This window comes from Diabrotica virgifera, chromosome 2 (assembly GCF_917563875.1).
Source record: "Diabrotica virgifera virgifera chromosome 2, PGI_DIABVI_V3a".
NCBI classification, from domain to species: Eukaryota; Metazoa; Arthropoda; class Insecta; order Coleoptera; family Chrysomelidae; genus Diabrotica; species Diabrotica virgifera.
Window position 1 is genome coordinate 103430430 of NC_065444.1, and position 72089 is coordinate 103502518.

The 72089-nt window shown below is 32.5% G+C and overlaps 1 long non-coding RNA gene across 1 annotated transcript; it reads left to right on the top strand.

The window, feature by feature from the left end:
* Positions 1–21204: 21204 nt before the first annotated feature.
* On the top strand, positions 21205–22440 carry LOC114333442 (uncharacterized). The gene is made up of 2 exons (XR_003652955.2): positions 21205–21613; positions 22086–22440. It is a non-coding gene; the product is annotated as an uncharacterized LOC114333442 (long non-coding RNA).
* The last annotated feature ends 49649 nt before the right edge of the window (positions 22441–72089 follow it).

The window sequence follows — 72089 nt, forward strand, 5'->3', positions numbered from 1 at the left end:
TTAAGATGTTTTATTTTTTGAATAAAAATGGCGCGTCGTATGAAAAAATACGAAGATAGATTTTTTGTCACAAATTGAACGAGGAATTCAAAAACGATTGTTAATTTGACATATGTGAGTGGCGTACTATATTTTTTCTTTAAAAAGTTCAGACCCTTACCCCTGTGCGCGCCAATGATAAATATAAAATTCTTAGTTGTATGTCAAAAAATGCACAACAAGTTCCTCTTAAAACTCGCCAAATTTTATTACAATGTTACCAGTAGTTTCGGCAAAATCGTAAAAAATATGTAAAATTTTGTTTTCTTCAACGCCCTGTATCTTGAAAATGGATAGCATTACAAAAAATTTTTATTAAACAAACCCCAATTATTTTTCAGTTTTTTACCTATTCTAGTGACGTCGTTATCTTTTTTGAAAAATATGTATAAAATTTTATCAAAAAACGAAAAAATGCGGTTTTTTATTTTTAAGGTGCGTTTCACCAATTTTAAAATTTTTTAAAAAATCAAGGTGAAATATTATGCAAAAATACACGTTATATATTTTTTAGTGAAAACGAATGTCCTAGTTATTTTTTTATACACATTTAAAATTTTAAAATCGTTCTAAAATTTAAATTTCCCGCTAAAAATTAAAAAAAAAATCGGACTGATCTTTTTAAAGCTTACAACTTGTTTATTTAAAGTTTTTCGCTAGTTCTCGATGCGGCTGAGATAAAAAATAAAAACATAAAAACCATAATTAGGCTCTAGGTGGGTCACATGACCACCTAGGGGGCTAGAAATTTCAGAAAGTTAGTTTCACTATATATGCTAAACAGTGACCTATATGGAATTCGAATCGAGTTGGGGGCACTTTTCATCATCTTACCCGGCTAGGCTCTTTGAAACTAAATTTATTTGACGTTACGATTTCCAGTTCGGAAAATGTTATCAAAATAGAAAACATTAATAAATTAAACAAATATTGTTATTGTTGCTTGGTAAACAAATAATTTAATAATTTAATAATAATTTAATTTAATCTGACTCATTCATATTGATAATCATATTATTATTATAGACATTAATTATATTATACATTTTAAAATAGATGACTTATGTTGTCAATATTTATGAGTTGCATTCCTGGGACGATTTTATTAGAAGATAGTTCATTCGATTGTAAGAAATCAACTTTAGCTTAACCGGGGAGCAGTCGCGCCGTTAGAAAAAATCTAACATTTTATCCTTTTCCGTGATAACTTGATGAACAATTTTGAAACATAACTTTCCACTCGTAAGTGTCTTGAGGAAGATTATATTAATGCGTGGGATTTTTTTTATTCCTTTATTTGTTTTTGTGGAATTTATGTCTTTGGTGAGAACCAATTAGCTTTAAAATGGTTAGAAATACATATATTTTTAACATAACAAGTAAATAAAAATATTATAATATAGAAATTTGTTTTAAATTGGTATTTAAATTCGTATTGTGAGATTTTTTCTCTACGCGCGACTGCTTACGTGACAGAAGTGAGCGCGACTGCTCCCGGGTTAATAATATCCGTCAGAAAAATCATAGCATGTGATTTGTCTTTAAAACGACAAACTCATGCAATGATGACTGTAAAATTCTCGGGTTAGTGATTGTATAGTAAATCACGAGGAAAGAAACAGAAAATACCTCATGATACTATCCCGATATGATAAATATTTGGTCTTACATTGAGTTTATTAATCCTAGCAGATTAATGTAATTAATCCTAGCAGATTATTAAGAGAATTGACTAACTACGACAAAAAACAAAGAACGGTACATAGACGGCCTAGACAGCAGTTAGCTGGATATAGAGGAAACCCTTAAGAATGAGAAATTGAGATACAGGATATCGAAACACAAATGTCGCCCTTCAGGCACTAACTACCCTTCAGGTAGGTCAAATGGACCATAGCCGCGGAATTTGAACATCGAGGTCACGTACCGACAGACGTGGGCTTGATGGCCACATCTTTCGGGCGCTCAGCCGTCGAGGAGAACAAAATTTATTTTGCCAGTTAGCCAGCTGAGTGACCGAGCACACACAGTCTGGACAGCTAGACAGCGATATAGATCGGTGCCTTGATGTCCGGAACACATTTTTTTAGGACACAAGCCCAAAATAAAGTAAAAAATTAACTTAGTCGTTAATAGAGAGAAAAGCTCTTCTAGCTACCCCTAAAACCAGGTGGCTTAACCACATGAAGTAATACAAAGGATGCCCCATTACCCAGGGCATCCAAAAATAACGTTAAGTTCAACGCCTCACCATTCGGTGTGTCCTTCGATGGGGAGGGATGGAGGTATAGCTTGGGGGTCAGATAGGTACCACTCCATTACGGGGTGTGACCGGTTTAATCTTCGGACATGTAGGTTTCACTTTTCCATTGGAACACACATGTCCCCAGGGGCTGGCGTTGATACCAGCATATGTGTGTGTGTGTGTGTGTGTGTGTGTGTGTGTGTGTGTGTGTGTGTGTGTGTGTGTGTGTGTGTGTGTGTGTGTGTGTGTGTGTGTGTGTGTGTGTGTGTGTGTGTGTGTGTGTGTGTGTGTGTGTGTGTGTGTGTGTGTGTGTGTGTGTGTGTGTGTGTGTGTGTGTGTGTGTGTGTGTGTGTGTGTGTGTGTGTGTGTGTGTGTGTGTGTGTGTGTGTGTGTGTGTGTGTGTGTGTGTGTGTGTGTGTGTGTGTGTGTGTGTGTGTGTGTGTGTGTGTGTGTGTGTGTGTGTGTGTGTGTGTGTGTGTGTGTGTGTGTGTGTGTGTGTGTGTGTGTGTGTGTGTGTGTGTGTGTGTGTGTGTGTGTGTGTGTGTGTGTGTGTGTGTGTGTGTGTGTGTGTGTGTGTGTGTGTGTGTGTGTGTGTGTGTGTGTGTGTGTGTGTGTGTGTGTGTGTGTGTGTGTGTGTGTGTGTGTGTGTGTGTGTGTGTGTGTGTGTGTGTGTGTGTGTGTGTGTGTGTGTGTGTGTGTGTGTGTGTGTGTGTGTGTGTGTGTGTGTGTGTGTGTGTGTGTGTGTGTGTGTGTGTGTGTGTGTGTGTGTGTGTGTGTGTGTGTGTGTGTGTGTGTGTGTGTGTGTGTGTGTGTGTGTGTGTGTGTGTGTGTGTGTGTGTGTGTGTGTGTGTGTGTGTGTGTGTGTGTGTGTGTGTGTGTGTGTGTGTGTGTGTGTGTGTGTGTGTGTGTGTGTGTGTGTGTGTGTGTGTGTGTGTGTGTGTGTGTGTGTGTGTGTGTGTGTGTGTGTGTGTGTGTGTGTGTGTGTGTGTGTGTGTGTGTGTGTGTGTGTGTGTGTGTGTGTGTGTGTGTGTGTGTGTGTGTGTGTGTGTGTGTGTGTGTGTGTGTGTGTGTGTGTGTGTGTGTGTGTGTGTGTGTGTGTGTGTGTGTGTGTGTGTGTGTGTGTGTGTGTGTGTGTGTGTGTGTGTGTGTGTGTGTGTGTGTGTGTGTGTGTGTGTGTGTGTGTGTGTGTGTGTGTGTGTGTGTGTGTGTGTGTGTGTGTGTGTGTGTGTGTGTGTGTGTGTGTGTGTGTGTGTGTGTGTGTGTGTGTGTGTGTGTGTGTGTGTGTGTGTGTGTGTGTGTGTGTGTGTGTGTGTGTGTGTGTGTGTGTGTGTGTGTGTGTGTGTGTGTGTGTGTGTGTGTGTGTGTGTGTGTGTGTGTGTGTGTGTGTGTGTGTGTGTGTGTGAGAGTGTGTGTGAGTGTGTGTGCGTGTGTGTGCGTGTGTGTGCGTGTGCGTGCGTGTGTGTGTGTGTGTGTGTGTACAATTTTTTAAATCATAAAAGTCGTAGTAGGTACCTATTTAAAATCTTTACACTTGTATGGTTCTATACATACTTTTTTATCACTGACCTTGACATTTTTAGTTTTCCTTGCATTTTGAAAAAACAGACAAGTAATCTGGCATACCATAGAGAGACCTAATTTCTAGAGGTTTAGATGCTGCTATGTATAGAGTCAACTTCCATACAAGAATGTCCCGACTCTAAAAATTTATGTTACGATATTGTCCTCCGCAGGTATAAGAAAATACACTTATTTCACTTGCTTACATATTCTGGGACACATTTTGATAAATAGTGAGTATAATGCTTTCTATTTCAGAACTCCCTCGTCTACCGTTAATTTCGGACCAGGCAAAACGGTAAGCTACATTTGGTAATGCGGCTTCATTTACACACAAATTGTATACCCATAATTTTCGGGAAGAATATATGAATTGTTCAGTTAATCTGGAATCTGTGGTTTGGCCTGTAGATCTAAAGTGATTGAAACAACATTCCGTTGTTGAATAGGGCTTTTCATCGATTGTCATTTGTTTCGAGCTTCTGTCATGTGTCACATAATATTAATATATCTACGCCATAGGTCTTTGGTTGGTATCACTGTTATATACCAATAACGTATGACGTAGATATATTAATATTATGTGACACATGACAGAAGCTCGAAACAAATGACTGTGAATGAAAAGCCCTATAGAGCTTTTCTTATCATTTCGTTTTTCGAGATTCCATACTTCTTTTTTTTTCTGATATTGTCTGTCACTGTTTTCTAAATCCGGTTTCTTAGTTGGATTAGCCATGTCATAATGTGATAGGGCTAATAAATATTATTTATTACAAACTAAACATTGACCTTATTTAAGACAGAAAAGCTTAAATTATAGTCGTTAGAAAATATTCTTCGATATGTAATTTCGCTAATACCTTCCGGGTTCTTCAGCTGACAATCATTTATATAAAGTTGATACATTTTCCATATACTCAAATTTTTGTCCAAATATCTACCTTTCGAACTTTGGCGAATATAATGTGGGACCATGGTTGGAAAAGACTCAATATGAGCCTTCACAATTTTTCGGTATTCATTGCTTGTTTTTTTTTGCCAGTATATGATTGACTCTTTTGCCTGTATCTGCATAACAACATAGAATATCAATTTTTCTTACAAAAACTTGCATTAACGACGCTGATATACAAAGTGTCTTACAACAAAACTTCTCACATACCTGTACCTCTTGACCATTTAAAGAAACATAGTCGATACTATCGATTTTACTAGTCGATATGAATGATAAATTTTAATAAAATATACATGTAAAATGTATTAAAGACATTTATCACCTTTTTACTGAAAATATGGTATACAGCAGTAGAAATATATTGTCCGGCAAAATAATATATGTGCGCTTACTTGATTTTACATGCAACAAACCTTTAATTTTGTGAAAGTAAGTAGCAATAGATTGTTTTACTTGAAAATTCAAAGTTGGTTATGTGTAACTTATTTGTTCATCACACAAATTATCTGCTGATTGGTAAGTCGTATCATTTACTGGGTTTTACCTGTATGTAGAGCGTAAAAAGCTGAGAATTTTGGTATACTTAACTCAATATTTTAAAATTTGTCATTTACCTGGTTTTCGCAGTACACCGACGATTGAATTCTTAGATGTTACGTCTTTAGTGCCCTCCTCAACGGAGTAGAAATCCTGAGTATTAAAAAAGATGCCATAAAACGATTAGAGGCTTTTGAAATGTGGTGCTACATTGGTTGAGGGTCTCATTATACACCACAAAACTAACCTAACTATTCTCCAGAGGCTAGAAAAAGACAACGAACTTATTAACACCGTAAAGAACAGAAAATTGGCTTACTTCGGTCACATTATGCGAAATAATAAACACATACTTCCACAGTTAATTTTACAAGACAACATAGGCTCTGAACTTACACGTATATCCTGGTTTGCCAATCTTAGGAAATGGACTGATCGAACGTCAACTGATCTATTTCGAGCTGGTTTTTTTTTTTCTTCTTCGTCTAGCCATTCACGTCCACATCTGAACATAAGCCTCTTCAAGTCTTCCTTTCCATTGTTTTTTGTTGTACGTTACTTGTAGCCAATTTTTCCCGGCAGTCCATTTCAGATCATCTGTCCATCTAATAGGAGGTCTGCCTCTGGGTCTTTTATGTTAGTATGATATCCACATTAGAATTGTTCTGTGTCACTTGTTTAGATCGCTCCTAACTACATGTCCAGCGTATTCCCATTTCAATTTTAATGCATTTTGTACCACATCGGTGACTTTGGTTTTCTGTCTTATCCATGTGTTTGTTTTCCTGTCCTTAAGTGATATGCCTAGCACTGCTCTTTCCATCGCGTGTTGCGTGACTGAGTATGTTCATATTCTTGTTTGTGATTGTCCGTGTTTGTGCCCCATATGTTAATATGGAAGATGTAGTTGAATTTGCTGATTTCTGATTATATATTTCAGTTTGCCGAATGCTAATTTTCTTTTTATTTTTATTTCTTCCGTTCGAATTTTCCTATGTAGTATTATTTTTTGTCCTAAGTATATATTTTATATTCCTCAACTTTTTCTACAACTTTGTCGTTTATTATTGTCACGGTTTCTTCGGAGTGCATGACTTTTATTTTGTTTAAATTCATTTATCGACAACCGTCACTAAAGGCATTCATTATTGTACTCATTTGCCCTCATTTGCGGCAGTAAAGTAACACTTTATTGTACTGAAAGAACAATTTTACTTTACCGGCCGCGACTAATCAAATTAACCGAGATTGAATGTATGTGGTCGATGGCAGTAATCGAATGGCGAGTATTTGAGTGGACTTACAATTTATTTACTTTAATTATTAAAAATATTGTACGCAATTTGCGATATTATCAATTAAATTTATGACCAAAAGTGAAATTCTGTAGTATTTTGTAATTCTATTCATATTAAATAAATAATTAAAACTGTACCGATTTAGTAATTATTCAATATTGATAACTATCAAGCGGCCATCTTGCAAGTTTATCTGTCATCACTATCATGAAATTATTTTGACGTCTAAAATTTAAAAAGTTCTTAAATTGTAAATTGCAAGTAAGTGTTAAAACTAATATCAAATTATGTTGGCAAATATTATTTTATATCAATAAAACATATCTTAACCGATTGTCAAATATACCAGCAAACGAGAAGTAAACTCAACCTTCCCAGGGACATATCTGAGCTTCTTAAAGACAATAAAAATATCAACAATATCATACAGTTTTTAACGGGAATAGGAATAAAAGACATTTAATTGTAACACAAATTTTTCAGGTATACTTTTTGTTAGTACATAATATGTATTTAATTAATATTACAATCTCTTTTTATTTTTATTATGTATTTTCCATTGTTGTCGTTTATAACCTCAGTGGTTCGGAAGACATTAGATTTAAAAAATATATGTTGGCGATAAAATTTTGTATGCACCACTTCAGTAAAGACTCCTTATCAAACTCGTCTGTTACTCGCCTCGCTCGCTACGCTCGCTCTTCTCGTAATATCAGACTAGTTCGATAAAGAGTCACTTTACTGGCTTGGTACATAAATAACTATTTCAGTCCTGTTTTAGAAGATTTGGTATGTAGTTCTGAAAGCATGGTTTGCAGTTCTTGTAGGTCAGTAACTATCAGAATTATGTCATCTGCAAATCGTAGATTACCGAGGTAGCGACCATTGATGTTTATTCCCTTACATTTCTAATTTAGGTTTTTAAAAACGTCCTCCGAAACTAAGGTGGACAGTTTGGGTGATGAAAGAGTGTCTCCCTGTTTGACTCCCCTGTTTAATACTACATGGTTGGTGTATTCATTTTCATTTAAGCAGTATGTAGCTGTAGCTTGGTTCATAGTTTCTTTTATTAAGTTAATATATCTGCTGTCTGTTCTATAATTTTGCATTGCGTTTATTACGGCCGTGTGTTCTACGGTGTCAAAAGCTGTTTCGTAGTCTACAAATGCTATAAAAACTGGAAACTTGTATTCGTTACATTTTTCTATTAATCTTTTTGTGGTTAGCAGGTGGTCGGAAGTCGAAGAACCTTTTATAAAACCTGCCTGTTAGCCCAGTCGGGATAGCATTTGACATTACATTAGGAGCTGCCCCAAATTTTATTTTTCTTATCTTTAGGGAGGGTCAATATTAGTATAAATTTAAAATCTCGACTGAATTCCGCCGTTGCGTTAGCCGCCATCTTGATTTTAAACGAGAACCGTTTTTGCTCAATATCTCCGACATTTTAAATTTTTTGACAAAAAGTGTAGAAACTGAAATTGTTGAAAATACGATTTTCTATAGTTTCATTTATTATAATTATTTTCGTGCGGTCGATATTTTCCGAGTTATGAGGGGAAAATAGTGACAGTTGTAGCATAATTATTGAATTATTAAATTATCTCGTTTATTATTAGTTTTACAACAAATATATACCTATATAAAAATGAAGAGAATTAAATTTTGTACAATTTTGATGTCGCACATTTTTTTGATGAAATCAATATTTAAGGTAGTACGTATGTGGTAAAGGTGCGAGCGTAAGACCTGATTGATTTTATAGCAATTGTTTTTGTTCAATATCTCCGCCATTTTCAACTTTTCGACAAAGAGTGTAATAATTGAAATTGTTGCAATTACGATTTACTACAATTTTTCGAGAGAACCAGTGGCGGGTCTACAAGGGGGGGAAATGGGAAAATTCCCCCCAACAGGGTCCAAAATAAAAAAAAAATGTTGAAACATCACGATATATTAGCTGACATAAAACTTAAAATATCGACAAACAAATTCAACCAATCAAACCCGCTAGTTAAACAAATTAAGTGAACTTAATGCATATAATGTCTTTTTATGTCTTTTATATACTTAGTTTGGTTGATGTTTCATTGGAAGTTTCAAAAATTGTATAAAATATAATTCTCTTTATTTTTGTTTATGTACAATTATGTCGTAAAATTAATAATAAATGAGACAATTCAATAATTATGCTTCCCCTCCGCTTCCATTATTTTCCCCCTTAACTCGGAGAAGATTGATCGTATAAAAAAATTGTGCCAAAGGAATTGTAGGAAATTGCATTTCCAACAATTTTCTTTCCCACCATTTAGGTTGAAAAGTTGAAAATGGCGGAGATATTAAGCAACAACAGTTCTCATTTAAAATCAATATGGCGGCTAATGCAACCGCGGAATTCAGTCAAGATTTTAAATTTACACTACTATTGATCTCTGCTAAAGGACAGAATTATAAAATTTGGGGCAGCTCGGAAACAAAATGCAATTCAATAATTATGCTTCCCCCACCACTTTTTACTATTTTCCCATGTAACTCGGAAAATATCAACCGCATGAAGAAAATTGTTAAAAAGAAATTGTAGGAAATTTTATGTTGAACAATTTTAGTTGAAAATGGCGTAGATATTGAACAAAAACAATTGCTATAAAATCAATCCGGTCTTACGCTCGCGCCATTACCGTATGCGTACTACCTTAAATATTAATTTTAGCAAAAAATGGAACAGACCAAAATTGTGTAGAATTTAATTCTCTTCATTTTTTTATAGGTACATATTTGTTGTAAAACTAATAATAAACGAGATAATTCAATAATTCAATAATTATGCTCCAACTCTCACTATTTTCCCCTCATAACTCGGAAAATATCGACCGCACGAAAAAAATTATAATTAATGAAATTATAGAAAATCGTATTTTCAACAATTTTAGTTTGTACACTTTTTGTAAAAAAATTGAAAATGGCGGAGATATTGAGCAAAAACGGTTCTCGTTTAAAATCAAGATGGCGGCTAACGCAACGGTGGAATTCAGTCGAGATTTTAAATTTGTTCTAATGTTGACCCTCCCTAAAGATTAGAAAAATAAAATTTGGGGCAGCTCCTAATGCAAGGTTAGGCCTGTTATTCGTCTAACCCGACTGGACTATGTTCATATGGTGGGTATACGTCTAATATCCTTGTTAGTCGGTTAGTTATGACTTTGTTGAGTATTAAAAACAGGTGTTTAAAAACAGACTGATGGGCCTGTAGCTTTCCAACTTTCGATTATTACCTTTCTTGTGTAATAAGCTGCTGTGAATAGAAAAAGATGGGTCAATGTGTTTTCCAACATCTTTGGAATATAGGCACCTTTAGAAGAAGAATGATATTGATTTTAGCTTTCTTTCATTGTATTAAAGGCGGAAATCTTTCCGAATATTATCATATTATTATATCTTTGGTTTTCTGTAAGTGGATCAGAAACTGGCCTACCGATATCGACAGATTAGAGTCATCAGAGTGATCACATTTTGAACTCTCACCATGCGCTAAACACGTTTCAATGGAATTGCTGTTCCTTATCAATATTTTACGAGAAATACTGCTAATAATCTAAATGAAATGAAAATTTGAGCGAACTTTGAGCTCATGCAATCAAATGTATTTATTTACGCCCCACGCGAAAATTTTATGATTAAATGTAAGCCGATACCTATATGACTAAATGGGGAAAAGTATATCTATTTGGTTAGTTCGATTTCCACAAACTAAATTTATAAATTCAGTATCGAAATTAGCGATACAAAAGAGGTCAAATGTATGAACTTTAATTTAAGAAATCCACAAGGAAAGAAAAGTTTTCCTGTAGTTGGCTGTATACCATCAATCACAAAAATTGGAATAAATCCTTTGTAAAAGGTATAAAATTTATTAAAATCCCTAAAGGGCTACATCAGAACAAAACGTTTTCGATTTTATTACAAAATCATCATCAGTGTAAGTAAGTCTGGATGCTAGCTGAGCCACCAAAGAAATATAGGGATAATAACCCTTCAAATATAAAATGTATGCTTTACAGATGCATATTTACTTAAAATGCCTTGTGACGGGCAAAAGGCAACAGGAATAATGCCCTAAGGTAAGGTATTTAAATTCCCAACATGTGGGATGCAAAAAAATTGAGTTTACATTTCGATGACTTTATGGCAACTTTGAAGGGTTATTACCCCTATATTTCTTTGGTGGCTCAGCTAGCATCCAGACTGTCTTAAACTGATGATGATTTTGTAATAAAATCGAAAACGTTTTGTTCTGATGTAGCCCTTTAGGGATTTTAATAAATTTTATACCTTTTACAAAGGATTTATTCCAATTTTTGATTTAAGAGTTTAGGCGCAAATATTTTAAGGCTATCCCTACTTTTTCTTTCTTTACACGGAAAATTACGTGTAGTAAAATTCTCATTAATATGGAGATGTAAATATAGGTTGACAATGGCATTGTCATCATTAACATAGAGATGGCTATTTCGTTCAGTTTTTGAATAGTCCTGGATAACGGATAACCGTTAGTTGGACAAACGCTAAAATTATTAATTTAGTTAACTAATAGGATTATTTTTTCACTAACTATGTATTCAATGATTACAATAATTTATATACTGTACAATAAAAATTAAGACATACTCGAGAAAAGAGAAAAAGTGATACAGTTATTGTGGAACGCTTAGATAAATTTTGAAAATCTTTAGCACTATTTAACAACAAATTACTTATATCACAGAATACCCTTGTGAATTCTGTGCTTGGATGTTCCATTAATAGTAAACAATAAAAAGCTTTTTATTAATTTTACGTTTTAAATAAATTGTTTATTAAATAAACTTTCAATATTATTTAATAAACAACTTAAAATGGTCCTGAAGCCGTGTCAAATATTTAGTAGCGTTATTTGTCAATGTCTTGTCGCCACAATGTCACATGACCACGGACATGGTGTTCATGTTTTTCGAGTTTTGTAAGAACTAATAAAAATTTAAACACAGAGTGAAATATTACATCATTACCGAGGGTAGAAAGTCCCTTAGAATAAACAGAAAGTTTTTTTTTGAATGAGATATATAAAATAAAAAATCACACTTAATTTTCTCTTCTTTTTCTCTCGTGTAACTTATCTAAATAAACATTGTTGAAGTTATCAGGGATTTTCTACCTTAGGTAATGATGTTAAATGATGTTAAACACCGACCAGCATAACAAAGATAGTCCATAACCTAAATAATAACAACGTAACCAAAGTTAGAGCAGAAGAGTAGTTCACTGAAAATATTCCAACACCGGGAGGGATTAGACAAGGAGACAGTTTAAGCCCCTTCTTGTTTAACCTACTCATGGGCAAAATTATAAACAAAGTAACATCTCCTAATCTCGGATATAGAATGGGCACCAAAATAATTGGTATGGTGTGTTACGCAGATGACGCAGCAATTATTGCTGAATCAGAAGATGATCTTCAGAGACAGCTTTTTCAGTTGTTTCAAATAAGCCGCCAACTAAATATGAACATTTCTACCAACAGAACTAAATGTATGACAATAGCAAAAGATCCGCTCAGATGTAAGTTAGTGGTTGAGAACAATCCCATAGAACAGGTGATGCAATTCAGATATCTGGGCATAGATATACCAAGCACTCACGACCCAGTAAAGGACCTGAGGAGTCAGATCAACAAAGCATCTGCATTTTCAGGATGTGTGCGGGAGATAGTCTGGTCAAATCCGTATATGTGCACAGATAGTAAAATTAGAATCTACAAGACTTGCATACGACCGATCATGACATATGGCATAGAAGTGCGCGAAGACACCAAGAAAACGAAACAGATGCTAAGGGTAAGAACAGAACAAGTGGGTCGCGGTGGAGGTGGAGGTGGAGGTCTCGGTCGATGTCGATATCCATGTAAAACAAACACATTGCAGTGAATGAAAGAGAACAGAGCAGGTAAGTCGCGGTGGAGGTTTAGCGCGATTCCATCCAGGAGGTTTACATCGATGCTTTTGAAAATAAAATGAGCTTGTTTTATATGGATGTCTACTGCGCGGCCTACAAAGATGCTTCCCTGTGATTGGTCCGTTCGAAGATAAGTTTTCATTACCTGCGCTATCTGAGTTGATACTTTTTATATAATCCTTTTTTTGTAGGTATTTAGTTCATTTTTAAATTTTAAAAGTATTTAAAATCAGTAAATTTTTGAAATATGAAGGAGGATCTAATTATTTACAGCTGACATTTTATCACTATCATCACTTGACTGACACAACATCGCAAAAGCACAGACTTTTTGTCATTCAAAATTCATTAAACTACTTCACTTGATAGTGATTCTAGCTCGACTGACAGCGCAGGTGACCTCCTTGCTATGTGCTGTCGACATCGACCGCGACTTAACTAGTAGCATCCACCGTAACCTACGCCTCCACCTCGACCCACTTGTTCTGTTCTTACACTTAGAGTTGGCGAAATGAAAACCCTAAGAACAGTAATGGGCAAAACAAGAAGAGATAGAGTAAGAAATACAGGCATTAGAGAGCAATGCAAAATTCAAGATATGGTAAGATGGGGAAGGCAGCGCAAGAGGATGTGGTACAACCATGTAAGCCGAATGGATGAGAATAAACTCCCAAAAATTGCCATAGAAAACAACCCGCCCGGTTCAAGACCTCCGGAAGACCACCTAAAAGTTGGAGGGATAGTTGGCAATCTTCCTCCCAGGAAATTAACCAGAGGCAGCTTCAGAATTAAACAGATCAAAAGATCTCCAAGAAGTAAAAGAAGAAGAAGAAGAGAAAGAAAGTAATAATGTTATTTTCGTCCTCCGTTTAAATATTTCAAAAATATTTATTAGTTTAAACAGCATTGAAAAGAAATTTGGCGACTACGTTGTTAATTCTAAATTTTGAAAAATTAGTTAATTATACTAGTGATATTTAATTCTGTTCAACCGTACTACCAATTTAAAACGTGTTGAAGATTTGAAGAATGCCATAAACTGTAAATGCCTATTTTTCAAATGAAAAAATATGATTGTATATTTTATTGAGATTTACAATTTCAGATTTTTTGTTCATTGTATTGGAACTACTGCTGATATACACCATCTCAAGGAAAATAAGTTTATGTAAATTCAAATTTATATGGATGTTTATTTATAGCCTATAGAATTTTTTTCTTAACCGTCACGACATAATGACGCCCTAGATCAAACCAGGTGAAGAGGAATGATCAAAGCAGCTGATTATGCAATACGGCTGGACTAGCGATAGGAAGAAAATGAATATAAGGATATAGAAGTACTTTCTGCCATGCTAACAATCCAGCTAATGTGCTTTAATAATAACTCATGTTTTATTTAAAAGTTTAGATTATTCAGTAGTAAAAAACGCAATAACTGCATTCTTTATCTTACACGTTAGAATTTTTCATCTTTGTTCAGCATATTTTAGAAAGCTATAATACAAAAAGCATCCCCGTTATGCGCCCTTCAAAACATTGATTCTATATTTGAATAAAAAATAAAAGAGGGATAATAAAAAAATAAAAACGCTATACGAATTCATGTCACGATGTTACATCTACACAAAATGTAAGAAAACAGTAATAGCTACAGATAGTCTTGTTTTACTACTTTTCACGATATAAAGATTTCGAATTGTAATGTGTGTGACAGTAATATTCTTTTATGTTAACTTTAGAGCTTCATTCGGGAAAAGGATGAATTGAAATTGATTTTCTTAAATAAAATACTTTTAAAAGCTATGCCAGAAGCAGTTCTATACAATACATATACTCATTCAATTTGTACGCTTGTATAAGTACATACATGAAACAATAGTGTAAACAATAGTTGTTCGAAAAATAATTACTTGTGACATAATAGAAGACGAAACGAAGCAATAAACCTACCTAATTTTTGCAGTTGGATGAATCTCAATGGAACTTTTTGAATTCGATTCAAAAGAGCATTAGAAAGTTTTTATTATATAAAAGGTAAAAGGTAAAGTTTACCTTCCCTAAAGGTAAAAAACTTTACCTTGAAACAATAGTGTAAACAATAATTGTTCGAAAAATAATTACTTGTGACATAATAGAAGACGAAACGAAGCAATAAACCTACCTAATTTTTGCAGTTGGATGAGTCTCAATGGAACTTTTTGAATTCGATTCAAAAGAGCATTAGAAAGTTTTTATTATATAAAAGGTAAAAGGTAAAGTTTACCTTCCCTAAAGGTAAAAAACTTTACCTTTCAATTGCAACATGACGCTAGTCACCTAATCCATACACATCAGTTGCAGTGTGGGGATAAACTTTCATGGTTGGTCACTTCGAGTAGAGAGCAGTAGGCTTAGGCCTCTCCGATGATGACTCCAATAAGAGTCGAAAATCGCCGATTCAGAGTGCTGGACTGCGCTCCCTATTCTAAGTGAAAAATAAGATTGTTTTGCCTTCGCATTGCAACTGAATAAAAATGGTATACATTTTTATTTTTATTTTATATTAGTATTACTCCTATAGAGTAACTAGGTCCATTTTCCGTTGGAACTTTACCAAGTTGCAAACGGGGCTTGTGAATTGCATAGTGTAGAATTCCTTCTCTTTGTCTTCACTGCAGCATCCATCTGGCTTGCATATTGTAGAAGCCTTAGAGGTGTCACCAGGGAAATGGACCAGTAAGTTTTCAGTTCAAAAATCTTTTAGTAATATTTTTAATATTTTTCAATATTATTAATGTTGCTATTAGGATTGAAAACTTTACCTTTCAATTGCCAGATGACGCTAGTCACCTAATCCATACACGTCTGTTGCAGTGTGGGGATAAACTTTCATGGTTGGTCACTTCAAGTAGAGAGCAGCAGGCCTATGCCTCTCCGATGATGACTCCAATAAGCGTCGACAATCGCCGATTCAGAGTGCTGGACTGCGCTCCCTATTCTAAGTGAAAAATAATTCGCATTGTAACTGAATAAAAATGATATACATTTTTATTTTTATTTTATATTAGTATTACTCTTATAGAGGAACTAGGTCCATTCTCCGTTGGAACTTTACCAAGCTGCAGACGGGGGTTGTGAATTACATAGTGTAGAATTCCTTCCCTTTGTCTTCACTGCAGCATCCATCTGGCTTGCATATTTTAGAAGTTTTTGAAAAATATAAGCTTGATTGAATTATTCCGAAACAATCTATGTTTTCGTTCTATCTTGACTCTGCTATACATTTACTACGTCTCGTCGACTCTTCTCTATGCAGTTGAGACAAATACTCTTAAAACATCAACCGGAAATAAATTGGAGGCCTTTAAAATATGGATCTACCGGAGAATCCTCAACATTTTATGGACATCGCATACCTCAAACGAAGAAGTGATGCATAGAATAGGCAAGGAAAGAAAACTTTTCAACACAGTAAAAGTTAGAAAAACATCATACCTAGGCCACACACTGAGACATAATAAGTACCAATATGCTCAACTTATAGTGAAAGGGAAGATCGAGGGAAAGAGGGGACTAAGAAGGAAAAGATTACCGTGGCTCAGATACATCCGACAATGGAGAGAAAAATTTTTTGAATAGCTAATAAAAATAGCTGAAGACAGAGAAGAGTTTGCAATTATTGTAGTAGCCTACCTCTATTTAGGGCACTTGGGGGAGGGAACTTTAAGAAGAAGAAGATATTATTGAAAATGTTCAACAATATGATGAAGGTGCGCATTATTCTTCACTTGTACATCAACATTTAGACCAAAATTTTCCTCGGCATTGGATTGGGATTGAAAAATAAACCTAGGTTTTACATCAGGCATACGGGCCCCTCAACACGTCATCTGCTAGTCGAGAGGGTAGAACCCCACATTACGACCCTAAATAATAAAAAAAAATATTTTAATGTTGTTCTGAAGCTATTTCCTGGTGAAATTTTTATAATTAACTATTTTGATTGGGAAATAAGCCACAATTAAATTGAAAAACTAATTTTATTACCGTTTCGACGCCCAAATCAAAATAGTTAAAAATATTTTAGATATCGCACCTAATTTCATATTTGTAAACTTACAAATTTTATACAACTCAATAATATTTAAAGGATTTTTACCCATATATTTTGGTGGATGAAGCATGTTAAAAATCCTGTTAACAGCACTGATGATGACCTGTTTAGTTCGAAAACGCTCTGTGATGTAGTCCTTAGATATTTTTTTTTCAATTCAATATACCTTTTATAAAGGATTTTAACTAATTTTTATCTATTATAATGTTTCCTGTATACTGGCAAAAGATGAATATAACTTACGAAAGATTTAGTCAAATTATAAGTTAAATTTATAACGTTTTGGTAGGGGAGCCCAAGAGGGGATTTTTGCATTTACTAGAGAGCGTAAGATTATTATATGGGGAGAAACGTGGTACCCTGCCGATGTACCTCTTCCATATATTGGCTCTTCACACAGGGGAGTTCGTTCAGGGGGAACGAAAAAAAATATATCCTTAAAAATACCTACTTGAAATTGTCAGATTAAGATAAGTAAGTTAAGTACATACAAAAGAGTGTATACTTCAAAAATCTGACTATTTGAGCGAACGAAAATGGGCCAGTCAAAAAGTTTCACAAAAAAAGAGAATATATCGCGAAATGAACGATCGAAGAACTAAAAACTAAGTGTTCAATATTTTTCAAAAATCTATCGAAAGACACCAAACATGACCCCCTCACGGAGAGGAATAGGGGGTAAGTTTTAAATTTTAAATACAAATCCCGCGATATATCGCAAAATACACTTATTCAATATTTTTGAAAAATCTATGGAATGATACCAAACACGGCCCCCCACGATGGTGGTGTGGGGGGTTACTTTAAAATCTTAAATGGGAGCCCCCATTTTTTATTGCAGATTTGAATTCTTTGCGTAAAAATAATCAACTTTTATTCGAAACATTTTGTCGAATTATGGATAGATAGCGATATAATCGGAAAAAAGGATTGTTGGAAATTGAAAATTAAATTAAAAAACGGAAAGTCCCCACTAAAATGGAAAATTGTACTTATCTTTTTTTGGTTTTAGGACCTAATAATCACAACCCAATAGCTCCCCAAAGCGCTCGAGTGAATTCTTTGCTCCCCTACTTTTAGCACCGCTTCCTATTTTTACCGAAGTATCGTTAGAGTTGATCCTCTTCAAACACAAACTACCTATACTTTTGAGGTTCTCTGTACTAAACTAATTTCTATCTAATTCTTTTTGTTAAGCACCAGCGGCCAATTTCACGACGAGTTAGTCCCTCATCGGCATCGACTGATTGTTCCACGGTTCGACATATATTACTCTCAAATCGCGAAGTTGAGTTTCATCAGATACAGGATCCCAGAAGGCTACGTCTTTGTCTTCGAAACAATAGCTGGTCCTTGTGGAATTCTCTGGCTGGATGCCCCTTTTGTAGCGGCTTCTAAACTATGTGTATTCCACTGAATCGGCAAATATGGATTGCTAGCTGCAGTAGCACGTTGAAGGGTGTGTTTGAACGTGATTTTTATGAAAAAAGTAGCTTGCAACTACTTGAAAGAAAATTTTACAAAGTTTTAGCGATGTCGGCCAAAACATTCAAATGGTTATGGGATGTCCCGTTTACAGTGATTAAATTTTATTTATTGTACACGGAATATACTATCAGCGACTTGAAAAGTGATTTATGTGGTTTCTAAAAGTAGTATCTAATAATGCATTTTATTAAAAATATAAACATGTCAATTAAATAGTCAGTCTTTGTTATATCACAAAATCACACAACAAAAAAAAAATAAACAATGTACTCTTTAATTTGCTTATTTATTCTTTCTAAATACGACAGATTTGACAACGGGTCAATATTGAAGACCTGCCTTTCAATGGTTCATACTGTTTGGATTTTAAAAAGTGGGTTATGATCACAAACATGCCATGTAAATGAATAATAATTATTCTTCAATAAAGTCCTCAATTCTTCGGAAGAATTTGGTTACAATCATCCCATGATAAGGTACGGGGTGTTTTCCCTTAGTGTTGGATTAGTTAATACTGGATATACATTATTTCTTCAATCTATTTTATTGGTTGCCCAATACATTTGCCCCCCATTTTTTATTGCACCTTTGGATTCCTTGCGTAAAAATAAGTAACTTTTATTCGAGATATTTTTTCGAATTATGTAGAGATGGCGATGTAATCGGAAGAAATGATTATTGGAAATGGAAAATTAAATTAAAAAATCGAAGGTTTCCCACTTTGTGGAAAACTTAACTTACATTTTTTTGGTTTTAGAACCTATTCTTCACAACCTAGTAGGTCCCCATAACGCTCGAGTAACTGCAAATTTAGCATTTAGCATTTCCACTAGGTACTATAATGTATTTTATTAAAAATAAAAACATGTTAATTAAATAGTCATCTTTGTTACATCGCAAATTCCCACAACAAAAAAGAATAAACATTTTACTCTTTAATTTGTTTAATGTATTGAACACCTGTCTGTCAAAGGTTCATACTGTTTGAATTTTAAAAAGTGGATTATGATATCAAACATGCCATCTAAACAAATAATGATTATTCTTCAATAAAGTCATCAATTGTTCCGAAGAATTTGGTTACAATCCTCCTATGATAAGGTAGGGGGTGTTTCTTCTTAGTGTTGGGTTTTTTAATACTGTAGATATGTTACGGGTAAAGTTAGGTTAACGGGTAATACTAGGATTACCCGGGTAAATTATGAAGTACCCGAGAGGTATCGGTAATATCCGAGAGTAAGTCCGAAGTATAATTTAAGTAGTTCAAATTTCTGGCTTTACTTGGGTAAAACACATTCTACCTGCTGCCTCCTGGTTAAATCCTTAATTGAGTATACTATTAATGATAAGGTCGTAGCTTTTTGAAAGATATCTTAATTTAAGCAAATAAAAACGCATTTTACAAAGGTAAAGAAAGTAAAACTATAAATACTGCAGGAATAAAAATTATAATCTATTTGTTAATAAAACAAAACAAGCTGCTGTGACATTTAGAGTTACAAATATTCCAGAAGCTTTGCATTTGCATTTATTTTACCAAAACTTGGCAGGTACTTCGTACTTTACCCGGGTAATCCTAGAATTATCCGTTTACCTAACTTAATTTAAGCAAATAAAAACGCATTTTACAAAGGTAAAGAAAGTAAAACTATAAATACTGCAGGAATAAAAATTATAATCTATTTGTTAATAAATCAAAACAAGCTGCTGTGACATTAGAGTTACAAATATTCCAGAAGCTTTGCATTTGCATTTATTTTACCAAAACTTGGCAGGTACTTCGTACTTTACCCGGGTAATCCTAGAATTACCCGTTTACCTAACTTTACCCATAACATATACATTACTTCTTCAACCTATTTTATTGGTTGCCAAATACATTTATTAATATAGATCGTACTTAGCTGATGACGCAACCCATTAAATAATACTCAAGGTGGCACTCTTAGTTAACCCCAAACCTAACTTATTCTCAAATCTATTCGCATCCCCTTTATTATTTTAATTGACTTGTTTGTGTACGTTTTACTTTCGTTTCTGTGGCATGTTCAGGTATGATATAATAATATGATATTGCTTACTAAGCAGAAATTAATGTGGCATCAAAGCACACCTCGTTATGTGTGCCCTACGACGACAAACAGTTGATCATCTGTTTTGGTACCTTAATATTCTATAAATAATGTCGTAACTAGTTTTTTCGTATTTAAAGGATTTTAGAATTATCTGAAATTTATTGTTTCCTGAAGGAAACAGGAGATAAATTATATCTTGAAACTATAGGTGGATTAACTTGATAAACCGCTTATTCAAGCTCTTTACTCGAATATATATGTAGTAATATATTGTAAGTAAAACGTAAGAATTTCGATCTGGCCACGAAACAAACGACAACCTGCAGTGGGACTGTGTATACAGGGTGTAACAAAAAGGCGGGTCATAAATTAAATCATATATTCTGGGGCCGAAAATAGTGCGATTGAACCTAAGTTACCTTAGTACAAATGTGCACAAATGAAAACCGATATTTTCCAATATATCGAAAACTATTGGAGACTTTTTATTAAAAATTGACATGTGGAATTCTTATCACAGATATATCTTGAAAAATTATAGTGAAATTTCTGCACCCCATAAAAACTTTATGGGTGTTTTGTCCCCTTAAACCCAATGTACGTTACAATTAGATTATTATTTTGGTACCATTAGTTAAACACAACGTCTTTAAAATTTTTTTCCTCTTAGTACTTCTTCGATAAGCCAGTTTTTATCGAGATATTTTGAATATTTGTCAAATCCAGCACATAGTTGTATATGGTTAAGTACGATTATAAATAGAGACCTGGTAATAACATGAAAAACTAATTTACATTTTTAGGTATATTTTGAGACATATTAAAAAGGAAAGCTACATCTCGATAAAAGGTGGCTTATCGAAAAATAGTAAGAGGCAAAAAAGTTTTATAAACACTGTGATTAATTTATGGTACTGTAACGATGAGTGCCATCGTTACGATATTATTATATTTATTCCTATAAGCCACCTAATAAGTATGCAACCAGTTATGCGTTCGTGCTTAGAACGGGTTACCTAGATTTGTGACCAAATATAATAGAAGGTTGGTACTACGCTTGGGGAATTCTGGTCTTAGCTTGTGGCTGTACGGCTTCCGACGGAGGGGCATGTCATATCGCCCATCGGAGAGGATTGTCACTTCAATTTTCAATCTGGTTGGATGAACAAGTAAATTTTTCCGTGGTCACTGTTTAAAGAATACAATATTTAGTTAAAATATTCATTTATTATAAGATTGGTTTATTTTGGAAGGAGCTATTTTTTGTTTTGGGATTTGTGCGGTGAGAGGAAGAGTTTTATTTCCAAGTTTCCTTTTGGAAAACAGTGGGTAAGTCGGCTATTAAGTATTCTTGTAAAAAAAAAAAACATGGTTCTCATTCTCAATACAATACTTATAGTAATATTATAATTGTTATTCTATGAATATAAAACATCAGGTCTTAACGAGTCAATCTCACTATCAAATTCATGTTTCTACAAGAAAAATTCTTTCAAATTAAATTTCCAGTTCAAAATAGTTTCTGAAGTAATGACACTTTTCATTTCCTTTTAGTATCTACGTCTATAAAGTAATCCCTTATTGCAATATATACATATCTTCTTGGTTCATATGTCCTTCCATTTCTTTACATTTCCATTTTTGTTCAAGGTTAATGACACTTACTTATAAATGTCAATAGCTCCTCTTTTTTCGGTAATTTTTTCTAGAAATTTTTATAAGGTTTTTATACCTTTCTTATATGCCCTGTTTTTTGTGTACTTAAGGAACACCAGCTAATAGGAGATTCTTATGCTTTTAGCCACGGAAGAAAATAAGAAGATGGAAAATTAAGTCAATCATACTTTAATTTGTTTTTTTGGAATACATAATCATTTTGGGGATATTTTGGATGGAATGTGGATGTTTTGTTTGGTTTTTGTGGAAGAAAAGTTGAGTTTTCCTATACTGGGCAGCTACCTGCTTGCCGTACCTTCCTGTTGGTGTGGAGTACCTCCCTAGGGTTGGGAACCAGAGGATACCTTATTTGGCTCTCCCCTCATCATCTTCACCGAAGGTTGGAAGAAGCAATCCGCCTACTTTTTGTAGGGACAGGTTTTTATATAACTAAATTTGCATGTCAATTTGTTTTAATAATAACTTCCAATTTTACTATTTTTTTTCTCTTCGTATCAATAACTTTCAAATCACTCTAATAATAATATACCTGTTTGGAATTTACTCGTTTCCTGTCGCTGATAATCGAAATAAATACTAGTGGACTGTATGATACTTGTAATTAATTGAAAGAGGTACAAATTACACAAAATACACTTCTTGGTTCGCGTATTCGTCTGTAGTCTGTTTTCTTGTCTACACTCTCAACAACACTAGTTTTCTAATTCTGGTTTTTAGGTGTCACTGAGGCGCGCGCGGTGTTGCCACCGTTGCCATTTTTTATAAAGGTTAAAAGTCCTAACATAGCCCCCCTTTTGAAGGGCACCTTCAAAAATATATACATAAAATATTGAATAGTAAAATATCTAAATACACAAAAAATAAAACAAACACAAATAATTGTCAATTGTTGATGTCTTCTTGCATTGGTAAAGGACACAAATGTCTTACTGAACGAGTAACTGATCCCTTCATGGTGGTTACTTCTGCTACTCTGGTTTCTCCATCTCTACCTTGACATAACTTAGTGATTCGTCCAGTAATCCATTGACAAGGAGGAACAGAATCATTTTTAATAAGAACCAGGGTTCCTAATCGAATTTTGCTAGCTGGATCCTTCCATTTGTACTGTTGATGTAATTGAGACATATATTGTTTGGAAAATTGACCCCAAAATTGCTGGTACAGCTGCTGCACATGTTGGAATCTGGTTAAGCGACAGCTGGCTATATTGTGAACGTCATACTCTGGCAATGACGTAAGAGGTCTACCAATTAGGAAATGGGAAGGTGTAATAGGAGATAAGTCATTAGGATTATTTGACATGTCAAACAATGGTCGTGAATTTAATATACCTTCTATCTGTACGATAAGGGTGTTAAATTCTTCAAATGTTACATTATTATTAATTAATATTCGTTTCAAATGATGCTTAGTGCTTTTAACAGCTGCTTCCCACAGCCCCCCATGATTAGGTGTATAAGGAGGAATGAAGATCCATTTTATTCGTAGCTCGCTTGTAGCCGTTTCAATAGAATTGTAATTTTTCTGTAAAAAATGTCCTAACTGTTTCAAATAATTGTTGGCTCCTACAAAGGTACTGCCGTTGTCTGAATAAATAGTACTAGGTATACCACGTCGAGCGGTAAATCTTTTTAAACTTGCTAAAAAATTCTCTTTTGTGAGGTCCGACACAACTTCTAAATGGACAGCTTTTGTGCAAAAGCAAATGAATAATGCCAAATAACATTTTAATAGTTTAGCTCCGCGACCCTTTTTACTAAGAATATTAAAAGGACCTGCATAATCTATACCAGTCACATCATATGGAAAATTAGGTTTAATTCGATTATTTGGTAGATTTGACATTGGACTTAAAAAGGGTGTAGGATTAAACTTGAAACAAGTCAAACAATTTTTGACAGTTTGTTTTGCTAAGACACGTCCTGCTATAGGCCAGTAACGTTGTCTTACTGATGCAAGCAATAATTGAGGACCTGGATGAAATAGTTGCTTATGTTTATACTCGAAAATTAACTTAGTAAAATAGTGTTTGGATAACAGAAGAATAGGATGTCTAGTATTGAACGATAAATACGTATTGTTGAGTCTTCCACCTACTCGAAGAATTCCTTTATTATCCAAAAATGGAGTTAATGAAGAAAGTCTATTATTTTTTGGAAGTTGCTTGCCCCTTTTGAAAAAGGATAATTCGTCAGCAAATGACTCTAATTGAGCTTGTTTGACGATACTAATATGGGCTTCATCTAATTCTGCAATAGATAAATTACCCGTACGTTTATTAGATTTATTTCTTAAATTGTAAATGAAACGTAAACAATAGGCTGTTATTCTTTGAAGTGTAATAAAATCTGAGTATCTAGTGATTAAATCTGACAATTGTACTGATATAACTTGAAACACTTTAGAAGTCTTTTTCAACTCTGTCAGTTCTGAAGTTTTTAACTTAAAATCCACATTAGGCCATTCTGACTGTGGCAATTGCAAAAACAGTGGTCCGTTCCACCAAATTGTATTGGAAATTAATTTTTCAGGCATAATACCACGAGATGCAATATCTGCTGGGTTACTTGAACTGTTAACATAATTCCAGGTAAATGTGTTGGACAACGATTGAATTTTGGATACTCGATTAGCAACGAAAACTTGTAATTTACTAGGATCCGTATGAATCCAACTTAGTGCTACCTGAGAATCAGACCACATGAAAATAGGAACATTGACTTGAATGGCTTCTGTTACGGTGTTTATTAGTTGTGCACCTAATAAACAAGCACAGAGTTCTAGTTTCGGAATAGTTACAAGTTTGATTGGTGCAACTTTAGTTTTTGAACACAAGAGATTAACGTGATATTGATTTGAATCATCGATGCTTCGAAGGTAAATGCACGCAGCATATGCAGCTTTTGATGCATCACAAAAACAATGAATATCAAGTAAAGTATTCGAGACAACTTTACGAGGAATAGATATCTGATTAAAAATATTAATATTATTTTGAAATTGTAACCAAGTCTGTTGCAAATCCAAAGGGATTGGAGTGTCCCACGAAATATGAAGAGTCCATAATTGCTGAATGAGCATTTTTGCAATAATAATAGACGGGCTTAACAGACCTAGAGGGTCATATATTTGCGCAATATTCGATAGAATATGTCTTTTAGTAAATGGTTCGTGACTACGTAATTTGTTTATGTTAAAGGTAAACGAATCAGAAGAATTTAGCCACTGGACACCTAATGTTTTACAACTATCGTGATCTCCCAAATTTAATACTGAATTTGAGACATCGGATTCTTGAAAATCTGTAATTACTTGCTGATCATTTGAAATCCATTTTCTCAGAATAAAATGAGCTGATTTGAGCATATTGTAAATAGATTTGCATCTTTCTTGTAGTTCGCTTAGATCATTAGATCCTGTTAATAAATCATCAACATACATATCATTTAAAATTGTGCTAGAAGCTAATGGAAACTTGTCTAAATTGTCTTCAGCTAATGTTCTGATACATTTAATTGCTAAATAAGGTGCTGATCTAGTGCCATATGTGACAGTATTCAGTTGATAAATAGAAAATTCTTCATTATTATTTTCACGCCAAAGAATTTGTTGTAAATATTTATGTTCTGGATGTATGAGTATCTGTCTGTACATTTTAGAAATATCTGCTGATACAACATATTTATAAATTCTGAATCTTAGCAAAATGTTTAAAATATCGTTTTGCACTTTAGGACCTACATATTGAAGGTCATTAAGAGAATATCCTGATGAGCTCTGGCAGCTTCCATCAAAGACAGTTCTAAGTTTTGTAGTTACACTAGACTCTTTTAATATACCATGATGTGGTAAAAAATAGGAATGTTCTGAATTAATAGAAATTTTACTCATATGACCTAGGTTTTCATATTCATGAATAAATTCAAAATAGAGTTGTTTAAAATAGGAATTGGAGAATTTTGATTCTAATGACTTAAATCTTTTAATAGCTGTTTGCTTTGAATCACCTAATAGACTAGGAGAATATTTTAATGGTAATTTTACCACGAATTGTCCATTCTCATTACGAGATGTGTCTTGTTTAAATAAAGATTCGCAAATGAGATCGTCTTGAGACAGAAATTCATTCTTGGTTTGAACATCCTCTAGTTCCCAAAACTTTTTTAATTGATCATCTTCAGGGATGTGTACTTCAACAAAATTGCATACATATTTATCTGAATTAATTGGAACTGTACCTGTTACAACCCAACCTAAATGAGTATTGATTAGTAATGGAAGATTTTTACCTAATGATATTTTATCTTGCAATATAAGATCCCAAAAAATGTGAGCGCCTAATAACAAGTCAATTTCTTTAGGACAATTGAATTCTGGATCTGCTAAATTAATATTGTGAGGTAATCGAATATTATTCATATCAATAGGATAAGCAGGTAATCTACTTGAAATAACGGGTACTACAAGACATGATATACTAGAATTGAAATCTGAAAATTGTGAAAATATTTTTAATGAACATTTTTTACTAATGTTAGAAGAACGCTGACTAATACCAGTAATTGAACAGTTTGTATCAGTTAATTGTAGTTTTAATTTATTGCAAAAGCGTTCGGTGATTAAATTCATTTGTGCACCGCAATCAAGTAATGCTCGGCACTTATGAAACTTACCATCTTGGTCTTTAATATTACACATAACTGTAGCTAATAAAACTTGACTCTCATTTTTTGCAAAATTTATACTTATTTGCTGTTCTACACCATCATTTCTATGATCAAAAGTACTAGGTGAACTTACTTGATGATTAGTGTCACGAATTGAAACTTCTGCATAATCTTTATGAAGCAACGTGTTATGTTTGTGAGTCTTACAAACAGGACATGGACCAAATTTACAATTTCTCTTATCATGACCACTTAATAAACAATTTTCGCATAATTTAAGTTTTCTAACTTCCCGAAACCTCTCTTCGACTGATAACGCTTTAAAGGTGGGACATTTATAAATTGAATGTTCCTTTCTACAAAAATTACATCGGTTTTTAACCGCAAAGTGCACTAGATTGTTAGATCTGTTATGATACTTATTTGAACTTGAAGACTGTGATTTAGCCGTTTGAGATTCATCCAAACTTTGTAGTATGTCCGTCTTATTTTTTAAAAAATTGATAAAATGTTCTAAAGTAGGCAAATCGTTTGCAACCTTAGTTTCTTTCCATTCGCGTATAGTATTTTTCTGGAACTTGTTGATTAAGATATGTATCATAAATGAATCATATAACTTTTCTTTTGGTACGTCTATACCTTCCAAGGAAGTTAAATGTTTGGATATCTCGTCTAACATATTTCGAAAACTAGCATAATTATAATTATCTTTTTGCATCATGGTTAAATTTAGTAATGATTTAAAGTGGCTGTCTATTAAAAACTGTTTTTTATCGAACCTATCGCATAATAAATCCCAGGCTTTCTGAAATGGTTGATCTACGCTCTCTAAACCTTCAATACAACTGGCTGCGTACCCTTGCAAGGAAGCCTTCAAGAAATGAAACTTCTGCGCATCACTAAGGGATGCATTATTCGCAATGGTCGCATTGAAGCTATTTTTGAAACTAACCCAAAATTGAAACTCCCCAGAGAACGTTTGCAATTTTATTCTCGGTAATAGGACATTTTGCAGGGGATCACTCACTGCTTTAAATTCACTAGATTGACCTAATTGACCGTATTGTACGTTATTACTGTTTACCGCTACCGGTCTTAAAATGGTTTTTAAATATGCTTGTGCCGCATAAAATCGATTTTCAAACTCCTCTCTTTCTGAATAGTGCTCCGGTAATTGACCCTCAGAACATTTCTTTTCTATCTCTGTTTGAACTATATCAAAATCATTTAATAAGTTTATATGATTATCATATCTAAATTGAACATCTTGAATATCAAAGTCACCCTTGTCTTTTGTTTTAGTAATGAATTTCTCTAGCAAAGTTAACTTTTGTTTATTTGTTCCACGAAGTCTAACTAAATCTTTTAAATCGTCTACTACTACTACTTCATTTGAGGTCGCCATCTTAGTAAATAAAATTGATAAACTCGACAAATGGGTACTTATAATTTAACTATGGATTATTATTGAAATTAAATATGAAAACACATATATAATTGTACACAAATATCGCAAACAGAAGGTAATATCATTTAACTAGATTGATATTGATAGAATTGCATAAAATCGTTTATAATTATTGTCAAATAAACCAACGAATTATAAAATGATCGGTTAAGAATGAAATATATAAAAATGGAAGGATCTGACCTTTATTTGCAGTGGTCCTGATGAATAGCTGTCGCTTGTCGCGTACCTTGCTGTACGTACTTCTCTTTCGCTGAATTGGGCCACTGGAAATGACACTAGAACTTGGAACTATTAACTTGGTTAGCGTCTACTAGTTTTTGGCGCTAATATTGCCTCATGCCGGCTAATAGATAATAAATTCGGCTCTTTTGACCAAACTGTTTGGAATTTACTCGTTTCCTGTCGCTGATAATCGAAATAAATACTAGTGGACTGTATGATACTTGTAATTAATTGAAAGAGGTACAAATTACACAAAATACACTTCTTGGTTCGCGTATTCGTCTGTAGTCTGTTTTCTTGTCTACACTCTCAACAACACTAGTTTTCTAATTCTGGTTTTTAGGTGTCACTGAGGCGCGCGCGGTGTTGCCACCGTTGCCATTTTTTATAAAGGTTAAAAGTCCTAACAATACCCTCATTGTTTTTTCTTAACCATAATTAACATAATATTCAATATTTTTCAACAATTTTTATTATATTTCACCCTTATTTAATTTATTTAAAATAGCCTGGGATTTATAAACCATATGTAAGATAATGTGCACAGTATCTAGGTCATATCCTATTTAATAATATTTATTCCAGTTGTCGGATGTTGTCACCTCCGATTAGATACGGTATTGTCAACCAATATTGTAACCCTCATTAATAATAAGTTGTTAAGGTAAATACCTATTCATACTAAATTCATTACATATTTTTTTTCTACTGTAAAACCTGCATTATCGACAGCAGTGTACTAGCCTAGTACGTCGGATAATTAGCTAGTGTAAAAATTGTACATAGGGTATATAGGTTTTTTTATTAAATGTGGTTGTACATACTTATATGTTTTATTATCCTACCATTTTAATAGTACCATTTTAATAGTATCAGTTAGGTACAGCAATATAGGTCACGTGGAGAAGAATTTATAAAATTCTTCCCTGGCGCTCAACACTACTTCTGAATATCTTCTTGGTCAGTAGTTCCCTTTCTTTTCATTACTCCTTATATTCATTTATTTTCTTTATCATTCCAGTATTTCATTAGGTACCGTCTTACTAGGGCGTGCAAATACGGCCTGATCCTTCCCTGAGCCCTACTGTTTAGTCTCTTCAATTTCCAGCTAGCCTATTTTGAGGAAACTTCCATAAATAAGTAATTATCCTTTAAAGCTATATCTATTCTGCCACAACAAAACCTCGTTTTTGTTACAGTACCACAATAATAATATAATTACATAAAAGGAACACAAATATTTGTGGGGTTTAAAGGAACAAAACACCCATAAAATATTTATGTAAACATATTAAAAAAGATTAGAGGTAAATTCCTCACCAAGCCGTAAAAACATATAATCCGACAGGTATTTTCCTCACCAAATTGAAGGGTTTCTGTTAATCCGGTAGGTATTTTCCTCACCAAATCACTTAGGTAATATAATAAAAAATATTCAAAATGTATAAATTATTATTTAATATGTACTATTAGTGGAGTCAATGAAGGTTTTCACCTCCGATTTCGTTGAACCTTCATCGATTTTTATGAAAATTGGTGAGTAGTTAGAGGATACCTCAAGGAACAAAGGTGACATGATGCCAACTTGCGCTTTTACCCTGGGGGTGGATGCCACCCCTTCTCGGGGGTGAAAATTATTTCATTAAAAATAATACCATAAATCGATAAAGGGGCAAATTCTAAGCAAAATTGGTTATATAAAGTTATTAATATAAATCAATACTTTTTGAGTTATTAAAGATCAAAAATTTTATTTTTTCGTAAAAAAATGCATGTTTTAAAGCTGTTTTTCACGTGTAACTTAAAAACTATAAGCTTGTACAAAAAAGTTATTATTACCAAAATTAAAGACAATGAAAAGCTGAATACACTTCTCATTTAAAGAACTACACTAATGTTAATTCAAAGTAAGTTATGGGTAATTGAAAGTATATTTTTTTCGATGAGTACGCAAATCTAAGTATTCAACCTTAAATAACGGGAAAACGATGCATTTTATAAAATATACCTACTAAAAACTTGTCAAAGTACTTTCGAATACCTATAAAATGAGCTCCATAAGACGTTAATAGCATCAAAATTAAGCAAGTTATGATGAAAATAAGAGAACCCTTTGGATTTTTTTTGGAAAAAGTTAAAAATAAAACATCGTCATTTCCACAAAAATTAAAATTTATAGAAATTCTTACAAAAGTTTCTTTATAATAGCATAAGTAATGATTTCAACAATTTTGACCGGTTTAGAATGCATATTTTTGAAAAAAAGATGTAATTTAAAAAAATCAGAATTTTTCAGAGTATTGTAATTTTCATTTTCTTTTAATAATAACTCCAAAAATACTCAATATACGAAAAAAATGATATATAATTAAATTTTAGTTTTTTCTGTATCAAATATTTTATCTGTCTTACTATTTCTGTAGGGTACAAAATAACCGAGATAGAAACGTTTAAATCTTAAATTTTGCTTGCGAGAACCATGTAACCGGGCAATTTAACCTTTTATTTGTAAAAAAGTAAGGGGTTTAGAAAATTAAATTAAACGTGGTTTAAAAGCCTTTAGTTTCAGCTTTCAAATGGTTTTTAGGCAAATCTCATGTCTCAAAATTAACGGAATTATTAAAAAAAAAACAATAACATTTTTTGGAAAAATTTTTAAAAGATAAATTTTGAAAAATTTTTGGAGCATAAATTTTAATGCTATCAACTTGTTCGTGGGCTCATCTGATAGATATTTTTAAATACTTTGACAAATGTTTAATAAGTTTGTGTTATAAAATGCATGATTTTCCCGTTATTTAAGCTTTAATACTTAGATTTGGGTAGTCGCCGAGAGAAATATACATTCAATTACCTATAACTCACTTTTAGTTAACACTAAAAGGTTTTTCTAGTAAGAAATTTATTTCTCTTTTTATTATCTTCAATTTTGGTAATAATAACTTTTTTGTAAAAACTTATAGGTTTTGAATTATTTATAAAAAATCGGTTAAAAACGTGCATTTTTCTCAAGAAAAATTAAAATCTCTAATCTTTAATAACTCAAAAAGTTATGATTAATTTCAATAACTTTATATAACAAATTTTGCTTAGAGTTAGTTCCTCTATCGAATTATGGGATTATTTTTAATAAAATAATTTTCACCCCCGAGAAGGGGTGGCACCCACCCCCATGGTAAAAGCGCAAGTTGGCACCATGTCACCTTTGTTCCTTGAGATATCCTCTAACCACTCCCCAATTTTCATCCAAATCGATGGAGGTTCAACTAAATGGGAGGTAATAGCTCATATCCACCTTCAGTGACTCCACTATATTATTATACTAAGAGACACACTTTACAAAATCTATTTCATTTGATTAGACTGATATCTTTAATACATTTATTTTTCAATTTCACTTTAACTTCTTTATCTTTGATAGGTTTTGCAATATGCAAACTTTAAATTTTTACATACGTATTGTTATATTTCTATTTGATATGAAAATTAAAATTTGATAATTATAGACAAAATTCAATTTAATATAAAATATTTTCAATTTTCTCAACCACGGGCATATAAATTTAGAACAGCCTGTATACAACAAATTGTTATATTTAATTTTAAGAAGTGATTAAATAAGACTCAAGTGAAATCGATAATAGGTAATTATGTTTGTTCGCGGAAGGATCGATCATTAGCCGATGCTAAATAAGACTAAGTGGAAATAGAGAATAGGTCATTAAAATTTGTATATAGTAGAAAGTAATTTTAGAATGGGAATTAACTATTTTCTTTGAAATCCATTAAGCATATTTAGAAAGTTTAAAAATTGGTTTTGAGGAATACTGCGAATGAGAGTTGGTGGTGGAATTTTGATTTGTGAATCTGGAAGGGATATTTAGAAAGTAGGGGAATGAATGACAAATAGAGAGCAGAATGTTTTGAGCTGTCGAGAAGTGAAGTCGAGTAGTAGACGGTAGTGTACGGAGAGTGAGAAAGCCGGTATAGTTCCGTGAGTGTGGAGTATCTATCGTGGAACGAGAAGTAGGCCAGGTCGAGAGTAAAAGAACCTCCTTGAGCCAAGAGTGTCCCGGTAGCTGATAGCAGTTTCGAGAAAGGTAGAACACAGCATCACGACAGACGCAGGAACGAGAGCTATTCGAGCTAGTTTTTCAAAGGAGAACATTACTGGAAGCCAGGACGAGGTTTGATCGCAGCCAAGGATAGCAGGAAACGGGTCTTGTGTGAGGACATTTTCAGTTCACCAGGAAAAGGTCAGTCTCATTTGTTTGGACATGAATGTATGGGTTTTTCGTATTAAATTCCACATAAAAAATTGAATAACATAATCAATAATATCAGAAAAGCTTCATCAAACTTAAATAGAGTTGTTCCTAATAACTCCTAATAGTTAAATGTTAATAAAAACTTTCAATTGAAAACCAAAAGGAAATAAGATTCCCATTTGTAAATGTTATGTTTAAGAATAATAAGAAATAGCAAATATTAAGCATTGATTGCCTTTTAAATAAAATAAAAAATATTTTAATTATAATTGTAACCCATATGTGAATTTTTTTTACTCTTTTCTTTTCTATCCCGATTAGGAACCATTAAGAAATATTTAGAAGCCACGAACGTAAGTAATTAATTTATAATTCGCCCTGAGATTGAAAACATATTGATATGTGATCTGGTTAATTAATTAGATTAGTATTAATACATTGATTAAATTAAGTGACATATAAGAATATTATCTCATATCAATAATCAAGATCACATCAACTGGCGCCCAACGTGGGGCATTGTAAAGTATTTCTAGTGGCAAATTTGAAGGATAGAAAGAGTAAAGCCGGTATTTGAAAATTTATATGCCTGTGGTAAAAAGTGAGATACTTACATTTGATAACATAAAATTTTAGATCTCTTTAGGTACAAATTTTACATAACTGATTTAATATTTATTTTACGATATTTACATTTGATATATTTATTGACAATTTATAATATTTGGGTGAGAAAAAGTCGTTTTGGTAACATACTAGTAAAATTTCATATTTGGCGGGGACAGTACTTCTTGAAAACAAATGTCTGTGACAAGAAGACTAAGAAGATATTTTAGACACAACAATCATGGAAACAGAAAAAAAAGAATTGTCAGAATTAGAAAAGATATTACAACTTATGCAACTCCAGTCACAAAAAATGGATGAAGCAAAACGAACAATGGATAAAAATCAGGAAGAAACATCAAAGAAAATGGATGAATCACAAAAAAAATGGATGAATCACAACAAAAAATGGATCAAAAAATGGATGAAACAAAAAGAATAATGCAAGAAAATCAGAAGGAAACAAAACAAGCTATAGAAGAGAACAACAAGAAAATGGAGGAACGCATAGAAAAGTATGAAATGAAAATTAAAGATCACATGCAAGAACAAGAAATGAGATTGAAGGATCACATGAAAGAACAAGAAATGAAAACTCAAAATAAAATAAAGGAGTTAACGAATGGCCAGAAAAAGGAACTAGAAAATTTGGAAAATAAGTTGGAAAATGCTATTCAAGTAGACAGAGAAGAAGTGGAAAAAAGAATCACAGAAATAGAAAAACAAGTCACCGAAAACAGGACGCAACAGAATGTCGGAGAAAGAAGAGAAATGGTTATACATAGCACAGATGACGTGAAGATAAGGTTTGGCGGGGATGTAAGAAGATTACACCCAGTGCCGTTCATAAATAGCCTGAAAAAGAAAATACAGCACATCGGAAATTTCGAAACAGCAAAAGAAACTATCAGAAACCATCTCAAATATGAAGCAAGCCTATGGTTCGATAGTAAAGAAGAAGAATTCAGCAATTGGCAACAATTTGAACAAAAATTTTTGAATTATTTCTGGGGAAAAGTCCAACAATTGGAAATTAACAAGGAATTGCAAAATGGGAAATACAATGATAGGATGGGGGTATCAGAAAGGACATATGCTTTACAAATTTACAATAATGCAAAGCATTTACAATATAATTACTCATCGGAACAATTAGTCGAACTGATTGCAAGACATTTCGAGGAAACGCTGGAAGACCATATCACATTGCAAAATTACAAAGACATAGATAGTTTATGCCAATTCCTACAAATAAGAGAATCACGTCTAAGAGAAAGAAAATCAAGAAGGTCGCGAGAAGATTACAGGCCCCGAGAAACACAAGATTACAGAGATAGAAATCAAAATAGGAGGGACTATACAAGACGAGATTTTAATCCCAGAAGGGAAAACGAAAATAGAGACAACGGAAGAGGAAATTATGAACAAAGAAATAGGCAATGGAATGAGGATAGAAATCGAGAATACCAGAATAGAAACACCACACGCTCAAATCAAGAAAACAGAAATAATGGTAGACAAAATGAACAGGGATATCGAGAAAACCGAAACAGATCCGACAGACCAAGAGAAAATAGAAGAGAAGTAAATAATACCCAGACAGATGAATATGACGGAGAGAGACATTATGACGAAAATATAAACAACGATGAGCAACCGGCGTCTTTTCACGACGGCGCTCACTAAAAACCAAAAATCAAACAGGAATCTTTTGTCACCCCAAGGAGTTTATTAAATTGGCAGGAAACAACGAAAAGAAAAATGGAGTTAATTTAAAATTTGTGGATGGATTTATCAACGAGAAACCAATTAAAATTATGATAGACACTGGATCTGAAATAACATTGGTCAACAGAAAACTAATAGAAGAAGTTAACTTAACGAATTTAATTTATAAAATACCTAGGGTAAATTTAGTGGGCGCAAACAAACGGACATTGGCAACTATAAATGAAGGCATACGAGTAATGGTACGACTGGGCAAGAATATGTATGCACTACAATGTGTAATAATGCCAAACATGTCACATGACATGATAGTAGGAGTGGACGAATTGGCAGAAAAACATGTAGTGATAGATTTTAAAAATAATACGATGAAACTAACAGAAGAAAAAGAAAAAGAACAGGACAAGGAACATGAGAAACAGAATACGGACGAATCAGGTAAAGAACAAACAGTGGAAATGAATTTGGCAGCGAAGCAAGGACAAAGAAGAAAAAGGAGAAAAGGTCAGAAAAAGATAAAAGAAAATGAAACCTGTGGCTCCTCAAAAGAAGAGTTGAGCCCAGAAGAAGAAAATTTGAGAGTATCAGAAACAAAGGAAACCTGGGATTCCTCAAAAGAAGAGACGGGCTCAGGAGAAGAAGAAATAAAGCTAAAAAATGAAAGTGAAAAGAATATGATTGAAACAGTGGTATTTGAAGAGGAGGTATATGCAAACGAGGATGCAGAATGCACGGTAAACATGTGTGAAGAATCTGAGAAAAAAGACAGAAAATTGATATGTGGAGAAGGGAAAGAAAAAGAATTGCGGTTGATGTTAAGAAACTACGAAAATTTGATCAATGAGGAAAACAGAGTGGCTAAAAAGTACGAACATTCATTTGAGGTGAAAAACTTGGGAAATTTTCGATCAAAGATTTACCCGATTCCATACAAGTATCGACAAGAGGTGAAAGAAGAAATAAATAAAATGTTGGAAGATCAAATCATCGAAAGATGTGATTCACCGTATGTTAACCCGATTGTGATAGTAAAGAAAAGCAGTGGAGAATTGAGATTATGTTTAGATGCCAGGAATATCAACCAGCACACTGTATCACAATATGAATCACCTCTAAACATCGAGGCCATTTTTGGAAGAATCACCGGGTCACACATATTTTCGAAAATTGACTTAAAACACAGTTTTTGGTTGATACCGTTAGCTGAAAAGTGTAGAAACTACACCGCTTTTTCTATTGATGGTATTGTCTACCGGTTTAAGGTAGTGCCGTTTGGATTGCAGAGTGCTTGTGCTGCACTCGTCCGAGCTCTACATACCATTTTGAATCGCCACGAAGATTTCATAGTTCATTATATCGATGATTTATTAATTTTTTCACAAGATACTCAGAGTCATCTGAAACACATAGAAATAATTCTGGAAGAATTGGACACAGCGGGATTGAAATTAAACATTGAAAAATATCAATTTTTTCAAAAAGAAGTCATTTATTTGGGTTTTCAATTGGACACCAAAACAGTAAGATTATCCGAAGACAGAGTCAAGCTCATAGATGAATACCCAAGACCAACGAATTTGAAAACATTGAGAGGTTTTCTTGGCACGATTAATTATTTTAAAAAACTGATTCCCGATTTGAGCCAAAAGGAAATCCCTCTGATAAAGTTGCTTAAAAAAGGAATAAAATGGAATTGGAAAGAAGAACAGGAGGAAGCTTTCGAAACATTAAAACGAGAATTCGCAAAAGGAACGAAAATATACCACCCCATTTACAATTTACCTTTTATACTCCGAACTGATGCGTCCATACAAAAATTTGCAGGAGTTCTGTCTCAAATACCAAACCACCAAGAAGTGCCGATATGTTTTATATCGCGAGTGACTAAACACATGAGAGAAAATATAGTGTTACAGAATTGGAGTTTGCCAGTGTACTATATTGCGTAAACAAATTGAGGTTTTACTTATTGGGAGCAAAATTCACAATCGAAACAGACCATGCAGCTTTAGTACATATCATGAAGAATAGATTAGTAAATAATAGAATACATAGAGGTATTCTATTATTACAGGAGTATGATTTTGAGTTCCGATATATAAAAGGAAAAGACAACATAATAGCCGACGCTCTAACACGGGATGAGGACACGGGAAAAAAGGAAACAATTACTCTACAGGTGGGACTAAATAGATTAATACAAGAAGAAGGGATATATTCGTTAAATGAGATAAGGACAAACCAAGAAGACCTAGAGGAAAGAGAGAAAAGAAGAGCGGAAGTAGAAAATGACATATATTTTAAGAGAATAGACGGAAAGGAACTATATTTAGTGACACAGACATTGGCCGAAAAGATAATAAAGAAATTACATGAGGACAATGGGCATATCGGTAGCAGAAAAGTTTGGCTCGTTTTTAGGGAAAATTACATAAGCCGACAGGATTACCGCATTGCAAAGGAAATTACCCAGAAGTGCGATGTATGTCAAAAATATAAGAGTCGGAATTTCAAAAACGAAAATGTTGCCAAAAATATTGAAGCCCGAAACAAACTAGACATTGTAGCAATATATATGTTAAGCGATCTAATTATGACCACTAAAAGGAACAAACATATTCTGGTAATGGTGGATGTGTTTTCAAAATACGTAAAATTATATAGTTGCCGCACCACAAAGGGGGAAGAAATATTAAGAAAAATCGACAATTTTATAGCCATAGTAGGAACACCAAAAAAGATTCTACTGGACAATGCAACGTATTTCCGAAATGATCTTTTCAAGGGACAACTTCGAGAACGAGGAATAGAGACAAATTTTGTCAGCATCAGGCATCCACAGAGTAATCCTTCGGAACGATTCATACAGGAAGTGACGAAATTTCTTCGCATTGCAACAGATGGTCAACATCGCCACTGGGACAGGAAAATGGCGGAAATAGAAAGGTATCTAAATACAATTCCGAGCACAGTAACAAAAGAGACCCCAGAATACATCATGAAGGGTGTACTGCCGATAAGGCCATGGGAAGACCAAGAGCCAAAAGAATATCAACAGGTGATTGAAACCGTACAGAGAAGATTACGGCGAAGCAACGAAAAATATATCCAAAGACAGGAACAAAATAGAAAAAGAAGACCAGTGACTTTCCAAAAGGGTGAAAAAGTACTCGTGAGGGCATTACGAGTATCAAATCTTCCTGGGGGCATTTGCGCAAAGTTGATGCCTGTTTTCGAAGGCCCGTATATCGTGAATAATGAAAATGGGATAAATAGTTATGAGTTGAGGCACAGGAACTCGGAAAAGATCCGAGGAATTTATAATATTCACGATGTATACAAATATCACGAATAAAAGACAGAATTACATGAAGTAGATAGTAAGTTAGGATATAAGACGTAGATTAAAGTAAGGAAATATACAGGGAGTTGGTTTTGCCTCGAGAAAATTTATTTAAAAATGCAGATAAATTTTATCGAATACAAGGCGGGGATTTGTTATATTTCTATTTGATATGAAAATTAAAATTTGATAATTATAGACAAAATTCAATTTAATATAAAATATTTTCAATTTTCTCAACCACGGGCATATAAATTTAGAACAACCTGTATACAACAAATTGTTATATTTAATTTTAAGAAGTGATTAAATAAGACTCAAGTGAAATCGATAATAGGTAATTATGTTTGTTCGCGGAAGCATCGATCATTAGCCGATGCTAAATAAGACTAAGTGGAAATAGAGAATAGGTCATTAAAATTTGTATATAGTAGAAAGTAATTTTAGAATGGGAATTAACTATTTTCTTTGAAATCCATTAAGCATATTTAGAAAGTTTAAAAATTGGTTTTGATGAATACTGCGAATGAGAGTTGGTGGTGGAATTTTGATTTGTGAATCTGGAAGGGATATTTAGAAAGTAGGGGAATGAATGACAAATAGAGAGCAGAATGTTTTGAGCTGTCGAGAAGTGAAGTCGAGTAGTAGACGGTAGTGTACGGAGAGTGAGAAAGCCGGTATAGTTCCGTGAGTGTGGAGTATCTATCGTGGAACGAGAAGTAGGCCAGGTCGAGAGTAAAAGAACCTCCTTGAGCCAAGAGTGTCCCGGTAGCTGATAGCAGTTTCGAGAAAGGTAGAACACAGCATCACGACAGACGCAGGAACGAGAGCTATTCGAGCTAGTTTTTCAAAGGAGAACATTACTGGAAGCCAGGACGAGGTTTGATCGCAGCCAAGGATAGCAGGAAACGGGTCTTGTGTGAGGACATTTTCAGTTCACCAGGAAAAGGTCAGTCTCATTTGTTTGGACATGAATGTATGGGTTTTTCGTATTAAATTCCACATAAAAAATTGAATAACATAATCAATAATATCAGAAAAGCTTCATCAAACTTAAATAGAGTTGTTCCTAATAACTCCTAATAGTTAAATGTTAATAAAAACTTTCAATTGAAAACCAAAAGGAAATAAGATTCCCATTTGTAAATGTTATGTTTAAGAATAAAAAGAAATAGCAAATATTAAGCATTGATTGCCTTTTAAATAAAATAAAAAATATTTTAATTATAATTGTAACCCATATGTGTATTTTTTTACTCTTTTCTTTTCTATCCCGATTAGGAACCATTAAGAAATATTTAGAAGCCACGAACGTAAGTAATTAATTTATAATTCGCCCTGAGATTGAAAACATATTGATATGTGATCTGGTTAATTAATTAGATTAGTATTAATACATTGATTAAATTAAGTGACATATAAGAATATTATCTCATATCAATAATCAAGATCACATCAGTATATATCTGAAATTATTTAATTTATTCTAAGAAGATTATATTATATGGAGGGATGCGTATTATAAAACGATGAATTAAAATGAGAATGAAAAAATTCGCAAGCATTTGTAGTACGAATAACAGAAGAATTTGCCTCTGTCCACAAATATGGGGAGAATGTGGTATTTTCGTCTATATGAGTTTCAACTAAATAATCAATATATCTATTTAAAATTTCATTTTTTGGTTTGCATGACATTAAATCAAACACCAAACAATCTGATACGTCTTCTGGTTGTATATATTATATACAATATGTAAGGCCAAAAGTCTGTTTGAGCCACTTACCTACTTCAGAATCAATTTTGTATATTCTGATGTTAAATCAAGAGACTGAATTTTGCTATATCAAGCTCGGTGTAGGTGAAATCTACAACCATGTATTTCAGTGTTCGGACACATTTGAATGATTGCATTATGTATATCCTTTTCAAAATCTATAAAAATTTTACTAGGATTAAACTCAATTTTGAGAGCTTTAAAAATTTCTGATTTTAACAAATAAAAAAAATTGTTGTAAGTTTACGTTTTTGTGCTTGGCAGTAAACAGTATAATAAAGAAATAGCCCATGACTATTGAATAATGGCAAATAATATGTGGTACAGTAAGGAATGTCATACATACTGTTATGACCTGCTTTCTATTACTTTTATACTAATTATTATTTATTTGATCAATTATTTAATTAACGCCAATCATACATAAAAATATTAAGAAAAAATTTCAAGGTGCCTTTTGTCAAAAAAAAAATTAATTAAATTCTCTTAGGTTATACTTATCCTTTCTCGTGGCTTCAGTATCTCTTAGTTTATCCTTATCGGGATAAAATAGGAAAAGGAAATAAATAGAAAAATCATAAATAAACACATAAACACATAACTGTATAAAAGAAACTTTTACCATATAAATTAATCTAATTCAAACAAATATTTATCGCTTTGTTCTTGATACCCTTAATAAACCCAGCTAAACAAACAAATTTGGTAATCGCAAAATTACTTATAATTCCTATTAAATTTTTGAAAGGTTGGAATCTTAAATTCATATGCTTTTACGTAAAAAAAATTAACTTTTGATTATAAAAAATCTATCACATAGGTTATTGACTGACCTTTTTGATTCACACACAATGATGTCTCCTCTTGACCCAAACAGCTCCTCCTTGTTGATTATGTTAAGCTACCAATCAAAGCCCTCTCCGTTCTCAGCAAACAATCCAGCAGCATACCAGCAACTATTTCTCCAAAACACCATCCAGGCCTCTTTTTGCCAGTACTCGTTCAATAAACTCCAAAACTCTCTCCTCTCTTTCTCTCAACAATAATCTCCTGAAACCCAAGTATCTTTTTTACTTGGTGTCACAAATAATTTTAATAACGATAATTCTTGTAACTTACTCTCTTGGACTTTACAGAATCAAAGAGGTATTTCTTCTCGATTTGATTTGTCTCTCGTTCCACTTTTCAGCTACTCTCACTATCAAAACAACCACTAGTACTTGCTTCTGAACTACTCACGAAAACTTTTGACTGCTCTTCTCGAATGCCGCTAACACAAATCCCTCTTTCCAAAACTATCTGAAAATTCAACCTTCTCTCCTTCCCATTCCAAATTGCCAAACCAATCAGAGACATTTCTTCTTCCCCCATTCTTTTTTTCATTCGAAACACCCACTCAAACTTTCAAAAATATTCCTACCATCATAATAATTACTTTCGGGAATTTCTACAACATTTACTCGGAGTTAAACAAAAAGAGATTAAAATTCCAAACTTTCTTTATCTTAATTTTCTAAGAACTAATTACCTGTGGCTTCTACCTTTCCAGTAATAAACAATCGGTTTAAAATAATAATCCTAAATAACTTTCGCTTCACTTTTATATACAAATGTTTTTAATATTCTTCATGGAAAGATTCATTAAGAAGAAACCACCTTGCGTGAAAGCTAACTTCTAATAAATATTTACAAATCAATATACAGGGTGTATAAAATTTATGTGCCCGCGTTATATTAAAAAAATTAAAATTTTTATTCTATCTTTGATTGATAAATTGAAACACAATAATACATACGAGAGGGACAAAATTATGGAATAAATTCATTTTATCTAAACTGGACGATTTTGGAGAAAAATGACGAAACAGGTCGATTTTTATTTATACATTACAATTTTTTGGCCTATATTTCATACTAGTGACGTTATCCATCTGAATGTGATCACGCAGTAAATGATTTTTTTTTAATGGGAATAGGAGTCGTATGGTAGCTCATTTGAAAGGGTGTTTAATTCTCTATTCAGTAATATAAACGTTAACATGATTATTTGTACAGGGTGGCCAAAACAATAATTCGTTGATTAAATTAATTGACGCAAAAAGAAGAATGTATTTAATTTATTTGACTCAAAATACATTCTATTGCTGCCAGAGAATATAAAAATAAAAATCGACTAGTTTCGGGGATTATTTTCCAAAATTGTTCATTTTAGCGAAAATGAATATAATCCACAATTTTGCCACTATCTGTATAAAATTCAATGTGGCTAAAAGTTTTATATTTGTTTCACAACTAAATACAGTTATCTTAGTTTTGACACAGTTTATAAACAGAAAATTTTTCCCCTTGGTTGTTTTTTGAGTACAGCTCTTCACAAATTCTTGAACCTCATCAATATTGGAAGGAAGTCAACCAGGCATCATTTTTCGTCGATAATGTATATTATATTTTTGCTTATGTAACTGACATCAATCGTAGTAATTGTTTTAAGCAAATTAGCTGCAAGCTCTTGGCGAATAATTTTTGCTGGTTTTTCAGTAGGTATATTCTCTTCGGCTTTACGTTTAAAGAGTTAGAAACAATTTTTCGATCTATCTTCTGACGATTTGGTTCATGACTATGTCATAGAATACTTCTAGTCATTGTATTTGCCCCAATAATAAACAATTTCGTATTACAAGTTGTTTTATTACCTCCAGAAAACTTCTTCACTTTTTAAAACTTTCACCTTATAAAAAATAAAATTGTCAAATATCAGTAAAGGTTTACCGTGATTACTTTCTATTAAACATGCCATTTTTGTCAAAATTCCAATAATGACTAAAAATAAAATACTATAATTAATTAATTAATTATTATAGGTACCTACTGTAATTTTATAGTAGATCAATAATTCCCTGAATGCCTTTTAGTAAAATCTACCTGAAACAACCATTTCAGTTTTGGTGAGGAAAATACCTGTAGGATTATGACATACCCTTCCAAACGCAGGCAAAAAATTATTTTGGTGAGGAAATTACACCCGCCGTTAAAAAAGAAGCCGCATCTCGATAAAACTGGATTATCGAAAAAATACTTCATATACTTCATAATTATACTACAAAAAAGTTTTAAAAACATTGTGTTTAACTAATGGTGCCACAATAATAACTTAATTGGAACGTATACAAAAGTTTCGGGGGTTTAAGGGAACAAACCCCCATAATTTTTTATGGAGGTACAAATTTCACTGTTATTTTTTTTTAGATGTTCCTCCAATAAGAGTGCCACATGTCCATTTTCAATAAAAAATCAGGTATAATTTTCGATATATTGAAAAAATCGATTTTCATTTTGTAACTTTAAAAGGTTGTAACTTTCTTTTTATGCACATTTATACCAAGGTAAGTTAGGTTCAGTCGATCTATTTTTGATCACAGAATATTATGTGATTTAATGTATGACCTGCCTTCTTGTTACACCCTGTAAAATGTTAACGTATATGCAGAATTACGCAATACTGATATTTATTTGTTTTACTTGTTCGTTCTATCGTTGTTTGGCAGTTTTTGTCGCTATAATTAAAATGTCAGCTCATCCAAAAAGATTTGTTTTTGTGAATATTGAAATTTGTTGAAACAGCCGAATTACCGTCCATCAGAAAAGTACTCACATTGCTAGTTCATTAATCAACTAAAGCCCAAAAATCAAAAACAATTTTACGCCGGTTTTTCCATTGTTACACAATAGAATAAACTTGGTCTTCACAAACAAAAAAAAAGGGCAAACAAAAATGCCACCCACCTAGATAGCTAGATGTCAATATAATTAATATAATTTATTAATACAATAATAGCCCAGTAAATAAACGGGAAATTCGGCGATACCGTGTAATTTTCAGGGGCAACTCCGAATTGCATGAAAATTTGGATTTAGGTTCTACTTACCCTCCACTTCAAAGTTGAAATTGTGCCGTTGGTTGCTTTTACTTGGGCGATGACAGTCATCCCTTCTCGGGGGTGAAAAAACATACGTTCAAGATAAGACCGGAAATGGATAAATTGACTGATTTTAAGCAACCTTTGTTCTATAGAGTTTTTTACGCAAGTCAATACTTTTCGAGTTATTTGCCATTGAAAATGTTGATTTTTCGACAAAAAAACTACGTTTTTAGACGGTTTTTCGCAAATAACTCAAAAAGTAAATATTTTATCGAAAAAAATATCTTTAGCGAAAGTGTAGCTTATAAAAACCCAAAAAAATGTTGTATCAGTAAAGCCGTATGAAAAATACGTTCTTATTCGTCTAATTCCAAATCGAATATTTCAAGGTGAAATCACCGAAAAATTAAGCACTTTTCGGGAAAAATCCATTTAAACTTTTTTAAAGTGTTTATAGAAAGCTTTGTTTTAATTGTTAACAAAAGTTTTAGCATTAAAAATAAGCGAGTAACGCTCAAAATAAAGTAACCCTCTTTTTTTTTGTAAAAAATCATGAATATCTCGCCGTGTTTAGCTCCACAAATGAAATTGATCGCTACCGCTTTACAAACAATATACTTACCTATCTATTTCTATATGATCTGTCAGTCTCACCGGTTTAAAGTGCTTATTTTTAAAAGGGTTATAATTGAGAAAGCTTGAATAGGTCACTAATCACGAGTGTATGCAAATTTTGAACAGCCATATTTTAACCAATTTTTCTCTTACGGAGAAACATAATAAAACTAGCATATTTATAATAGCAAAACCTACATTTTTTTACTCTTTAAGATTTTTATTATCACTAATACTTTTTAAGTTATTTTGAAAAAATAAAATTTTTCAAAAATTTTTGAGAATTTTTTTTTATTATAAAACCAAATGCTTTCAATGAAAAACCACTTCAAACCAATCAAACTTACAGATCATATAAACAATACACACACAGTTAAAACAGATGGTGAAGCCAAACGATTAATTTCATTTAGGGTGCTAAATAGAGGGAGGTTTTCACGATGTTTTTTACCAAAAAAAAGAGGCTAAATTTTTTTCAGTGTAACTCGTTTATTTTTGATGCTGTAAACTTTTGTAAAAAACAAATAATAAGTTTTTTTTCAAAACTTTAAAAATGTTAATAAGGTTTTCCCGAAAAACGCTTCTTTCTTCAGTGATTTCACGTTGAATTATTCGATTTGGAATTAGACGAATAAGAACGTATTTTTCATGAGCTACAACTTTGCTTCTACTCAATTTGTAGACTTTACTGGTACACCATATTTTTCGTTTTTTATAGGCTACTACGTTTTTTGTTAAAAATATTTTTTTCGATAAAATATTTACTTTTTGAGTTATTTGGGAAAAACGGTCTGAAAACGTAGTTTTTTGTCGAAAAATCAACATTTTAAATCGTGAATAACTCGAAAAGTATTGACTTACGTAAAAAACTTTATAGAACAAAAACTGCTTAAAATAAGTCAATTTATTCATTTCCGGCCTTATTTTAAACATGCGTTTTTCACCCCCGAGAAGGGGTAAATGTCACCTCCCGAAGTAAAAGCAACCTACGGCACAAATTCAACTTTGAAGTGGAGGGTAAGTAGAACTTAAATCCAAATTTTCATGTAATTCGGAGTTGCCCCTGGAAATTACACTCCAAAACGGTCATTTATTGGGCTATAAGTAAATATGATAAACTATTGCGAAAACATCTTCAATGAAATTAGATTTTACAAACCTTTCTTGAGTATTATGTTTATATGGGAGTACGCTACAATTATTGCTGTAATGAAAATTACATTTTTAATTCACTAATGTTTGAAGTTTTGATTTGAACTCCGGGGATCGTTCTCAAAAATGATATTTTAAAAAAAAATCTAGGAAGATGTGTAACCTAGTTTTATTAGGTTATGTACATGTTTGTTTTGTTTTATTAGCACATGTCATAATGTGTTTCTTGGCTAACTTGATTTTAGAATTCACCTATCCTCATTAATTGTTTTAATATTTTTACATTAGACATAATATTTTATGTACATTAGATATCCAGAAGTAGCAGTCGAAAGTAGACAACTTCACTGTAATTCTTTTTCTTATTCTTCCTTTTCTTCTTCTTCTTCTTCTTCTTCTTCCCCTCGTCCTTTTTTATTATTCTTTTTCTTCTCCGTCTTATTCTTCTTCGCCTTCTTGTAGCACTACAACCCAGGGTGAGTCTTGGCTGACTGCACAACTCACTTCCATTTCGAACGTTCATCCATGATAGTTGGATCAGTTGATAACACGACTGTTCCTAAAAATGACCATATATTATTATCTCTCAATCGCCTTCATGGTCGCCTTAAGGACCTTCTTCCTCTCAGGGTGTCCTCCCAGATTAACTTGGCAAGGCGGTTGTTAGAAAGTCTATGGTGGTGGCAGCTCTTCTAAGACGTTGGGATTTTATCTATTGGACTACGTGTTGGATTGCTGTTTGCATAATACTGTGAAAATGTGGAACAATGGGCATACCAGTGCAAGAGAATATACCAGTTCAAGACCTAATCATTTTTGCACAAGACAGGAGGACATGGAATATATGAGAAGGAAAATAAAAGAAGATTATGAGCTATGGGAACTCAAGAGTATGTAAGACCGAATATATATAGCGTATTGATCTGATGTTGCAGATTTAGACTTAAATTTAATAGAGACTATTAAGAGCTGTAAGACTTTTAATTAAGTATTTAGTGTAAATGATACGCCGAGATGGTGCTTATATGAAAGATATAGAAATGAAAATAACACGGAGAAAACAAGCCAATAAAGCACTCCATGGATTGTTACGGATATAAAATACAAACATTTGACAGTTTATGGAAAGTATCTACAAATCACCAGATATGATAGAATAAGAACAGAGGAAATATGGAATAGAATGAACGTAGAATGCTCAATTACAAAAAAAATTGGAGAACAGAGCCCCGCAATTGTACGGGCATATACAAAGAAGAAGACAGAGAAAAAGACCTACTACGAGATGGAAAAATTACATAGGAAATATAGAGCTCAGATATGGCGACTGGGAGAATAGAGTGGCGTGAAAGACAAAAACAGCGAACTCATAATGGGAAAAAGCCGAAGAAAACTACGTCGCTAGGTCTGTAGTCGAGGAAATGAAGCATTTTGGCTCGCAATTTTTTCGTCCAGCATGAATTTACTTGAAATTTTCACAGAAGATGGGGAATAGTCCAAGGATCATTTTCTATATCATGCTGCTGTACGCTAAAACCTTGGGGGTGGTTGCCACCCCATCTCTGGGCAGGATTTTTTTATTAAATTTTAACCATGTAAATCGATGTAAAAATTAATTCTAAGAAAAAAATGTTTTTTACATTTTCTTCGTAAAACTAATATTTTTCGAGTTATTCGCGGTTAAAAGTAACAGTTTTTCGACGAAAAAATCGCCTTTTTTAGAGGGTTTTTCGAGAATACCTCGAAAAATATGCATTTAATCAAAAAAACTGTAGATATCAAAATTGTATCATTTAGTAACACAAACCAAATTCTTTTTCTGTAATATCTTTAAGACCAATAAAAACCGAGATACGGCATGTTAAAAGTTAGCTTTTTTCGTCAAATGCATAATTTAAAATATTCAAAGCCAAATAACGGAAAAACTTTGCATTTTTCGAGGAAAACTTATATAATATTTTTCAAGTATACAGTTAGATCTTTCAAAACATAATAATAAAAAGTTTATAGCCTGAAAATTAAGCGACTTATGATCAAAAAAATGTCGGTACCTGCTTTTCTCTATGAAAAAATCAGTGAAAACAACCCCCTAACTACCCTCCTAATTAAAAATTGGTCTTCACCTTTCTGTAATTCTTTTTATATTTGTATTATCAATACACCCAAGAAGTTTGACCTATTTAAAGAGCCTAATTTTAGAAAAATTGGAGTTTAAAGAAAAATTATTTTTTTTGCAATTTCCCATTTTTCACCTTTTACTTCAAAATATCTCCGAAAATACTGGAGATACGAGAAAAATGATGGACCACTAAATTGTAGCTTTTTTAATAACTAAAATTTTCTTGTGCATAGATTTTCATTTAAGTGAACAGTTAGAGAGATATAGCTGTTTAAAACCTCTATTTACGAGCAAACACCCCCTTATTCGAGCCCTTTAAACCCACCCTAATTAAAATCTAAGGGATCTTACGGAATTTACTTTACACAATCTTATAACTCTTCAAAAATCCTACAACGTCAGTTTTTAAAAAACTTTTTATCGCCAAAAATGAAGGAGCTATGTTTATAAAACGATTTTTTTTTTCGAAAAATTCGAATAGTCCGCTTATGGATAATTTTCAATGTATGTATAATACCACAGAACTGGTTCGTATACTGAAAGATGACTAAGAAACTATTTGTATTTGTATTTGTACATATTTGTAAATTCGTATTTTTGTGTAAATAAATGTTTTGTAATTCCTTATTTCTACTTTTTTTTCTGTATATATCTATTAAAATATCTACTTAAAAACTGTAATGTTATTAAGGGTGGTTTTTAAGGGTTGAACGATTATGATATTATATTCTAAAGTATAAAACAATCATTTTTAACCAATCAAATCCAAATTTTACACAAATTAAAGTTTACAATATTTTTATATAATTTTTGACAATAAGGGGTAGTTTACACCCCTAAAAATAATCAACCTTGTTAAGCATGATATAGAATATGAAGTACAGGGTGAGATGATCCTAATCCCAACTTTTATGTTAATCGATTCAAGCCGAAATTATTCTTTTAGGATAAGTAAATTTTTAATATATAGCTCCAACAAGGGTGGTTTTAAGGGTTGAAATATTATGATAGTATACCTTAAAGCATAAAACAATCATTATGTAACTAATAAGAACCAAATGTTGACAATATTAAAGTTTAAAATGTTATTTTATGATTTTTTACAATTAGGGGTAGTTTTCACCGTTAAAAACCCAAAAGCGTACAACGGATCAATATAGAAAATGAACTAGATGGTGTAATGAGCCTAATCCCAAATTTTTGTACAAATCGATGCTGGACGAAAAAATTGCGAGGTTTTGCCAGTTTTTCAGCTTCATTTCCTCGACTACTGTCCATCTGTTTGACCTCGGAATTCGTTCTGTTTTGGTTACTATTCGTAACGTGATGAGGTCCAACGATTCTTCAGAGGATTTTTCTCTCCAAACATTTAAGTTTTCTTTCAGTTGCTTTTTTCAGCATCCACATCTCACACTCATGTATCAGCACCGGTCTGATAACTGTTTTATATACTTTAAATTTTGATGTTCGTATTAGGCTATTTGATTTGATAGTGTTGTGGACAGGTATGTTGAATAATGCCCCATTTTAAAGGTCGTTCAACTACCTTTTCAAAAATACCATATCTATTATAGTATGGGATCCGAATATAGGTCGACCTGCACCCATCTGCTTGCCGGATGAAACATTTTTTTTATTAAATTTCATACATACACAAATACGAATTGAATGGGTTGCCTAACAAAATTGTGTCATAGCTATCCTTAAGGGGGGCCGTAGGGGTTGAAATCAACATTTAAAGAATATTTTTGTGAATTTTTTTGAAAGTATGATAGAATTATTTTATTTTTAAATCAAATAAGTATATTCAGTATAATTCAAAGAATATTCAAAAAGAAATTAAGGAAAAATATTGAAAAATAAGCCAACTTTGGCAAATTTTTAGACACCTCAAAAAAATGGAGATCGCTGGAGGCGGTGGACATCAGAACTCATCATTGGATCATTTGGATCATGTTAAACAAAAGAAAAATTAAAAATATTTTATTAGCCTATGAGTTTTTCGAGGTAACGCTGTCAATTTTTTTAGATTCAGCCATCTTTGGTTTTTGGTATCACTAAGAAGTCAAAACAACGAAATTTTTTATACAAAAAGGGTGAAAATCAACATATTTATTATGTGTTAAACAAAATATAAACATAAAATAAAAAATGTCTCAACAGCGCTACTTTATAAAATGCGCAAAGAAAATGTTTACAAAATTTCAGGTAAATCGGTCAAGTAGTTTTCGAGTTACAATGTTCACCACCTTTGAAAAAAGCAGTTTTGAGAAAAATGCTTTTCACGTTTTGTCAATTTTTATTTTCAATTTCTTTTTTGTCTGTCAAATCACAAAGTGATGCACATCGGAATGTACTTTTGAATCACGGAGTAATTTACAAAAAAGGATGTGAAGAGCTGTTGAACGTTTCTTACTACACTCAAACGCGATTGCGCGAACCTGCTGCAAAGCCAGTCGAAGATAGGGATATTCACCACTATATCATCGCGTTTGATATTAAAATTTAATTATTTAATATCATTTAAGAATCTTTAATAATCTTTATTTTTATATTTATTTTGATTGGAAAACAGATCGGTGCAGTCACCTACATTTGCTTAACTGTTTACACTGGTTGCCCGGTAGCATATTTACAGATGCTTGCGTGTGTAGACACCAGGGTGTTGAAATCAGTTAGGGTTTGGAGAAACGGTACATTTACAGATGCTAGCGCGTGATGACACCACGGTGTTGAAACCAGTTAGGGTTTGGAAAAACAGTACGTTTACAGACGCTAGCGTGTGTTGACACTAGGTTGTTGAAATCAGTTAGGGTTTGTAAAAACAGTACATTTACAAATACTAACAGATTTGGACACCAGAGTGTTGAAACCAGCTAGCTTTTTTAGTGGTTATACATGCATAGATGCTAACGGCTATTGACTTTGATTTTATATACCTACTGTTGTGGAAAAATATTTAAGTGATTTAGGTATTAATAAATAATTAAACGTTGTTGGGATATAAACAATAATATATTAACACAAAAAACATATTAACATAAAAAGTAATGTTGTTCTGAAGCTATGTGCTTGTGACATTTTTATAATTAACTATTTAGATGGGAAATAAGCCACAATTAATAAAAAAAAAATATTAACGGTTCGACGCCCAAATCGGGTGTCGTTGTCAAAATACAAAATACGTACTACTAAATTAAACAAAAATGTTGTTGTTTAGTAAAAAATACTTTAAAATGTATAATATATGTATGAATTGCCAATATAAATGAGTCGGATTAAAAAAAATATTAGTAGAATTTTTTACTAAGCAAAAACATTTTTGTTTAATATACAGGGTGTTTGGTAAAGAATGGGCCATAGCTTAACCTCAGGTTCCTGAGGTTAAAATAGGCCGATTTAAGCTAACTTACCTTAGTACAAAGTTTATAATAACCAAGATACACGGTGTCAAAGTTAAACTTTTTTTTTTATTTATTATTGAATATTTCCTGACAGATATGAGACAACAACATGAAATTTGGTATGTGGGGTTTTTTTGGGTCGAGAAAACTAAATTCCCTACCAAAAATTATGTATTACCCAGAGGGCGCCACATACGCCTTTCAGCACTTATTTATTACGTTAAATTTTTTTTTATCCCTCACTCTGTATAATTTTGACATTAAAATTTTTATTCTCCTATTAGTTTTACTTAAAAAAGCTATACTTCTTTCATCTCTCTAAACTCAACCGTTTTCGAGATAAACGCCTTTTAAATCTGCGATACACCATCATTTTTAGCATAATATCATTGTAGTTACACCCGAAAAATAACTTAAAACCATAATAATTGTGCCAGTTCTCAAATTTATGGCATTGCATCGCAAATTCCATTTGAAGAAATTTGCGATACATTTTTGGATAATTTTATGGTTTTAAGTTATTTTTCTGATGTAACTACAATGATATTATGCTAAAAATTATGTTGCACCGCAGATTTAAAATGCTTTATCTCGTAAACGGTTGAGTTTAGGGAGATGAAAGAGGTATACCTTTTTTAAGTAACACTAATAGGGGAATACAAATTTTAATGTCAAAATTATACGGAGTGACGGATAAAAAAAATTGAACGTATTAAATGAGTGCTGAAAGGCGTATGTGGCGCCCTCTGGGCAACACATAACTTTTGGTAGGGAATTTAGTATTCTCGTCCCGAAAAACCCCCACATACCAAATTTCGTGTTGATATCTCATGCCTGTCAGGAAATATTCAATAATAAATAAAAAAAAAGTTTAACTTTGACACCCTGTATCTCGGTTATTATAAACTTTGTACTAAGGTAAGTTAGCTTAAATCGGCCTATTTTAACCTCAGGAACCTGAGGTTAAGCTATGGCCCATTCTTTACCAAACACCCTGTAATAGTATTTTTTATTTTGACAACGACACCCGATTTGGGCATCGAAACGTTAATAAAATTATTTTTTTCAATTTAATTGTGGCTTATTTCCCATCTAAATAGTTAATTATAAAAATTCCACAAGCAAATAGCTTGAGAGCAACATTATTTTTATGTTGTTCTTTTGTGTTAATATATTATTGTTTATATCCCAACAACGTTTAATTATTTACTAATACCTAAATCACTTAAATATTTTTCCACAGCAGTAGGTATATAAAATCAAAGTCAATAGCCGTTAGCATTTATGCATGTATATTAATTACTAAAAAAGCTAGCTGGATTCAACACTCTTGTGTCCAAATCTGCTAGTATTTGTAACTGTACTGTTTTTCCAAACCCTAACTGATTTCAACACCCTAGTGTCAACACACGCTAGCGTCTGTAAACGTTCTGTTTTTCCAAACCCTAACTGATTTCAACACCGTGGTGTCAACACGCGCTAGCATGTGTAAATGTACTGTTTTTCCAAACCCTAACTGATTTCAACACCCTGGTGTCTACACACGCAAGCATCTGTAAATATGCTGCCCGCAAGCCATGAACGTTACCACGTGGGCAATACCTCATAAACCTATTTCATATGTTTTAAACTTATAGTTTCAATACAATTTGATTGATAAACAAATATGTGAAACTTGTTAAACAAAGGTTTTTTTTTAATTAAGGTGGGGTTTGGTTTGAAAATTTTGAAATTTTGTTTTTTTATAATTTTAAATGAAAGTATATATATAACAAAAATTATTTCTGAAAATTTCAGATTGATCGAAGCAAAAGTACCGGAAATGAAGCATGTTGAATATCCCTACCTTCGGTATGCTTTGTCCAGCGCGCTTGAGCGTAGTGAGAAATGTTCAACAGCTATTCCCATTTTTTTATAAATAACTCCGCGATTCAAAAACATATTCTGGTGTGGATCACTTTACGATTTGATACACAAAAAAGGAATTAGAAATAAAAGTTGAAAAAACTGTAAAAGCTTTTTTCTCAAAACTACTTTTTTAAAGACCGTGGACATATTTGCCCGATTTCACCAACGATACCTAAATATTTAAGAATTACCTAAGTGGGTTTAGGTACTTCCTAACTCTAAAACGGATTTCACCATACGATAAGAATTGCCTAAACCGCTTAAGCATTACCTTACGTTAGGATACGGATTTCGATCTCCCTAAACTTTAGGTATTACTTATCGTTGACAGTCAGGTTATATTTTTACAATTTTGGCTAATGTACTTTTGACGTTTGTCAATAATTTGCTTCTTACCTTAATTTTTCAGTTATTCTGTAACATTAGGTATATTATTAGTTGTAATTTTGTATTTCCTTTTATATGTATTATTAATATAATATGTGTTGGAAAATATAGAAAATCCTTTGGAGTTTTTTACAGGTCTGTTGACAAAATTATGTAGTCTACCTACTACCTAACAAACTAGTGTTGTGTTTCAAAAACCCATTCATGATATAACTAAAAGTGTGTCATTAAAAAATGAATAATAAAAAGCAATTTTTAACATATTATATACACACACCGGCAAAATTAGCCGAACACGTTAAAAATGGGACATGTTTGATGTCTCGTATTTCATAAACCAGTGGTCCGATTTGAGTGATTCTTTTAGTATGTTATAGCCTTGTTATTTAAGAATATCGGTGTAATAATATTGTTGCTAAACAGGTAAATGTCATTTTATACCGGGTGTAACAAGCATACTGTGTTTTTTTCTTAAAGTTCGGAACACCCTGTGGAATATTCCAGCGTATATAAAATATTAAAATTAAAACTCGATTGTAGAATTATGCTTTCTTAACATTTTCTTTTTTGATTCATTTGCTTATGTTGGAAAATAAAAAAGTTATGTGCTTTAACAACCAACCATGTTTTTTATCAATAAATTCTCATAGTAGGGGAGAAAAGTATGGTAAATTTGCAATTACTCGAGCGTTCTTGGGACCTGGAGTGGATTGTGAAGAGTGGGTGCTACAACCAAAAAAGTTAAGTTAAGTTTTCCATAAAGTGTGGGACTCTCCATTTTTCAATTTAATTTTCCATTTCCACCAATTGTTTTTTCCGATTATAGCGCCATTTATCCATAATAGGAAAAAACGTTGCGAATAAAACTTGCTTATTTTTACGTCAAGGATCTAAATCTGCAATAAAAATTGGGGGCTCATATTTAATATTTTAATGTAACCCCCCACCCCACCTCCGTGGTGGGTTGTGTTTGGTGCCATTCGGTAGATTTTTGAAAAATAGTATTGAATAGGTATATTTTGCAGTTTTACGATCTGCTGTTCATTTCGCAAAATATCGCGGGGTCGTATTTATAATTTTTCATTTACCCCTCTCCGTGGGGTGTCACGAGCCCCCACGGAGGTGGGGTGGGGGATTTAATTTAAAATATTAAATAGGAGCTCCCAATTTTTATTGCAGATTTAGATTCTTTACGTAAAAATAAGCAACTTTTATTCGACATATTTTTTCGAATTATGGATAGACAGCGCTATAATCGGAGAAAAATGATTGTTTCAAATGGAACATTAAATTAAAAAATGAAAAGTCCCCCCCTTTATGGAAAACTTAACTTAACCTTTTTCTGATTTTAGCACATACTCTTCACAATCCAATAGGTCCCCATAACGCTCGAGTAACTGCAAATTTAGTATACTTTCCTCCCCTACTATGAGGATTTATTGATGAAAAACATGGATAGCTGTTAACGTACATAACTTTTTTATTATCTCATATAAGTAAATGAATCGAAAAGTAAAATGATAAGCAAGCCTAAGGCTACAATCGAGTATTAATTCTAATATTTTACATATGCTAGAATATTCCACAGGGTGTTCCAAACTTTACGAAAAAAACACAGTATGATTGGTACACCCAGTATAAAATGGTATTTACCTGTCTATTAACAATATTATTACAACAATATTCTTAAATAATAAGGCTATAACATACTGAAAGAATCACTAAAATCGGACTACTGGTTTATGAAATACGAGACATCAAACATGTCCCATTTTTAACGTGTTCGGCTAATTTTGCCGGTGTGTGTATTTTAAAATTATTTTAATAATGACAATTCAACTAACTTCACTTTTTCATCATATGTGAAATTTACAACACTTTTCTTTTCCTCCATTTCACTGTATGTACATATACAAATAATATACAAGCTATATTTATTATATACAAACTTAATGCACAAATAACTAACTACTAAATAAAATAACTATAACAGTACAAAACTGAACAAAACCAAATTGGCAAACAAACAATAATGACAAATAATCGAAAAAGTAAGGAAATGTCATCTTATTCTTCTTTTTATTTATCAAAAATAGTTCCAACGTACCCTAGGTGATACCTAGGAAAGCATTTCCTTGATAAGCAGTTCTTTTAGCTGTGAAATGCGATTGTTCCTAAGTATTGACTTAAGAAGTTCCTATCGATAAGAATTACTTAATAAGGCAACTGTTTAGGTATCGTTGGTGAAATCGGGCATTTGACTAAAAACTAGTAAAATTACTAGAACGATCCGCCTAAAATTTTGCATAATATAAATTCATTAAACATTTCGTGAGGTAACGCTGTCGAGATATTTTTTGTTTGATGCTTATTTTTTACTTACTTACTTACTTAGTCCTAAGCCTTTCTACTTTTAGGTGTAAGGCTGGTGGAGTTGAGTTTGGCATTGTAGTCTCCATACTCGATCTTGCGTTAGGTTTCTTGCACTTTCCAATGTCAATCCCTTCTTCTCGAGTTCTTTCGTGATTTCATCTACCCACATAACTCTTGGTCTTCCTCTTTTGTTTTTCCCCTGCACTCTCGTTTCGAACACTGGTTTTGCAAGCCTCTCATTCGACATTCTACACACGTGCCCAAACCATCTAAGTTGTCCCTCCACTATTTTTTCATTGATTGGTTCTAGTTTTAGGTTTTGTCTAATTGTTTCGTTTCGTATTTTGTCTGTCTTCTTTCTATTTGCTATTTTCCTCAGAAACCTCATTTCCATAGCATTGACTCTGGATTTTTGTCTCCCCGTCTATGTCCATGTCTCGCTGCTATACATGATTGTTGGTCTAACTACTGATTTAACCACTGCCGTTTTTACTTTCTCCGGTATCTCTTTTTTCCCCAATAATGTTGTTTTCATAACGTTAAATAAGCTTCCTGTTCGTCCCATTTTTTTTTATTTTCATGTCTTGTTTACCATTTGATTCGAATATTACTCCTAGGTATTTGAAGTATTCCACTTGCTCCAGTTGTTTCCCGTCTAATTCTATTGCGTGTGTCTTCCTCGGATTTGAAATTATCATTGTTTTTGTTTTTTCTGTATTAATTTTCATATTTATGTTTGAAAGTTCTTCTTCTAGGATTTCAAGATTGTTCTGTAAGTCTTCTCTGTTTTCTGCTATCAATACCATGTCGTCTGCAAATAGTAGCTCCGATAGTTGAGTCCGTTTCATTTGCCAGTATCCTAATGTTAGTTTTCTCGTTTTCTCTTGGCTTTCTTTATCGCTTCATCCAGTACCACTGAGAATAGCAGTGGATTATTTTTTATTTAACAATAATAATTATGCCGATTTTCACCCTGTTTTGTGCAAAAAATTTCGTTGTTTTGATTTCTGAGTGATACCATAAAGTCAAAAATCGTAATAACTAAAAAATCTCGACAGAGTTACCTTCATAAACTCATAAGCCAATAATAGTACATTATATACCGCGGGACTGAAGTAGTACATTTAATCCTGAAGGTAAAGTTTATGGCCCGACCGCAGGGAGGGCCATAATTTACCTGAAGGATTAAATGTACTTCAGTCGCAAGGTATATACGATACTTTTCGTACTTCCGGTATGATTTTATTAATTATTTCAATAATTTCAATCAGTTTTTTCTCTCTTCAACTCATTTAATAAACTGTCTTTAAAATAAGTTACCATAGTAACATTGCGTTGTGACAGTTATAATTTAGAAACATTGTCATTACTAGTGTCATTGTAAAGAAACATTGTTATTGATAATTATTGGTATCATGAGTGAAGAAGGTGTATCTGATATTGATAAAAGAGCAGCCGAAGTAGGTGAAGAATTGTTACCACCGAAATCTAGAAAACTATACGAGCAGCAGTACGATGCTTTTAAAAAGTGGTGCCGCTTAAAAAATGTGAGACAACCTACTGAAAATGCGCTGTTAGTCTACTTCGATGATAAATCAAAAGCGGTTTGTGCCTCAACTCTCTGGGCACATTACTCAATGCTGAAATCGGTTATTAACATTAGAGAAGATATTGATATAAGTAAATTTCCAAAATTATTAGCTTTTTTGAAGAGAAGAAATGAGGGATTTAAGCCAAAGAAGTCAAGAATTCTCACGTCTGAGCAGGTAGATCAGTTCTTACGGGAGGCTCCGGATGATAAATATTTAATGCTTAAGGTAAATTTGGAAATTTGTTAATATTCAGAAATTTTAAGAAATCAATTTTTTTGTAGGTTGCACTTATTTTGGGCGTTGCGGGAGCTTGTCGTGGAAAAGAGTTGGTTGATTTAGAAATCGACGATGTGAGAGATTTGGGCGATTCCTTCCTAATTGCGATTAGAAACACCAAAAATAAAATTGACCGAAATTTTGTGATCAAAAATTCAGAAAACAGTGCCATCAGTTTTGTGGCGATATTTCGGAAATATGTGGCATTGCGAAAGACAGGGACAACTCATTCAAAATTTTTTGTTCAATACATCAACAAAGAATGTACTACGCGAGTAGTAGGAAAAAACATGTTTGGTACAATTCCACGGCAAATAGCAGCTTTCTTGAAATTAGAAAATGCGACGTCTTATACGGGACATTGTTTTAGACGCACATCTGCGTCTTTGTTAGCTGATTCGGGAGCAACAATAGACGTGCTGAAGAGACATGGAGGATGGAAATCCTCCAACGTGGCCGAGGGATATATTGAATCGTCTATTAAAAATAAACAAAAAATTTCAGATAAAATATTTGGTCAAGTCGCCGATTCGTCCACTATAGTTATGCCACAGTCCTCATTCTCGCTTCCTGTTTCCGCAGGATCTTCGAAACAAACACCAGTTCAATATGAAAAGGACCTATCTGTTACTCGTCAGTTACCTGCTGCATTAACCCAGGAAAGACTGGTCAATATGACGAACTGTCACAATATTAATTTGAATATTAACGTTAATTACCATTCTAATTAATTATATTTTTCAATAAAATATCCCTTAAATTCGTTTGTTTGTGATTTAATCGTTCCGGGAGTTTCGTCAATATTTAATCCCGGAGGGATTAAATGTGACACTTTAGTACCTGTCACAAGGGAGTGAAGTTGTCACTTTAGGCCCGGAAGTACGAAAAATATTTTTTATCTCTTTGTTTTACATGATCCACTGATGAGTTCTGATGTCCACCGCAAAATCCATTTTTGGGGTGTTTTTAAAAATTTGCATCGTTGGCTTATTTTTAGTATTTTTCCTTAATTTTTGTTAATATTCTCTGAATTATAATGAATATGCTTATTTAATTTAAAAATAAAATATTTCTATCATACTTTAAAAAAATCACAAAAATATCCTTTAGATATTGATTTCAAGGTTTTTCGATCACGATTTTGATAGGCAAACCATGCAAGCCTATTTGTCTATGTTTAAAATTTAATAAAAAAATGTTTCATCCGGAAAACAGATGGGTGCAGGTCGACCTTTAATCGGATCTTAGGCTATTATATTTCTTTTCAGTACTTTTCGAAAAATGCTTTACTCCAAAATACTCCAAAAAAATTTGAAGTTCTGCACTTGATACTCATTATCTTTATGGTTTTTCTCGATTTTTCAAAAAATACTCCAAAAATACTTAAAATACTCCAATACTCCAAAAAAGTTCAATTTGGAGTTCAACACTCCAAATAAATTTTGGAGTTTGGAACTCGATACCTACATCTTCACGGTTTAACTTGATTTTTCCAAAAGTACTACAAAGAAATCGTGGGCGTACTGGGAAAATCCACTAACTCACAAGAGTAAAGTTTTGAGAAAAACCTATTTAAACATTATTATACCTTATGGCTTACCCCTTAAAAATCGGGTACACTGGCTGTTTAAGTTTTGGTACCTGGATATGATTTTAAAGGATGTTAACCACAGGTGGTGTGCACAAATATTTGGAAAAACAGTATTTGTACCTATTCATGAAAACTTAGAAAAATATGGTGTTAGTTGATTTTCTTTGTCATTAAATGTACCGATTTAAGCACGGTGGGTGACGAATTTGGAGATATACGGTTTTTCTAACATATTGATATTTGTGGATTTAATAGTATATATTAAAATCTCAAAATTGAAAAAAATGGAATTACTGGATTTTTCCACTACGCCCACGAAATGTAATGTATGTGATATTGTTGAAAAGGTAGTTGAACGACTTTTAAAATGAAGTATTATCACTCAACTCACCTTTTCATTAAAGATTTTGGAGGTTGTGTCCGCCTCCGCTAGAGGGTTGATGTAATTTAGTTGAAAATTGGTTTAAAAGGTGTCCTCCTAACAAATAAATTTGACGTGCTTTTGCATAGTTTTAGATTTTCTATAGAGACCAAAGTTTAAAGGGTAGTATTTTTTAAATTGACACACTGTAAAATTTTTTTTGGAGTAATGAACTTCAAATTAAATTTTTTTGGAGTATTGGAGTATTTTGAGTATTTTTGTAGAATTTTTGGAAAAATCAAGTAAAACCGTAAAGATATTAAATACCGAGTTCAGATCTCCAAAATTTTTTTGTAGTAAGTATTGAGTCCAAGGTTTTTCCAAAAGTACTGTAAATAAATACACTCCTGGTCAAAACATTTCGGACACCTTAAAAATGTTATCCGATTTAAGTGATTTCTTTAATATATTATAGCCTTAATTCTTGAACATTATCGCTGTAATAATATTGTTGTTAGACAGGCAAATTGTCAGTATATATCGGGTGGACAAATCAAACTGTGTTTTTTCTCAAAGTTCGCCACACCATGTAGAATATTCTAGCATTTATAAAATACTGAAATTAAAAGCCTATAACAAAACCTGAGGCTACAGTTGAATTTTAATTTCAACTATTTTATATAGAATCCAAGCATTTATTCCTACCATACCTAAGATATTAAAAAAAGCCTGCAACGGCCATTTTCTTAAAGCTGATTTGGTTAACCCTTTCTTTACAGGTCGTCAATACTTAGGTAGTACTGCCAGATCTAGATTTTTTAAAAAGTCATGACCCCCGTGCCATATATATATACGGCATTCTAGAAAATAGATCAATAGTTGTTTTATGAGGAGATAATAAATACTGTTGATATGAAATAATTGATTTACCTTGTATATTTTATTATAAGAATATATGTTAGAAAAAAATAAGTTTAACCCTGCTGTCCCGTTCGAGTCAACTACACAAATGTACTGTTCGGGTCAATATGACCCAACTATGGTTTACGCTCCTTAGTCGAAATAAAATAAGCTAATGGTGATAAATAAAACTTTATTAACAATAAATTATGGTTAATTAAGCAAAAATTATGTTGTTAATGTAAATTAAACATTATTAACAAAAATAAAAGCTATTTGTTTTTCAAAAAAAGCGTGGTAACAAATATCTACAAAAATTTAATTCAGTTTATAACTGGGAGAGTAATAAAAATAATGGATTTTACACATATGTTTATGATATATACAACATAATAATTAGTCTTGTTATCGTTTTTAGGGCAAGTTTACAGCGTGCTCATTTAGCAGGCGGAGTTAGATTGTCCATAGACTCACTAGCATTTCCATCTTTTTTCTGCTCGTGTCCTTTTTACCAGTTCGTGAGAGCCTTTAGTCATTGGTATATTTTTTCTGGAAATTATGACTGGTTTCATTATTTTTTTCCCAATTCCTTAAGAAAAATTCGCTGTTTTGCCAGTTTATTGGTATTCCATTGGATATTTATTGATGTCCATAAGACGAACGCGTTGTAGGCAGAAATGTCCAGCAGATTATAAAAAATAATCATTGGTCAGCGATTTATCTCTTCTCACATGTATACGTGCCAAAAAGCTAATCTAGAGTATTCACTGCATCCTTATTGGAATTGTAATCTAAAATAATTTGGGGCTTTTTCATTTGATGAAAATGATGCATGATGCATATATTCATGATGTAAAGTACTCATAAGAACAACATTTTTATTATTTGTAGGAATATTGTCAACAACAGTGGTATCTTGCGTGAAGCAAAAAAAGATGAGCTATGAACTTCTTTATTCGCGATTTTTGCTGAAAGCTCCGGTTTATTTTACTTATAGTCCCCGGCATTGTATCTGCTTTGTTTTAGAAGAAATTGTCCTAAATTTTACGATATAAAAAAGTTATTTTACACGTAATATTGTGGCCTTCCAAATAACTACTCAAATCACACATCACACGAATTCCTGTATAGATCTGCAATTTTTTGGAGCATAAGAAGTTTTACTGTGCATAATTACATAAAACCCAAACTTTTGTGCATATTTCGCTGGCTTGCTTAGAATATACCATATGAAGGGAGAGCGGTATCATAAAGGCAACTAGTTGCTTATTAACGGTAAAATTTCATCAGGGTTAAAACAAACATTATATTTCCTAAATTTCACGAATTGCAGCAAGTTTATCGAAACGTCTCCTATCCTGTCTAGTAGTTTTGTTATCAAAACGTATTACTTGCAAACTTTTTGTAAATATATCAAGCGACATTTTTGACTGCAATATACTACGACCAGTTTCTTCATTCCACAAACTTTTAGTTGATTTACCATGGGACTTATAAACTAGAGCTAAAAATAAAAGACAAATGTATGCTTAGAATCCAACGTTATTCATGTCTTTCCAGTTGGTTCCAAAGACCGTCCATGTTGGTCATATTTATAATTTGGTTTGAAACATCGTCCAGCTATACTACAGTTTATTTTACAAGCTTTAGCTTGCAGAAACCTGTTTTTATTTACAGACCTATCCGGCTGACAAACACACAGGTACTGCCAATATAGAATACTGCCAACTAAACACACATACACAGGTAATTTTTAACGGTTTAAATACGCGGGTCATATTGACCCGAACGTACATTTTTGAACAATTTTTATCAAAAAAATCAGGAAGTTGATTGATTATCTCATATGCAATTGAAAGACCTCATATTAGGTAATAAAGTCACGAAACACCAAATCGTTACGCGGCGTAATAATTTTTAAAATAAGAAATAAATTATTTTTTGGGTCAAATAGACCCGAACAGGACAGCAGGGTTAAACAAATAACTATTATTGCGTACATATAAGTCAAAAGTTTTTAATATGTACATTTTTTGTGTCATATTCTCCGAAGCAAGGAAAAACACATAGACCCACGTCGCATTCATTGCACATATATCTTGAATCTCGCCTCGTTTTTTGGTCACGAATTTTAGAATGTGAACAAACAATGCATCTTCGAACTTTTTTATCCATCGATATTCTTTGCTGATGCCATATATTTGCGGCGATGGTTCTGATAGTACGTTTATATGAACGAATTACTACGGCACTGGGCGTACAGACTTGTTTAGACTGCCGTATAAATGTGACGGTGGGTTTAAAATGTGACCAAAAAGTAAAAAGTGTCGCCTGTATATTGTCCTAGAATTTAAAACAATTTCACCTGCGAACGTATAAATACGGCGATGGGACTGAGAGCCCATCTAGTTGTTGCCATATAATATACAGGGTGTTTCATTAATAATTGTCCATATAGTAACTGGAGAAACCTTAGCACTAAATACGAAGATTTAACCTAAAACACTTAAATAAAATGTGGTTCCTTACTGAGTTACAGGGTGTTTTATTTAAAAATTTAAAAACTATTTTTGCTCAGCATTTTACAGCTGTTCGACGTATTCTTTTCATACTTGGCAGGAGTATAGGTATTGTAAAAACTACTAAATTATGTTAAACAAACGTTTCTGGCTATTACCAGAGGCGTACGACTGGGGAAAGTGAATGGTTGACCCTTTCCAAATTCTACGCCACTGGCGGAATTGCTATTTTAGTTCAATTATTGGATTCTCCAATACTTTCTATGAAAATAATATACTCTTCATTCGTAACGATAAAGTGATTAGTTTTCGAGATCTTTGAAGTTAAAAATGAAACGACACGGTTATTTTGATTAATGAATTGTGTCGCTTTATTTTTAATTTCAAATATCTCGAAAACTAAACATTTTATCGTTCCGAATGAAGAGTATATTATTTACATAAAAAGTACTGGAAAATAAAAAAATTACACTAAAATAGCAATTTCGTCAGTGGCGTAGAATTTGGGAAGGGTCAACCAGACACTATCCCCTGTCGTACGCCTCTGGTAGTAGCTAGAAACGTTTGTTTATCTTAATTTAGTAGGGTATATAGTACCTACACTTTCTGCCAAGTATGATAAGGGTACGCCAAATAGTTTTAAAGTACTGGGTACAAATAATTTTTAAATTTGAATCATATGAATTATATATCATAAATTAATCAAAATAACTGTGCCGTTTCATATTTAACTTCAAATATCTCGAAAACTAATAACTTTATCGTTACCAATGAAGAGTATATTATTTACGTAGAAGGTATTGGATAATCTAAAAACGGCACTAAAATAGCAATTCCTCCAGTGGCGTAGAATTTGAGAGGTGTCAATCATTCACTATTCCCTGTCGTACGCCTCTGGTAGTAGCTAGAAACGTTTGTTTATCATAATTTAGTAGGGTATATAGTAGTCGCACTTTCTGCCAAGTATAGTAAGGATACATTGAATAGTTTTAAAATGCTGAGCAAAAATAGTTTTTAAATTTTTAGATAAAACACCCTGTAACTCAGTAAGGAACCACATTTTATTTAAGTGTTTTAGGTGAAATATTCGTATTTTGTGCTAAGGTTTCTCCAGTTACTATATGGACAATTATTAATGAAACACCCTGTATACGGCGCTGGTAAAGAAAGGGTTAAATACTGTATGGCCATCAGATATACAACGTCTACTCCGTATTTTTTGTGGTTGTAGTATGTAATGGTTTCAGGTTTCTCCTTTTTATCTGTGCCCCATTTCAATATTATTTGAGTATAGAGAACTCAGCACCAGAACATGTTTGACCATTTTTTCCTGGTATACCGTTAGCGTCAAGTATTCGTGTATGAAAGTTTTTGTTTTGTACAATTCCATCATTTGGTTTTTATTGACGGCGGAATATCCTTTCTTTCTCGGTTTATTGTTCCAATACTGCTGGTAACATTCTCTCGTAATACTTTTTATGCGTCGTGACATTTCTTCCTTTATTCATAAATGGTTCCATTAGACGGCTAACTACATGTAGAAGTTGATTGTCTGGTCGTTGCTAATCTTTTCCCGGGTAAGGAAATCCGTTGAATAAATATTTCGGCGGGTGTAATTTCCTCACGAAAATAATCTTTTGCCTGCGTTTATAAGGGTATGTCATAATCCCACAGGTATTTTCCTCACCAAGACCAAAATGGTTATTTTTAGTTATTTCAGGTAGCTTTTATTAAAAGGCATTCAATTGAATTATTTATCTACTATTAAATTACAGTAGGTAACTATAATTATAATAATTAATTAATTAATTAATTAATTAATTATAGTATTTTATTTTTAGTCACAATTGGAATTTTGACAAAAATGGCATGTTTAATAGAAAGTGATCGCGGTAAACCTTACGCAGTATTGGTATTTGAACATTTTATTTTTTATAAAGAGAAAGTTTTAAAAAGTGCAGAAGTGTTCTGGAGGATAAAACAACTTGTAGTGCGAAATTTTTTACTATTGGTGCAACTTTTACAATATCTAGAAGTAGCCGACAACATAATCATGAACCAGATTGTCAGAAGTTAGATCGAAAAATTGTTTCTAACTATTGTAAACGTAAAGCAGAAGAGAATTGAAAAACCAGCAAAAATTATACAGCAAGCACTTGCAGCTAATTTGTCTGAAACAATTACTACGATTGATGTCAATTACATAAGAAAAATATATAGTTATCGACGAAAAATGATGCCTGGTCGACTTCCTTCTAATATTGATGAGGTTCAAGAATTTGTGACGGGGTGTGCACAAAAAACAACCAAGAGGGAAAGTTTTCTCTTTAGAAACTGTGTCAAAAGTAGGATAATTGTATTTAGTTGTGAAACAAATATAAGACTTTTAGCCACATTGAATTTTATTATATGGATGACACATTGCAATTATTCATTATTCATGGGCTAATTAATGGGCATTATATTTTTTTATTATACTGTTTACTGCCAAACAAAAAACAGAAATTTACAACAATATTTTTTATTTGTTAAAATCAGAAATTTTTAAAGCTCTCAAAATTGAGTTTAATCTTAGTAAAATTTTTGAATATTTTGAAAAGGAATGCAATCATTGAAATGTGTATTCTCCCCATGTTTATGGACAGAGGCAAATTCTTCTGTTATTCGTATTACGAATGCTTGCGAATCTTTTCATTCGCATTTTAATTTATCGTTTTTTAATACGCATCCATCCATATATATTTTCTTTGAAAAAATTAAAGAATTTCAGGTAGTTACGTATGTTAAAATTTAAAGTTTGCATATTGCAAAACCTATCAAAGATAAACAAGTTAAACTGAAATTGAAAAATGTAATAAATTTATTAATAAGATATCAGTCTAATCAAATGACTAGAATGGATTTTGTAAAGTGTCTGTCTTATTACAGTAAATATTAAATAATAATTTATACGTCTTACATATTATCTGTATTATAAACTATTATTATAATGTAAGGAAATTAATGTCTTGTATTCGGATTTCGGATGCTTTCATAATAGACATTCTTAAATTAAACCCATATTTTTATTTTATTACCTGAGTGAGTTGGTGAGGAAAATACCTACCGGATTAATAGGAACCTTTAAATTTGGTGAGGAAAATACCTGTCGGATTATATGTTTTACTGGTTAGTGAGGAATTTACCTCCGCCCAAATATTTGGACTTGACATCAGCTGCAAGCCAGAATTTCATTTAAAACTTATCGGGTTTATATGCCATGTACTGGGTGAAGTGACATCTTGCCTTCCTGTGAAAAAGATGTCCATCGATAGATATATTTTAGCCAGGTGTATAGCATAACTATACAATTCTATATAAATGGGATTCATATTGCCAACGCAAGTGTAAATTTATCTGTTGATAATCGCTCAGACCTATTACTTCTCATCCGTAATAAGGACAGTATTTTTTCTAGGTAGATATCACTATATTCAAAACGTAATTACACTAAGTACCTATAAAAGAAAAATTATAATCCTCAAATAGATGTAGAAAAGTCCTAAATTATCAAACTAACTATGAATAAGTAATAAAGAGGGTCAAAAATAGAAAGCAGTCAAAATGACCGCTCTGGTGCTTTTAGTGTTAATAATTATGTACAAACATAATATTTGTATTTATAATGTTTTTTTCTAGCCGACAAAATAAATATTAAAAACTTAAGCTAAACGAATTCCATTAGGTATTATGCACTACTATTTATTTGACCCTTGATAATCATATTACCCACACTTTCACTCGAAAACTTTACACTTTCCCAGGCTTTGCCTTAATTGCACTTTGCACATAGTTAGTGCTCCCGTGGGTATAAGTTGATCAGAAACGCTTCTTGGCAGAGTATACCTAACTTCAGTGCTAATTTATTATTCTACCTGCAAATAGAGCTGATTACGCATAATAATTCAAAATGTGTAGACATTTTACATAAATTATATATGCAAATAGACAACTTAATATAATACACAAGTTAATTAGTAAATAACAATGTCCTGAACTGTTTTTGTGGAATGTTTACATCTACTTCTATATTTTGTTACGTTTATTATTACTTCGAGGTTTAAAATTTATTCCGGAAATTGTTTTTTTTTTAATTGAAGCTCGACATGCATTACTCACCCAGTTCAATAAAATAAGTAAAAAGATCCCGCTGGCTTACCTAAAACAAAAACAGATTATTGAACATTTTTTGCGGATGAAAAATGAAGGCTAAATTAATTTAGTTATACAGACCCTTGCCAAATTATTATGATCACATATAGTGGGGCCAATATGTGAAACAGTTGCACATTTAATGATACAAGCATATAATTTGGACCACATATACTACACATATAAAGGTTCAAATGTAGATATGAGGATATCTCAGGCTTTTACAAAAATGGCGGGCATTCAAAATGGCGGCTATACATATGTGTTTAATTGTACCATAACTTTTGAACGAAAAGTCCGATTTCAACCAAATTTGGTATATAGGTTCTTTTTTTGATTTACAAGACGGATGCGGTGAACCAGAAGAATCGGTTTACCAGAAGTTGTGTTTTTACTGGTTGATTATGTAATAATATGTTTTTTTTTCAATTTTTTCCCTCACATGTATCTTCACATGTTCACCTATATGTGGCAGATTCGTGCAAATATTATAAGAATTATTGTGCGTTTAATGGTAGAAGCATATAATTTGGACCACATATACTACACACATCAAGGTTCAAATATAGATATACGGCAATCTCAGATTTTACCTTTTACAAAAATGGCGGGCATTCAAAATGGCGACTATACATATGTGACTAATAGCACGATAACTTTTGAACGAAAAGTCCGATTTCAACCAAATTTGGCATTTAGGTTCTTTTTTTGATGTATAAGACCAAGGTCTTGAACCGGAAAAATCGATTTACCAGAAGTTGTGTTTTTCCTGAGTTTTATATAAAAATATGTTGTATTTTTTTACCAATTCTTTCACCCTGTACATATAAATTTTATAAAAAATTAATACCGGCGTTGAAAAGAGAGTAAAAATACTTTTTAAGAAATATTTTGAACTCTTTAGTTGTGTTAATTACCAATTAATAAATGCATAACGTATCTTCACATGTACCTATGAACTTATGTACTGCAGATTCTTGCAAATAATATAAAAATTATTGTGCATTTAATGGTAAAAGCATATAATTTGGACCACACACACTGCACATACAAAGATTCAAATTTAGATATGAGGCCATCTCAGATTTTGCCTTTCACAAAAATGGCGGGCATTAAAAATGAATCTGCCGCACATAGGTACATGTGAAGATACGTTATGCACATATTAAATGGTAATTAACATAACTAAAAAGTTCAAAATCATTCCTAAAAAATATGTTTACATTCTTTTCAATGGCGGTATTACCTTTTGAAAAATTGATATATACAGGGTAAAAGAATTGAAAAAAGAAACAACATATTTTTACATAAAAAACAGTAAAAACACAACTTCTGGTAAACCGACTCTTCCAGTTCGAGACCTCGATCTTATTAATCAAAAAAAGAACCTTGATGCCTTTGGCTGAAATCGGACTTTTCGTTCAAAAGTTATCATGCTATTAGTCACAGATGTATAGCTGTCATTTTGAATGCTCGTCATTTTTGTAAAGGGCAAAATTTGAAATGGCCTCATATCTAAATTTGAACTCTTGTATGGTTAGTATATGTGGTCCAAATTATAGTCTTCTACCATTAAATTCACAATAATTCTTATATTTGCACGAATCTGCCACACAAAGGTACATGCTAAAATACGTTATGCATTTATTGAATGGTAGTTAACATAACTACTTACTTACTTACTTAGTCCTAAGCCTTTCTACCTTTAGGTGTAAGGCTAGTTAACATAACTAAAAAGTTCAAAATATTTCCTAAAACATATTCTTACGCTCTTTTCAATGGTGTTATTACCAGTTTGAAAAATTAATATATACAGGGTGAAAACATTGAAAATAAATTATGTACATAATATAAAATAGTTTTACATAAAAAACCAGGAACAGCACAACTTGTGGTGAACCAATTCTTCCAGTTCACGACATCGATCTTGTAAATCAGAAAAATAACCTATGTACCAAATTTGGTTGAAATCGGACTTTTCATTCAAAAGATATCGTGCTATTTGTCACATGTATAATCGCCCATTTTGAATGACCGCCATTTTTGCAAAAGGCGAAATTTGATATGGACCAAATTATATGCTTGTATCATTAAATGTGCAATTCTTATAATATTTGCACGAATCTGCCGCAATAATAATATTATATTTTCGAAAATCAACGATTCTACAAAAATAGGTAGGTACGTTTTGCTTAAAAATTATTTTAAATTTAATTTTGTTAAGTAATGTTAATATTGTACATTAAGTGTAATATATCTAATCTTATACAATCCCAATGCGACAAGTCACGCAGTCTGTCCGGTACGGTTTCGATATGTAAACATTGAATGACGTTTAATAAACGTCAGTTTATTTTGTTATATCTTTTTTATAACAGCTTCAGAATGACTGAATCGAATTCGCTTATTTTGATCTTAAAATATTTGCTAGAAGTCCAAGGAAGTAGTCCAAAGAAATAAGGTTTTTGTCGGGACACTTGAACAGCCAGATTGCAAATGGATTTTTTGGGGACTATCTACCTAATATGTACATTATAAATACAAAAATGTCCGTCACAGTTCGGACGAGAATTTTAGTTATTAAGAAATAAGAGTCAAAAATGGCAGTTTTTTCGTTTAAATCGCTACAGGTAAAAATAGGGTTATAGGGTAAATATTAAAGATTTTATTTAGAGTATTTACCTTTTAGTAGATGAGCAAAGGTGTAAAATGGCAGTATCTGAATTTTGCAAAATCGCTAATTGCAAAAAAGACTAAAATTTCGAAAATAAAATATTTGCTACAACTTTTGTGAAAATAAACTTATACGAAAAGTTGAGTCAATCATTACAATTGCCCAAAAAATTTTAAGATTATTCGACGATTAGTTTAAATTTTATTCAATTTGTTTTACAATGTTATTGTTCAGAAAATAATATTGATACCACAATTCTGTGGAAACCACATGAAAAAAGATTACTTATGTTTTCAAAATGTTTTTAAAAAAATCAACAAAAAGTCATTTTTATCATTCCGAAATTATTTTACTGAAGTAGAGTCATTTTTGGCTTCTAAGCAATTTGAATAGCTTTGTTAATATCGACTGTAGAGTAAATCTACTTTGGGATTTAAAATGCTAGTACTTTTACACGAATTTTCAAAAGAAAAACTTTTTGTCTAGGTTAGTTACGGTCAAAGTTAACCACTTTTATTATTTAATTCACAGTTACTTCTGTATACATAAAGTTCTTCTGTAACAGTGCTAGTTGCCATACTCCTTCGAAATGGCTTGACCGATTTTTATGAAATTTTACACATATATCCTGTAGGACTGAGTATAGGTTTTAACCTATTTTTCATACCAATAAGTTGTAAGGGGGGTTGCACCCCTGACATTTTTTTTAATTTTTTTGGATAAAATTGTCTGTCTTAATTTTATATTATGCGGCACATTAAATAATACATACAAACCTCAATTTTCACTGTTCTATTCCTGACCACTATTTTTTTAGTAATAATATTTTTTTAATATATTTACATTTATAAAATTCTCCTGTCACAGTGTTAGTTGCCATATTCCTCCGAGAACGCTTGACCGATTTTTATGAAGTTATATATGTATATTCGGTAGGTCTAAGAATCGGTCGTAATCTATTTTTCATATCCCTGATTGATAAAGGGGGTTCCCCCTAACATTTTGTAATGTTTGGTAAGGATATGTATACCTAAGGTACACTAAAAGACTACGAGTATATGCAAATTAAAAAAATTATGATCAAAATCCATTAACAATTTCCGTAGATATTTATCGCAGCATACGTTTAAAGTCAGATTTTAATATTTTCACTCTACCGGCCACGAATCGATTTCGTTGGGACATCATTTTTAAAGTTTTATTATCCACTTTGTTAAAGCTCAAAGTTTAATCAAAGTTTTACACATAAACTACATATATACCTTGAACTTTAAAATGGCGTAAGTTAGGTTGCTTAATTATTATAAACAAAGTAGCTGCGAATTAAATAAAAAAAGTGGTTAACCCTGACCGTAATTAACCTAGCCGAAAAGTTTTATTTTGAAAATTCGTGTAGAAATACCAGCTTTTCAAATCCCAAAGTAGTTTTAGTCTACAGTCAATATTAACAAAGCTATTCAAATTGTTTTTGAGCTAAAAATGGCTCGAGTTTAGTAAAATGTTTTCAAAATGATAAAAACTACTTTTTGATGATTTTTTTAAATACTTTAAAATTATAACTATTCTTCTTTCATGTAGTTTCTACAGAATTGCTATATCCTTATTATTTTCTGAAAAACGACATTGCAAAAAAAGCTGTTTGCGATAAACAAATTCAAATTTAAACTAATTGACGAATCGTCTTAAATTTTTTTGTGAATTTTATGGACTGTTTGAATCAATGTTTCGTGCAATATGAAGATCTTAAGGTCATTTTCGCAAAAGTTATAACAAATTTTTTATTTTCGAAATTTTAGTTTTATTTTGCAATTTCCGAGGCAACAAATAATCGGACCAAAATTCAAAAACTGTCATTTTAAACCTTTGCTCATCTGCTAAAACAAGGACACTAATGAGATATAAACAAAGTAGCTGCGAATTAAATAAAAAAAAAGTGGCTAACCCTGACCGTAATTAACCTAGCCGAAAAGTTTACTTTTGAAAATTCGTGTAGAAATACCAGCTTTTCAAATCCCAAAGTAGTTTTAGTCTACAGTCAATATTAACAAAGTTATTCAAAT